Below are 68,642 nucleotides of genomic sequence, written 5' to 3' on the forward strand. Positions count from 1 at the left end.
TAAAGTTAAATATTTAGGAATATGGTTATCAAATAATAATCTTAATTTATTTCAGGATAATTATGTGAAACAATGGCAACAATTAAAAAAAGATTTGATAAGTTGGGAAAAGATTCCTTTATCACTCTGGGGAAGAATATCAGTAATTAAAATGATGTTATTGCCCAAGATGCTTTTTTTGTTTCAAAATTTACCAATAGTGGCAGGCGTACAGACATTTGAGGAATGGAAAAAAGATATTCTGAGATTTCTTTGGGGTAAAGAGAGACACAGGATTGCATATAATAACTTAATAGAATTAAGGGAGACGGGAGGACTGGGATTACCGGATTTAAAAATGTATTACCAAGCGGCATGTTTCACCTGGATTAAAGATTGGATTCTCTTGGAGAATCCAAAGTTATTAGAATTAGAAGGATATAAGCTACGATTTGGGTGGCATGCTTATTTATGGTATGAGAAGCAGAAAGTGAATAAGGAATTTTATTTTCATATTATTAGGAAAAATTTATTATATGTATGGAATAAATATAAAGATGCTTTAGAAAGTAAAACTCCCGGTTGGATAAATCCTATAGACGCCTTTATGCGAAGAGGTGCACATTTAAATTTGGACTGTGATATTTATAGAGAATTGATAGACTATAGAGATGGGGTATGGATATTGAAAACACGTGAAGAACTCCAATTAAAAGACTGGTTTATGTATTATAAATTAAATGATGTTTTTATTAAAGATAATAGATTGGGATTTAATCATACCAAATCTAATTTTGAGATAGTATTATTGAAAGGTAATAAAGGATTGATTGGTAGGATTTATAAAGTACTTATAGAATTGAACTTAGAACAAGAAAGGATTAAACCAGTCATGTTGAAATGGATGAGAGATCTAGGATATAATATTGATTTGGAAATTTGGGAAAAGCTTTGGAAAAATGAATTTAGGTTTACTATTTCGAATGAAATAAGGGAAAATTTATATAAAATGTTTTACAGATGGTATATAACCCCAGTTCTATTGAGTAAAATGAAAAAAGATGATAAAGCGTTATGTTGGAAGTGTGGTACTGATATAGGAACGTTTATGCATAGTTGGTGGTTATGTAAAAAAATTAGAAGATTTTGGCAATTAGTTATGAATGAAACTAACAATCTTATTAAAGTAAAAATCAAGCGAGATCCCGCTTTTTGTTTATTGGGCATTCCAAATAGAGAATTGGATAAAGGTGATAGAGTCATATGCCAATATAGTTTTGCAGCAGCTAGAATTATAATTGCAAAAAAGTGGAAGCAAACGATTAAACCTTCAATTAGAGAATGGAGAGAAAAACTATGGTTATATATGCGGATGGCCAAAATTACAGCATCTTTACATGGTAAAGACATGGAGGAATTTAAAATTATGTGGTCAAAGGCCGCTGCATATTGGGATAAATCGGCAAAAACGGATCTTAAAAATTTAATTAACGAATTATAGTATAACGTGATTTTAATTAATGTATAATAATGTGATTTTCTTTTATTAGTCACTACACCCCATCGGAAGTCCATTGGTGATGGGCACTGTGGTGGGTGGTGGATTTTTGAAGTAGGGCGTAATATATATTTCTATATGTATAACAACGTATGTGTAACAGAATTGTACGCTCTATCTATGTTTGTATTATTTTTTGTCTTTTTATTTTACTATTAATTTTTTTTTCTTCTTTTTTTTTCTTTTTTTTTTGGATTTATTATAAAAATCAATAAAAAAATTAAAAAAAAAAAAAAAAGAACAGTAAAGAGGAAAGCATACAGAATGGTTTCCCCAGTTTTCCTCCGTGGTTCTACTGCCCATCCCTACAGCTGTACATGCATTAAGAGATGTTGCCTTGTCCTTCACTTCCATCAGCTAGTTCTTTCCTTTTCCAGTGCTGATGCAAGGAATAGGAAGAGTCAACCTCCAACTCAGAGCCTTTGGAAGCCAGCAAAGACCCATAGATGGCCCTTTCTCCCCCTTGGCTGCTCTTTATGGCCCTCTCACAAGCTTCGGATGCATCAGCCCACTAGCCACTGTTGCAGTCTGGGAAGCGGACAAATTGTTATGCAAGCTGAGGGATGGACAAACAGTTTTTGTGGGCCAAATCTGCCCTCCTGAGCCACAATTTTCCTGTCTACTTCTGCTGTCGGCCTTAGCCAAAGCACAGCCCTTTTAGAGCAGTTAAGGGACATGGGTCAATTGGAGCAACCCACTCGGGACACAGCGCCCTCTGCCACTGCAAATCACCACCTAGAAAATCCTTCCCTTCCCAAAAAATGTTTAAGTTCTGGAAAGCTCCTTCTATTGGGGAGCTTTCTGTTGCAAATATCTGTCCCATTTGAGCAAAATGGAGCAGGTGCAGAGGAGAGCAATGTGGATGATCAGGGGCCTGGAGACCAAGCCCCATGAGGAAAGGCTAAGGGGCTTGGGGATGTTAGGCAGATCAAGAGAGGGAGGGCACCTTGGCCATCTTTTGGGCATGGAGTATGGGTCACTCACTGGGGGTTTGGGGGGCAGTTTGGAATTTCCTTCATTGTGCAGGGGGTTGGACTAGATGACCCTGGTGGTCCCTTCCAACTCTATGATTCTATGACTACAGGAATCCACATTATTTAATTAAGCAGACATGCCTGTGTTACATGCTTCGTTTTTCTGTGCTGTGCAGGTGATCAAATGTTGAAAAATGCCTGGCAAATTCCATCTCATAAATAAGGAAATAAGCTGATTTAAAATTTATATTCTAAGTTAGAAAGGGAAAAAAGAGAAAATTAGTTACACCTCAGAAGCTGCCTGTTTCTTTCTTTTCCTCTTACTCAGACATTTTCCTGCTCCACTAACATTTTATGTTCAAAACTCTTGATCCCAAACCTCAGTCTCAGGTCAAATCTCTTTAGTAAAAGGCACTTGGAAACTCTCCCACCCAACCACTCGTCTCCAGACTCAAGTCTCAAAACGCATGCTGTTACGTAATTTACAAAAGAATATATGGAGATTTTCCTGTAGTTAGTTATATGTCAAACTGGGGCTAGCTAATAAGAAGGCAGAAAGCACTGATAGTTGTATTGATCAGTATTACAAAAAATACTTTTGATTTCAAAAGTAAAAGTAGAATAATACCTCTATTTTTTGTGCATGTCATCAAGTCACTCATGGCAACTCCTGGAGAGGTTTTCAAGGCAAGAGATGTTCAGAGGTGGTTTGCTATTGCCTGCCTCCAGTTCATGCCTCGGTTTTCCTTGGAGGTCTCCCATCCAAATATTTGCCAGGGTCGAGGATAGGAATGTGTGCTGGCCTAAGTTTCCATGGCAGAATGGGGATTCAAACCTGGGTTTCCCAGATCCGAGTCCAACACCTTAACCACTAGACCATGCTGGCTCTCAATGCTGCTATTGAGAGCCAGCGTGGTGTAGTGGTTAAGAGCAGTGGTTTGGAGTGGTGGACTCTAATCTGGAGAACTAGGTTTGATTCCCCACTCCTCCACATGAGCGATGAAGTCTAATCTGGTGAACCGGGTTGGTTCCCCACTCTTACACATAAAGCCAGCTGGGTGACCTTGGGCTAGTCACAGCTCTCTTAGAGCTCTCGCAGCCCCACCTACCTCACAGGGTATCTGTTGTGGGGAGGGGAAGGGAAGGCGATTGTAAGCCGGTTTGATTCTTCCTTAAGTAGTAGAGAAAATCGGCATATAAAAACCAACTCTTCTTCTTCTTCTATTATTATTAGGGCCAAGCTTTCCAGTTCATCAGAAATCGTATTTAGACTGGATTTTTTTAAAAAATTAAACGGAGGGGAGATGTTGCTGGGCAAAATGGAAAGCCCAAATCTGCACATTTTAAGATGAAGCAGAGGAGGTGAGACCCTAATCGGATGGAGATGCAGCATAAAAATGTTTTAAATAACATACCCAATAAAGACTTTATATGGAAACTTGACTGATTTACAAAATATACTGTTTTCCTGTTAGGGTGAATCAACCCAGTTTTTCTGCTGTGATTCATTTGTGGTGAAGCAACCTGTATTATTTTTAGAAATTACTGTTGTATCAATCTCTGAGGTGAAGCAACCTGTATTATTATTTGTGAACGTGTTAATATTGTGCATATGTTTATGAGTTTTGGGTCCTACCTGGTGTATGCCTATAATATACCTACCTTGGACAAATAGATTTGGTTGTTATTACATTGGCTACATTTCTTCTCAATTCTTGGTATTCTAAATTTAGAGCCCTCGTGCTGCTGTTTATTCCTAGCATTTACTATTTCAGCATAGGTTATTGTTTGTGCTAGTACCACCTGGAAGCTGGCAATCCTGGCAGTGGTATACAGCCCATTCTCCCGCTTCAACATTACCCTACCGGCCCTCTTTCTCCTGTACTGCCACCCGTGCAAAGCAGCTAAGCTTGCTTAGTTAGCACAAGAGGTGCAATGGTTGAGGATCTCTGATGTGCTCAGTTAAGGACCCCAAGCTGCTTTGCCAGGACAGGCAGCAGCATCACAGTTGAAATATGACAACGGGTGCTCCAGCCCTCCTGCCACTCCTACAAAGGCCGCCAGGAAGCCTTCCAACTGAGGACTGCGTGTACCAGAAAATGTCCTCCAGCCCACTCAGAACCGGAGCTCCTGGGCCATTTAGGAGAAGGCACCTCTAAGGGCCACACATGAACACCTGAAGCTGCCTTCTACTGAATCAAGCCCTTGGTTCATCAAAGTCAGCATTGTCTACTCAGACCGGCAGCGGCTCTCCAGGGTCTCAGGCAGGGGTCTTTCACATCACCTACCTGCCTAGTCCCTTTAACTGGAGGTGCCAAGGATTGAGCCTGGGACCTTTGGCATGCCAAGCTCTGCCACTGAGCCACAGCCCCTCCGTCTCCTGCTGCTTACCTGGATGGATTTACTGATGAAAACGCATGGGAAGTTTTGCCTTGGATTTGCCACTCTCTAAATGCATGGCCCAAGCTAACCTGATCTCGTCAGCTCTCAGAAGCTAAGCAGGGTCAGCCCTGGTTAGTATTTGGATGGGAGACCACCAAGAAAGTCCGGGGTTGCTGTGCAGAGGAAGGCACTGGCAAACCACCTCTGGTAGTCTCTTGCCATGAAAACCCCAAAAAGGGGTCGCCATAAGTCGGCAGCGACTTGACGGCACTTTACACACACACAAATGCACATTTCCCCCATCCACATTCTCAACAATGGGCGAAAACGCACGGTCGCTTTAGCCTCCTTTATTCCCTGTTTCAGCCAGGATTCAGCCAGGATCTAACGCAACGTGCGTTAGATCCTGGCTAAATCCTGGCTGAAACAGGGAATAAAGGAGGCTAAAGCGACCGTGCTTTTCCAAGCCCCCCATGCCGAGTTCTGAGAATTCAGATGGGGGGAAATGCGCATCTAGAGAGCAGCAAATCCAAGGCAAAACCTCCTTTTCGTGTACACCCTTGTACCCCGCTTTTCTTTCCAGCGGGGGTCCTTTAACGGGGCGGGGGTGGCTCAGCCCAGCCCGACCTCAACGATAAGCTCCTCCCAGCCCCCCCCCAGCAACCCCCCCCCCCATCCCAGCCGCGCGTCTTTTGGCGCTCCGGATCCCAGCGATGCGAGGAGGGCGGCGGAGGCGAGGTGAATAAATAACAGGAAATAAAACTTCATGAAGCAGAAAATAAAAGGCAGATTATACAGATGTGGCAATTTGCAGGATCATTGCCTCTGTCCTCTTTTTAACTGCTGCATCTGGAGTTTCCAAGCTGCAGCCAAATCAGTGCGGGGCGGGGTGGGGGTGGGGGTGGGGGGGTCTGCCAGGCGCCCCCTCTGCAGTCGGGGCCCGGCGGCAGCCAAGCGAGACCCCGCGCCCCGGGCCGCTTCCCTGCAGCGCCTTGGCGGCCCGAAGGGACCGACTGCCTGGCCTGCCGCCAAAGCCCCGCGGCTCGCGGCTCCCCCGCTAGCATTGACTCACGAAGCTGCCTTCTACTGAACCGGCCCCTTGGTCCAGCGAAGTCAGTATCGTCCACTCAGGCCGGCAGCAGCTCTCCAAGGTATCCGCCAGGGGACTTTCGCATCGCCTACTTGCCTAGTCCAGGGGCCGGCAAACTCGTTAGTCAAAAGAGCCAAATAGCAACAGTACGACGATCGAGATTTCTTTTGTGAGCCAAATTTCTTAAACTATATAGGTAGGTACACTGTTTATTAACTTAATAAACTTTAATTAAAGTTTTAAGTCTTAATTAAAGTATAGGTACACTGAATAAAACTTGATATCATACTTAATAGTGATCTTATTTATTGATAAAAATTAAATTGTAAGTCCCTGCCATTTCCCCCTCCCCGTCTGGAGTCCTCATCTGGAGGCCTGGTCTACTGTCATAAAAGCCTATTGGTAGACCTGGCCTCCGGCTGAGTCCCATTGGGAGGCCAGGTCTACCCATTGGCTTTCTTGGCAGTAGACCTGGCCTCCAGAGGTCCATAGAAGCCAATTGGTAGACCTGGCCTCTGAAGGGGGACTTTTCCCCTCCTCGGAGTCCAGGTCTACCGCCAAGAAAGCCAGTGGGTAGACATGGCCTCCCAATGGGACTCAGCCGGAGGCCAGGTCTACCAAAGGAAGCCCGCCCGCCCAACAGCTGATAGGTGGGGGGGCCAGGAACCGCCAAGCCGCCCGCCCAGCAATCGCGCGTTTAGAGGGGAGGGGAGGCTTTAGCCTCCCAACCATTGAGACCAAGGGAAAGGGGGACCCGGCCATTCTCCACGGCGGGGGGGGGGGGAGAGAAAGCATGTCCGCTCGCCCGCTCTCTCTCTCTCTCAGGCACGCTGGCTCCGCAGCCCGGCTGCCGGCGCGAGCTGGCGCAAGAGCAGGGGCTCCGAACCAAGTTCAGAGAGCTGCACTCAACGGGCCAAAGAGCCGCATGCGGCTCGGGAGCCGCAGTTTGCAGACCCCTGGCCTAGTCCATTGAACTGGAGAAGCCGGGGATTGAACCTGGGACCTTTGTGCATGCCAAGCAGATGCTCTGCCACTGAGCCACAGGCCCTCCCTGTCACTATTGTCTACTCAGGCCGGCAGTGGCTTTCCAGGGTCTCAGGCAGGGGTCTTTCACATCGCCTACTTGCCTGGTCCCTTGAACTGGAGACGCCGGGGTTTGAACCTGGTACCTTCTGCATGCCAAGCAGATGCTCTGCCACTGAGCCACGGCCCCTCCCATAGCTTAGGGGGAGACTCGCCGAGAGGGCTCCTCCTGGCCGCCGTCGCCAGCCCCGGACATCGCTTAGGCCGAGCGGGAGAAGAGGCCGCTGAATTTCGGAAGTCCCCGCCGTGCTCCTTTGCTCCTGGTCGAGTCACCCCCACAGTAACCGCAACGAGGCAGGACTGATGTTTGAACGCACACGTTGCTCCAGCCTCCTGTGGGAGTCCAGAACGCCTGGTGAAACACGTTTGAATGCGAGACAGGAGTTGCTGTTGGCTGCTACACGCCGAGTCTTGATTCGCGATATACGCATAGTTAAATTGTGGAACTCCCTGCCCCAGGATGTGGTGAGGGTTGCCAACTTGGAAGGCTTTAAGAGGGGAGTGGACATGTTCATGGAGGAGTATTCATGGCTACTAGTTAAAATGGATACTAGTCATGATGCATACCTGTTCTCTCCAGGATCAGAGGAGCATGCCTGTTATATTAGGTACTTTGGAACACAGGTGGGATATTGCTGCTGCTGCAGTTGTCTTGTTTGTGGGCTTCCCAGAGGCACCTGGTTGGCCACTGTGTGAGCAGACTGCTGGACTTGATGGGCCTTGGTCTGATCCAGCAGGGCTTTTCTTATATTCATATGTCCACGGTGGGTCATTGGACCAAGGGAAATAAAGCTTGGTGATGCCTCTACCTCATTGTGGGCAAGAGGGAAGGTAAAAGCCCTCTATGCAGACTCAGAGAATCTCTTTTTCAGTGTAGCCTATGAGTGCCCTTTTCCAGCCCCTTTCTGTTTTACCTAGGGTTGCCAACTGCCAGGTACTAGCTGGAGATCTCCTGCTATTACAACTGATCTCCAGCTGATAGAGATCAGTTCACATGGAGAAAATGGCCGCTTTGGCAATTGGACTCTATGGCATTGAAGTCCCTCCCCTCCTCAAACCCCGCCCTCCTCAGGCTCGACCCCAAAAACCTCCCACCGGTGGCAAAGAGGGACCTGGAAACCCTAGCTTTACCCTCCTCTCTCTAGCCTTGTAAGATGCCACAGCTCTGGCTGATTGCCCAACCTAATACTACTAGGTGATTGAAGCAGAGAATAGGGCAGATAGTGTGTATGTATGGTGGGGTGGGGGGGAGTCGCTGCTGCTCCTGTATGGTATGCCTTTTAGTCTGGAGGTGTTTCGAAATAGGTGGGACGGCAGCACCACAAACCTGGTTTCCAGTCCCCTTGAGCTGCGGTCTTGTTCCTTCCTGGTATGAACCTCTAGTGTGCTGATGCGCAGCGGCTCATGCTGATGAGACCTGCTCCAGATTCCCCCTCCAAGTCTAGGACAGCAACAGTTCAAGAAGCACAGTGGCGCTTCAATCATGTGCAGTACCAGTGGGACACATACTTCACTAGCGCACCTGCCCAGGAATTAAAATCACAGGGAAAGGCCCTCCGGACTGTCCCATCAATCAAAGAAGCTTGTCTGGTGGGTACACGAGACAGGGCCTTTTCAGTGGCAGCCCCATTATGGAACAACCTCCCCAGTAAGGTGTCCCCCAGTAACAACCTCCTCACTTGCACTCTTTAAAGGTAAAAGTAGTCTCCTGTGCAAGCACCAGGTCATTCCTGACCCATGGGGTGACGTCACATCCCGACGTTTCCTAGGCAGACTGTTTTACGGGGTAGTTTGCCAGTGCCTTCCCCAGTCATCTTCCCTTTACCCCCAGCAAGCTGGGTCCTCATTTGACCGACCTTGGGAGGATGGAAAGCTGAGTTGACCTTGAGCCGGCTACCTGAAAACAACTTGTCGGGATCGAACTCAGGTCGTGGGCAGAGCTTGGACTGCAGTACTGCCGCTTACCACTCTGCGCCACGGGGCTTTAGGAGGTAGTCAAAGATTGTTTAGGACTGTATTTGGTTAAGTTTAGTGGCAGTCCTGAATTGTGATTTTGAATTTTGGTTTTTATGTATTTTATTTTATGTACTTTATGTTGTCAGCTGCCTTAAGCTCCATAAAGAAGAAAGGCTTAAATAAGTAAATAAATAGTACCCCCACGTGCTGCTCAGAAAGTAAGGCTTGTGCTGTACTGTCTATTTAAACACGAGGCAGGTTGAGTTAAAGCATTTCCCTTGTGCACCTCTGCATGGACTTGGTGCCTTTCAACCTGTGCAAAGGTTGCAGCCCAGTTTACAGCAATCGCCGAGCCTATGAAAGGTCTCCCTGGGAAATGCCACCATCGGGGTTAAATCAGACCTTGGTTGACTCTCAACAAGAGTGAACGTGATATAAGCCTAGATCAAACCTGTAAAATGGAAGTCTTGGGAGATAGGGGGGAAAGCCACTGACAGCAGCTGGGAAGAAGAAAGATCCCCACCTCCCCTTGTGCTTCCCCGTTCCCAACCCCCACCCCAGGAAGCCTCCTGCAAGTGAAGCAGATCTGCTTTGCTTTGGCTTCTGCAGGTCTCAGGCCCCCTCTCTGGTTTTATCACATGAACACATGAAGCTGCCTTCTACTGAATCAGACCCTTGGTCCATCGAAGTCAGTATTGTCTACTCGGACTAGCAGCGGCTCTCCAGGGTCTCAGGCAGAGGTCTTTCACATCACCTGCTTGCCTAGTCCATTTAACTGGAGATGCTGGGGATTGAACCTGGGACCTTTGGCATGCCAAGCAGATGCTCTACCACTGAGCCACAGCTCCGAGCCCAAGATGAAGAGGGGAGGCTGGCTGCTGATATGAGGAAGATCTGCTGCTCTCTAGTGGCAACTCTTTCGCTCAGGGGTTTGGCAGCACAAATGCCCAGCCTCACAGCCTTCGGGCAGGGTGAGGACCAGAGGTCAGGAGCACCCGGGCCAGGCTATGCCTTGCTGTAAATGGGAGCCTGCTGGCTCTCTGCTCCTGAGTCACAGCCCCTCCAAAGAGGGCCCTGGGAGCAGTTCTGCCCCAAAGACCGCTTGCCTGACATGCCCAGCCCTGGCACAGGCCCCAAAGGCATGATGGTGCTCTGACACCCATCTTACGCTGCCCTCCGGGCTATCTGACTTGGCTGCCTCTGGCAAAAACTGGCAAGCGGGGCCAGGGGTGGGACTGAAGCGGTGGGGTCAAGGAGAAAAGGAGATGAGCATGGCCCTGCGCCTTGGTACAGGAGGCTCCATCCTCCGCTCTGCATCTTCTGTCACTGCTCTCAGAAGCCCCCCCTCCCTCCGCGGTTCTCCTCCTTGGCACCTGCCCCAGATGAATCACAAGGGAAGCTAGAAACCCCCTCTCCCCTCCCCAGCTTGTGCTACCTGAGCGGGCTGCCTCAGCCAAAGCCTACTCTTAGCCCAAGCAGTTCCAGCTCCAGAGGGTAGAGGACGCCAGGTTGTCTGTAGCCCCTGTCAGATCCAGCTGTGTTCCGTTAAACCCAACATCTAGTCCAGACGCTTGCCTGTTTTCATTTATTGCACCAAGGTCCCACCTGCCCCTACAGCAACTGAGAAACAAAGACCCGATTCAACATTTGGGTTGGGGGTGGGGGGGGATAAACTATGCAGAGGGGAACGCCTCCCTCTCCCCACACGCGGGCACTTTCCCTGAGTACAGCATGCCTACAGCCCTCTGGGTCAGGAAGGGCCAATGCTTTGAACCTGATCAGAGACAACCCACAGGGGGGTGTTTGCACTAGATGGGGGGTGGGGGGGAAACCAGCCACCCCACCGCCAGTATTTTGAGTCTCTGCCAGTCTGTTTCCTGTGGTGTGGCACCCTCTGGTGGCCAAATACTGCCAAGTGCTGATTTGCCTCCGTTTGCAAAAAGCAGCAATTCTCCTTTGTACCATTCAACGCTCCTGCCCCACACGGGACCCCTGGCGAGGAGCCTGTGTGTCGTTGAAGCAAGGGCTCAGGCAGGGCAAAGTTTTTTGGGGAGGGTCACAGCAAATGCTTGTTGCGCCTGGGGATGATCTTCCGCACCGTCCTGCGCTCTGAGATATTTCTCTTCACCTTGATGTCGGTGGGCGGCCCGTCCGCGTTCAGGGAGGGGCTGGAGTGTGACTTTTTCAGGCCGGGATTCTCATCCTCGGCCCCGCTGGCCTTCCGCAGCTGTGCCTCCCACTGGTCCAGATCCTCAGTGCCGCTGCTGAGCTTCACCTCCAGCAGCCTCACGTACGTCTCGTACCGCCGTTTCTGCGTGAGACAAAAAAGGCAGCTGGAGGAGAAAGTGCTGTGGCCAGAACTGATCAGACACCCGGAGGGACTGGGAAGGAGAGGGCTTTTACCAGCATTGAGATGCAGACTCCGGCAGCTGGCCACTCCTCTTGTCTCCCCCACCACACACTCCCGTACTCTTTCCCACCCTTGAAGAAGGAGGAGTTGGTTTTTATATGCCGACTTTCTCTACCACTTAAGGAAGAATCAAACCAGCTTACAATCACCTCCCCCTCCCCACAACAGACACCCTGTGAGGTAGGTGGGGCTGAGAGAGCTCTAAGACAGCTGTGACTAGCCCAAGGTCACCCAGATAGCTTCATGTGTAGGAGAGGGGAAATAAATCCAGTTCGCCAGATTAGTGTCCGCCACTCATGTGGAGGAGTGGGGCATCAAACCCGGTTCTCCAGATCAGAGTCCACCACTCCAAACCAACCGCTCTTAACCACTATACCACGCTGGCTCTCTAAAAGCAAGATTGCAATGAATATCCATGATTTTATGATTTGGGGTGCAATAACTGCATATTCGGAATTCCAGAGAGGAATCTTGCAAACTGTCACAGTTCTCTGAGCAGACAAAGCGGTGAGCTGTTGTGTAGGCGTTGAACAGAATGGTGAAGGATGCATAATAGCCCCTTACTGGGGGTGCCAAAAGGGGTGAAGGGCTGGAGGCAAGTTTTCAGGGGCCATGGTCACCCTGGGGGCCCTTGGAGCTAGGCAAGGTCATGTGGTTGGTTTTCATAAAATGTTTGGGTTGGATCTGGGTAGTGGCTTTTAGCAGCTCTGCAACAGCAAGCCATTTAGCCTGGGGTGGGGAAGAATAAATTCACACCCAGTTAATTAGGGCCGCCAACAAGGGATTTGGGAACTCCTACTTTGTGGCAGAGACACATTCACTTTTGCAAAGAACTGTTCTGAACAAGCAATGTTACCCCTTTCAGCCAGGTGGAATTTTTACACTGAAATAACCTGGCAGGTTTCACAGACCCTTCTGAGGGGTCCTTTCAGACTGTCGTGGGGTGGGGGATGATGAAAGAAGGCAACCACACCCTATACTGAACAACAGCTTTGTAAGGCTCTGCCACTGGTTCTAGGAAGCGCTCTCCCACCATGGCCTTCACACACCTCATACAGCAAATACTCCTTCTTGAGATGATACTCCTCCAGGTCCCGGCTACGCCCACGCTTGTCGGGGAGGTTCCGCTGATGGTCTAGGAGTTCATCCGAGACCTTGTCCATCCAGTCCTCGTGGACCAGTTGCTGATCCTCCTGCAGCAACAGAAATGGACTGTGATACCCTCTCTCACCCAGCTGATCTGCTCCTCTCTAGACCCTTTGATGAGCAGGGGTACCAGTCAAGGAAGGAGAAGGATGTCACTGGATGTGCTGGAATGAATCTAAGCTGCATCCCAACCTCTGAGGCAGCTGGGCCAGCCTCAAGAAACACCAAAGAAGGCCCCAGTGCTACTCTGCAGGGGGCCTCCTTGACAGGCTCTCCTGGCCTGGATTCTCTTCTTCCTCCTCTCATTTCTGGTTTAACATAAGAACATAAGAACATAAAAAAGGCCCTGCTGAATCAGACTAAGGCCCATCAAGTCCAGCAGTCTGTTCACACAGTGGCCAACCAGGTGCCTCTAGGAAGCCCCCAAACAAGACGACTGCAGCAGCACCATCCTGCCTGTGTTCCACCGCACCCAAAATAATAGGCATGCTCCTCTGATACTAGAGAGAATAGGTATGCAGCATGACTAGTATCCATTCTTACTAACAGCCATGAATACCCCTCTCCTCCATGAATATGTCCACTCCCCTCTTAAAGCCCTCCAAGCTGGCAGCCATCACCACATCCTGGGGCAGGGAGTTCCACAATTTAACTATGCGTTGTGTGAAAAAATACTTCCTTTTATCTGTTTTGAATCTCTCACCTTGCAGCTTTAGCAGATGACCCCGTGTTCTAGTATTATGGGAGAGGGAGAAAAGCTTCTCCCTGTCCACTCTCTCCAAACCATGCATAATTTTATAGACCTCTATCATGTCTCCCCTCAGCCGCCTTCTTTCCAAGCTAAACAGCCCTAAGCGTCTTAACCACTCCCCATAGGACAGTTGCTCTAGTCCCCTAATCATTTTGGTTGTTCTTTTCTGCACCTTCTCAAGCTCTGTAATATCCTTTTTTAGGTGGGTGACCAGAACTGTACACAGTATTCCAAGTGTGGTCTCACCATAGATTTGTTCAAGAGCAGTATGATATCAGCAGTTTTATTCTCTATTCCTCGTCTAATTATGGCCAGCATGGAATTTGCCTTTTTTACAGCAGCCGCACACTGGGTTGACATCTTCATTGAGCTATCCACTTCCACCCCAAGATCCCTTTCTTGGTCTGTTGCTGCCAGCACACATCCCATCAGTGTATATGTGAAGTTGGGATTTTTTGTCCCAATATGCATCACTTTATACTTACTCACATTGAATCTCATTTGCCATTTTAATGCCCATTCTTCCAGTATGCAGAGATCCTTCTGGAGCTCTTCACAGTCCGATTTTGTTTTAAACACCCTAAATAATTTGGTGTCATCTGCAAACTTGGCTACTGTACTGTTTAACCCCAACTCCAGGTCATTGATGAACAGGTTGAAAAGCACCGGTCCCAACAAGGATCCCTGAGGCACCCCACTGCTCACATCCCGCCATTGGGAGAACTGACCATTGATTCCTACTCTCTGCTTCCTATTTTTCAGCCAGCTCTCAATCCATAAGAGGACTTGTCCTCTTATCCTGTGACTATGAAGTTTGCTTAGCAGTCTTTGGTGGGGGAATTTGTCAAAAGCTTTTTGTAAATCCAAATACACAATATCCACAGGCTCATTCCAGTCCACATGCTTATTGACGCTTTCAAAAAACTCTAATAGGTTAGTGAGACAGGACCTACCCTTACAGAAGCCACGTTGGGTTTTGCCCAGCAGACCTTGCCCTTCTATATGCTTGACAATTCTATTGTTAATAATGCTTTCCACTAATTTACCGGGAACAGACGTTAAGCTAACTAGTTTGCGTGTTGGGCACTTGGCATCAGTGCCTGTGGAGAGGGCTGAGTATCTAGCTATCACATTTTTATCCCTTCCTTTCTCCAAGGGGACATACATGATTCTCCTGTCCTCCCAATAGTCCTGTAAAGTAGTCTCTGTGTGTGTTAAGTGCCGTCAAGTCGCTTCCGACTCATGGCGGCCCTATGAATCAATGTCCTCCAAAACGTCCTATCCTTAACAGCCTTGCTCAGATCTTGCAAGTTGAGGGCTGTGGCTTCCTTCATTGAGTCAATCCATCTCTTCTTGGGTCTTCCTCTTTTCCTGCTGCCTTCAACTTTTCCTAGCATGATAGTCTTTTCCAGTGACTTGTCTTTTCATAATGTGACTAAAGTACGATAGCCCCCGTTTAGTCATTTTAAGCTGGAACGTGTCCAGAGGAAAGCAACAAAGATGGTGAGGGGTCTGGAGACCAAGTCCTATGAGGAAAGGTTGAAGGAACTGGGTATGTTTAGCCTGAAGAGAAGAAGACTGAGAGGGGATATGATAACCATCTTCAAGTACTTGAGGGGCTGTCATATTGAAAATGGTGCCGAGTTGTTTTCTGTTGCCCAAGAAAGTCGGACCAGAACCAACGGGTTGAAATTAAATCAAAAGAGTTTCCGTCTAGACATTAGGAAGAATTTTCTAACAGTTAGAGCGGTTCCTCAGTGGAACAGGCTTCCTTGGGAGGTGGTAAGCTCTCCTTCCCTGGAGGTTTTTAAGAAGAGGTTAGATGGCCATCTGTCAGCAATGCTGATTCTGTGACCTTAGGCAGATGATAAGAGGGAGGGCATCTTGACCATCTTCTGGTCACTAGGTGTGGGGGGGGGGGGAGGTAGTTGTGAATTTCCTGCATTGTGCAGGGGATTGGACTTGATGACCCTGGTGGTCCCTTACAACTCCATGATTCTATGATTCTATGATTTAGCTTCTAGGGTCAGTTCAGGCTTGATTTGATCTAGAACCCACTGATTTGTTTGTAAAGTAGACTAGGGTCAGATAAAATGACTGGCCCAAGATCATCTAGTGATCTGGGGCCATTTACACAGGACTGTTTCCCTCGCGGTCACCCTGCCAATTGCTCCAGAGTTTTGATTATGCATGCCCTTCCCGACTGTCAGAGGTCACCTTGCTCTCCCCATGCATTTTGACCATGTTTTCCGGAGGCTGTTTTTAGCGAGAATCCGGAAAACATGGGCAAAACACATGGAAACATGCGGGGAGAGCGAGGCAACCTCTGAGGGTTGGGAAAGGCACGCACAATAAAAAAACAAACAACCAGAGCAGTTGGTGGGGGGTGACTGCAGGGAAACAGCCCTGCATTAATGGTTCTAGTCCAACAGGTTCTAGTCCAACAGACAAACCACTACACTATGGTCTCCCAGGTTCTAGTCCAACAGACAAACCACTACACTATGCTGGCTCTCAAGAAACACCCGTTACACATACACACACGCAGCGCCCTTCAGCTCACCAGGGAGTTCTTGCAGGTTGCTGTTGGGAGGATCGGTCGAATAAATTTCCGTTGGGAGCCCACTGCTGCTGGGAATGGTGGGGAGGAGAACATGGCAGCCACAAGGTTGATGCGGGAAATCCATGAATTCATTTCTTCTGGAGTCCTGGGGAAAAGAAATGGGCATCCTAAAACCTCCCATCTATACACCAAAGCCCCAAAAGCCAATGAAGTGGGGCTTCAGTATGGCAGAAGGGAGCTCAAGACCTCCCATGCCTCTGCAAGGAGTTATTTTGCTGTTGGGTAAACCAACCCTCGGCTTTTTCATCTGTGAAATGGGAACAGAGTGTTGCTGTAAGGACAAGACCAAGATGCTGCATTTTAATATGCAGCAGAAACAATGCACAGGAATAAAATCATAATGACTAGTGGAGTTTTAAAGCCCAACACTCATTTTGGGCTTCTCATTCTAGTATTTCCCCCTAAAGAAGTTCAACAAGATTTTCTAGTTTTATTGAAAGAGCCTAACGTCAAACGTTCAGCTCTCTCCAGCAGCCAGCAGCAGCATGGGATTGAAGAATGAAGAGATGAAACTCATCAGATTTTTGAATTCGTTTTAAGGCAATGGAAAGACCAAGCCTGATTTAAAACTGTTTGCTCTACACTTGCAGAACCAGCTGGGAGGGGGATAACAGTATTTACTACTGCACGGTCCAAAACTAGTATTCTCCCCTCTGTGAAATTGCCCCACAGGGTGGATAGAAAGTCCTCTGCAGGACTAGGAGAAGGAGGTATACAGAGCAGGAACTGGGAAAGAGTGGCCACCTTTTGACCTGGAGACATACTTATTCCTGCTTTCTGCCCCAGATATGGTGGGAGGTGACCTCTGCAAGGAGGAAGGAGGGTCATTTGCTGAGCCCCTAGCAATGCCTAAGCTGCCCCAGAGCCCAGGGATACCCACGGTGCTTGGAAGAGGAAGACATGCCAGTCAGCAGTCTGGAGCCGAAAGACATTGGGCCGCTTGGTGTATTTGCTGGCTCTCTCCGCCAGGGCGTGATGCACCCCGATGGGCTCCTCTGAGCTCAGAGTATCAAGCCGGTTCTCATCCTGTGGAGGAAACAGAAGCAAAATGAAGGGAGCTGATCTAGTACTCAGGTGCCAGGCTCAGCAGTCAATCTTCTGCAGAGGGCTGTGTTTTGTGCACCGAACATTCCAGGTGCAGTGCCCCAGATTTCCCATTAGCAAGGCTTAGAAAGGCCTAAGACCCTGCCACTCGCAGTAGATGGCACTGGGCTAGGTGTATGGTTTCAAAATAAGGACCTTTCCAGGGTTTAGATACATTTAGCCAAGGAGATGCTCTGAGAACCTCCATTAAAGGTGTGCCAGAAGGGCTGTAGCTAAGGCCTGGAAGCCAGTGCAGGGGGTCCTACTGGGTTGGCCAGGGAGACCAGCTCCTTGCTATAGCATCTCTGGAAGATGTGGTGTCCCCAGTATTTCCAGAGGACAAAAGGAAAACACTGCCTAATAGCTCCTACCCAGGAACAGTACAGCACAAAAGCAAACTCGGGCACCGTGCAAGCCTCGTGCACTTCCACATCAAGGCTGAGGTGGCCAATGTAAAGAACGTCCCTCCAACTTGGCCCTGTGATGTGACATGCTTGTTCCTGGTGGGCCTCACCTGTGAATCTCACATGGCTTCTCACCAGGGCTCTGTGGCATACTGAGACATGGGTACGTCACAGTTCTGGCCCATGAGCGGGCACGATATGAGGAGAATCACCAGGAGCTTGAGCCTGCAAGTCCTTTGCACCCAATGGCTGCCCAATGAGTCACATCCTACCTTGAAGAAGTAGAGCACCATCCCCTTCAGCACAGTGTGGAACGTCTTCCAGCCTCTCTTCCCCCATGGGGCTGCAAAGGAGAAAGAGGGTGGGGTTGGATCAGCTCCCTGCATCTCTGAAGGTCTGGCTTCCCCACGTTCCAGGGGTCAGACTGCACGTGACGTTGAGAATATATGAACGGACCCCCGTACTGTAATTTAATCTCAAAAAGCAGCCAGCCAGGGAGTGGTGGGGGTGGGGGAAAATATGGGTTGGGGTTCCAGTAAATTAAAAAAGACCAAGACGCTGTCTTTTTACTTCCTGGGGCGTCAAGCATTTGGGAAGAGTGGAGGAAGATTTAATCCCCCCTCCATTCTCCAGCTCTGTAGTCCCAAATCCATACGTCTCAGCAGCTTTTAAAAAAAACTAAATTACACATTAGAGAATCCCATCATGGATTCCCACCATCACATAGACGTTGGGAGCTTGGCAGAGGAGAGCTCCTTCAGTTGAGAAGCTTTAGGGAGAGGTAAGAAAAAGAGGAAACAAAGACATCAGGTCCAGGTTCCCAAGATATCTTGCTCTGGGCAACTGGGCTCAGGGAACCACAGACAAGGATTAGACACCCCCCCCCCCAATTCTATGCAATCTTGCTCACGGTCCTGACATATAATGCCATGGCTCTTCATGCACCCTGATCCAAGTAGGCCTGGGGAGGGCATGATATTGCTAGCTCACAGTGAGGGATCAGCCCTCACCTTTTTTGCCGTCCGCTTCAGCGTGCACCTTGCGAGTAAGGAAGCCCTGATGGTACACTTTAGCCCCAGGATCATGGGACAGAGTCAGGAAAGGATTGCTTTTCTTCCGGAAGGATCCAGTGGATGGGGGCATCAGGGTGCTGGACATCTCTTCCTCATCCCTGCAGGGAAGACATAAAGACTTTTTTTTTAAGGAAAAAAACTGGACTAAGTACAAGTTTTACAATAAACTTCAGCAATAAAACCACTTTGCTGACATTTCTGGCAACTGCCACTGTCAATCCATTAAAAATTCTAGTTGAAGAATCATATTAGCAGATTATAGATGAGCACATCTTTATGCACCTCTAAAGCCTTTAGGGAGTTTTCTTGACAACCACCCCTGCCAGGTGTACATTTCTACTGGCAGCGCTGCTGGTCCCAGTGGAGGATTTGGGAGGGATTTATTTGTTTAGATATTCATAGACTGCTTTTGGCCTCAATGGAGATCCCAAGTGGCTTACAATAATGTTCTCCCCTCTTCCATTTTATCCTTTAAACAACAACCTTGTGAGGCAGGTTGGCGGAGGAATACTGGCCCAAGATTGAGTTTCTGTGGCAAAATGGAATTTGAACCTGTTTCTCCTAGACCCTGGTCCAACATTCTAACCACACTGAAATTAGTGGCATCATCCTCTAGGGACTGAGGAATGGACTGGCACCATGCACCTAGCTGGCTAGATTATCTCAGAGCCTTGAATGTGGAAGAAGAGGAAAAGGAAGAGGAGGAGTTGGTTTTTATATGCTGACTTTCTCTACCACTTAAGGAAGAATCAAACCTACAATCACCTTCCCCTCCCCACAACAGACACCCTGTGAGGTAGGTGGGGCTGAGAGAACTCCAAGAGAACTGTGACTAGCCCAAGGTCACCCAGTTGGCTTCATGTGCAGGAGCAGGGAAACAAATCCAGTCCACCAGATTAGCCTCCGCCAGTCATGTGGAGGAGTGGGGAATCAAACCCGGTTCTCCAGATCAAAGTCCACGACTCCAAACCACCGCTCTTAACCACTACACTATGCAGGCTCCCCAATCAATGATCCATGACCCAACTTTGATCCCCAGTTGTAATAATCCCCACCAGTGTCCCCAACTCTTGGAAGAATCCCTGAGCTGACACCCATGATCAGGAGAAAAGAGGTTTTAGAAATGGACAGGTGTGTGTATGCTTCCATGCTGGACACTCTGAAAAAGAACTTTATGCATTTACTGTGCCACCTTCAGGCAGGGTCACACCCTTCTAAGCGCACTGAAGCCAATGGGCTCTACTTAGGAAGGCACTAGTAGAGGATCAGGGCCATCTCTAGTCCAGCCACATCACACAGCTCTCCTGATGGGGTGTTTGCACGGGAAATCCTTTGCACAGCTCTAAGGCAAAGGGCCATCCCATCACAGGGGCAAGTGTGCAAAGTGAAGGGAGACTGCTTTGGCTCTTCGAGAAGGAGGAAGTGGCAGCAGCAGAGGCTGAAACCTCCAGGCAGGCGGACAAGCAAGGGGGTGCTGTAATGAAAGATTCTTATGCTTTAGGGAGAAAGCAGATCGAGCCCTGGGTGAGTTTTCAACTGTAAACTCTGTTAAATGGAGATGAGCAAAGCATATAAGCTTCTCGGATTGGGGGGTGGGCACTTTCATTAGAAAGTGGCACACACGAGGTCTCATGGTAAGTAATAAATATGTAAGGAGCACCGTGAAAGTTTTCATGCACTGGCATAAAAACTATGCATAACTCACAGGTGGATTACTGGCAACTGTTTTTCATGACATGGAGATAAACAACATCACATGGCAAATAACATCCCATAAAGCCTCTACTAAAAGGACAGGATTTTTTTTTTTCTCCAGGCAAGTCAGCAATTTTGCAGATACCTCCTGCTGATCTGCGGCTGCAGCAGCAGTTACTACTACCAGGCATTACCTTCTTGATCACCCCATCTGCTTCTCCCTCCCCAGAAACCTACGCAGCAATTCTGTCTCCTTAATCTCCTGCCCGGAGAGACAAAGTGTTTGGACCAGAGAAAGGAGATCGTTGCATATGTTTTACTTTGGTGGGTAATTCAGATTTGCATCAAAATTCTTTAACAGTATTTACATTTTGTTGGAGTAAGGTTATACTAGAACATCTAATCAAGGTCAGGATAAGTCAGGAATTCTAAACATGGTAAATAAAATGCTGTAAGATCAAAGTGTACAGCATTTAATAGATAGATAATTATGGCATAAGATCAGTGGGACCCTGCAGAGTGAACTGGTCTGATCTGACAGAAGTGTTAGCTAATTTATCAACTGGAATTCATCCTAGAAGGTTAAAAGAAGATCACACATAAGTAACAAATTAATAATAAATAGTGGGGAAATCTGTAGATGGGTAAAGGAAGAAGTGTTACGTCAAAATATTGTGTAACAATGGAAACACTGAGGGGAAAAATGATGGCAAAATTAAACACGAGATCAGGGGACAACATCTAAGTATTAATAAACTGTTGGAGACTAGGGAAATACCTGAAAATTTGGAAACAGAGCCAGGCTAGCATATAAATGAACAGGTGGGAAGAATGACAACATTTGAGGCTAACATTACAATCCTAGGAATGCTTTATTGAGAGTAAGCCCTATTGAATAGATCTCAGTAGGTTTCTAAGCAAATTTTAGGATTGCTCCCTCAATGACAGAAGTAAGAAAGAGATTAAGGACAAAGTAGAAACTGTCCAGAAGCCAGGAAAGAATACAGACGAACTGGTAGGCAGGTAGCAGATAACATGCTTCAATAGAGCCAGCGACTATTGCTCGCAGGCCTGCAGGCCCCTCAACTTGGGCATCCACTCCCTGCCCATCATTGTTTCCAAGCATCTTCCCAGCTTCCAGCCCTCAATTTGCCTTGCAAATTTTCTGTCTCAATGTTATGAGAATCTACGCCTGTGCTTGACAACCACCAGAGGGCCTAAATAAAGACCACACAAGAAACTATTTATAAGGGAATCACATCTACCAGTCTGTGGGGCCAGGAAGATCCAAGAAGACAAAAATATTCCCTCTCATTCATCCATCTCTTTGCCACAATGCCCTAAAAATGTCCAAACACTTTTGAACTTCAGAAGCCAAAGTTTTGGAGAGCCAGTGGGTTTCCATGCAGGATCAAGCCTCCCCCCCTTCTTTGTTTACCATAAAAAGGACAGGCTAGGGTCTTGGTCTCTCTCCCTGTCCCTTCCACCCTCCTTTGACCTAGATCCTCCCCCATCTTCCGTCTTAGGCCACGCACAACATTACTTACACAGCCCATTCCAGTTTTTCATTGCGGATGGAATAATACAGCACCTGGAGAGAAAAAGTTGGGATGTTAGCTTTCCCCCCACATCCAGGCCTGCATACCCAGGACGTGCTTCCTTCAAGAGCTGCCAGCAGTTAGCAAGGCAGCTCCTGGAATCCCAGCCCCACAGAGCCTGTCCCCAGGGATGTACAAGTTTCTAAGAAGGAGAAGAGTTGTTTTATATGCCGACTTTCTCTACCACTTAAAGAAGAATCCAACCGGCTTACAATCACCTTCCTTTCCCCTCCCCACAACAGACACCCTGTTCGAGAAAGCTCGAAGAGAACTGTAACTAGCCCAAGGTCACCCAGCTGGCTTCATGTGTAGGAGTGGGGAAACAACCCGGTTCAGGAACAACCCGGTTCACCAGATTAGCGTCTGCCGCTCATGTGGAAGAGTGGGGAATCAAACCCAGTTCTCCAGATCAGAGACCACTGCTCCAAACCACAGCTCTTAACCATGACACCACGCTGGCTCTCCTCCTTCTTGTCAACCCTGGCTGTTGTTTTACAGGGAAAGAAACTTCCAGCACTCATGACTCCAGAAAAGCATTTGACCAGCTTTGGATAACAAGAGCTCAGACGTTTAGAGAGCTTTGGACCTTTTCTTGTGGCTCTGGGCCCCTGTCCTCCAGGCCCAGGGCACTGTTCCCCACCTACCTCCCACCCCCATGGTGTGTGTACCGCCTGCGGCGCATGTACCTTTAATTGTTCTTTGCGGAAGTTGCTGCCGTTGTTCATGCCCTCGAGATTGGCCACAAAAGCTTGACAAGTCATGCTCCGGCCAATATTCTGCTATCGCGAGCGGGAAACAGCAGGGGGACATCCAGATAAGAAAAAGAGAAAGGGACACATCAGGCTGAAGGGATTTTGGCATCTATGTCATGCCGCCCACACGGGACACCCTCCTCCCCTTCCCTGCATGCAGGCATGACATGGAAGACCTGAAAACCATCAGCCAGTAGTGCCCTAAAAATGTGTTGCTTTCCTTTGCCCCACACAATACGGTCCCTCCTCCACAATATGGCCATCAGCTAAAACCTGAACCTCCCAAGAAGCCAGCCTCAACCTCACGGGTGCTAAAGCCTCTCCCACACAGCAGGTGGCCATGCCTGAATTCCAGATAAAGTACCCAGAGATAAACACACGCCCTGCCCCCCCTCCCCTGACCTTACCTGCCCGTGCAAGTCAGTATTGAGGAGCATGATGGCACAGGTGAGGGTGTGCACAGCATCTGTGGGAAAGAGACAGGTGCTCAGAGAAAGGTGTAGGAGACAACCCCCCGTGCTCCTCCTCCAGAGGCGAAAGGAGCCTCTGTATTCGTCCCATCCTAGATGACAACTGTGCAAGCGTGGACAAAAGGGAGGGCAGGAGGCAGTGGGCCTAACCCTGTTCCAGCACTTCTAACAAACCAATCTTCTGCCCTGTTCATTTTCATGGTTTACTGTAACCAGTATTGGGTGCTGCTCATTATCCTGTGAACCCAAATGATGAGACAGGATGAGCATGCTAAGGAGAGCCCTTTGGAGAAGGCTCCTGTTTTTTAGGGCTGTGCACATTTTGTCCCACCCTACAATCAGCAATGAGCAGGACCAACTTGATTATAAATAACATAAATAAATAAAAAGGAACTCCAAATGTTTTAAGCTCCAAAGGTTTTGCCAAGCAGGTTGGTGGCATTTCCCTGCTGCAACAGCCTCCTGCCTTGCACTGCAAACTGCTAATTTCCCCTTCAAACTCTTATGGGTTGAGGCTTTGTTTCCTTCCCTACGCTAAAGTCACATTGACTGGAGAATGGAAAACGAGTGAGATGTGGGCTGGCTTGCAGCTCCCGTGAGGAAAGAGCTAGGCTGAAAGAGGTGCAGTGGAACACAGGCAGGATGGTGCTGCTGCAGTCGTCTTTTTTGTGGGCTTCCTAGAGGTACCTGGTTGGCTACTGTGTGAACAGACTGCTGGACTTGATGGGCCTTGGTCTGATCCAGAGTGGCTTTTCTTACGTTCTTATGTAAAGACTCAGCCGCTTTGGAATACGTGTCAGTGAGGGAATGCCACTGCATAAAGTTTCTGCATGTGACTTTTTAAGCAAATGGCAGGCAATAAAAGATGCCAGCATGGTCCACCATGCTGCAAGGCACTCGCAAGAACACAGTGCAATGCAGAGGAATTCAGGAGGAACTACAAAAATGTGCTTGCATTGCCCCAAATGCTTATGCACCTAAAGGTGTGTGTGAGTTTCAAGGCAACATCGGGGTTTGTGCCAAGGTTCCTCACTCCCTGCTGTACCACAAGCTCTCAGGGTCCTGCTTTCGTGCTTGGGTGATAAATCTGAGCAATGAGATACAACCTGGAGTCAGATCCAGCCCTCCCAACCAAGAACTGCAATGGTATCACCCAGAGCACGGTGCAGTGCATGAACTTCCCCTTGGGCAGGGCAGACCTAGCCCACAGTGAATGTCCCTTAACAGGTATTTAGGTGCCTTACCAGGTGTGAGAAAGGCCTCGGGGTTGCACGAGTGATAGCGCTGGGAGAAATGCCGGAGGATCCTCTCCCGTTCCTGGGTCTCCCCTGTAAGCACAAAAGCCTTCAGGAACAACCTGTCAACAGGAAAAGGCAATGAAAGCCCAAGAATGAGTTGTGGAATAGACAGATGTGAGACGCAAGGGGGGGGGGGAGGCCAGCTATTTTCCCCATGGGGCTTGTTTACGTGAGCAATTAATTATCTTGAAATAATAACCCCTCAATCTGCTTCCATCTCTGATTGCTTTACATGACTAGGAAGACAATCCAAGACAAACCAAAACCCTAGGGGAACGTGCCAGTTCCCCTCCTCACAATTATCTGTGCCCATCCCAGCATCCAGCAAATTGCATTGGGTATATCATGGGTGGGGAGGAGTTCAGGATACTCTCTCCCCCATGTTACATTTGTAGCCCAAATTCCCTCCATAGAGGTCAGGGTGCATACATGGTTCTCCCCCGCCCCCCAGCTGTTTTATCTTCACAACAACCCTACGATGTATCGTGAGAAAGAGAGGGATTGGCCCCAGGGCAGCCAGCAAGCAACATGACAAGAGGGAGGAAGTGAACCTGGGTCTCCCCAGCCATAGTCCAACACTCTTAACCATTACACCGCACAGGCTCTCTTTCGGACTGGGTCTCACAAGTCTCTCTGGGCACTACCTGTTCCTTCAGCCCCTGCCCAAAAGGGCAACTGAAGAGGCCAAAGTATAACTCTTCCCTCTCTCCCACAGCAGCTCAAGCTCTAATTGTGCCACCCCAGGGAAATGGCTTGCCTCATCAAGGAGGAGGAGGAGTTGGTTTTTATATGCCAACTTTCTCTACCCCTTAAGGCAAAATCAAACCGGCTTACAATCACCTTCCCTTCCCACAACAGACACCCTGCGAGGTAGGTGGGACAAAGAGAGCTCTGACAGAGCTGTGACTAGCCCAAGGTCACCCAGCTGGCTTCATGTGTAGGCGTGGGGAATCAAACCTGGTTCTCCAGATTAGAGTCCACCACTCTTAACCACTACACCACGCTGGCTACTGTTCTCCTGCAGGGCTGGAGGATCTTTACTCTCACTAATGGGAGGGGGACGGGACCAGAATGACTCTCTCTCTCTCTCTCACTTAGGAGAGTACATCTCTTTGCCTGACAGATAAAATGGCTCCCCCCTTCCCAGACTCACTTTCAGTAAGGGACAGTTTTTCCTTCCCTCCTTGGATGCTGACTCTTTCCCCGTATGTCCCCATGTGCCAACTATGGTCCTCAGGTTTCTACCTATAGGGTGTACCTGCTCTAAAGGTAGCCTTCCTGGCATCAATGACAGCCCAACCATGCTTTTTTTCTACAGCAGCTGTCGCCTTATGGACTGAGTGCCCTGAGGAGGGAGGGGAGGCCGCTGACTTCAGAAGTTTTAGAATTCATTAGAAAATCTTCAGAGGTTTTCAGGAGACATTGCAAGGCTGTTTTATTTGTTCGGGCCTTTAATGAGACATTCGCTACTGGCATTTTCTTGGGGGAAAGGCTTAACTGGAGTTTTATCTACTTTGTATGTTTTTAAAATTTGGAATTGTAAGCCACCTTGAGCCACAAGGGGAAGGCGGGGTATAAATACTTTAATAAATAAACTAGGAACACCATCATCATAACTCATAACATCTCTTCATAGGTAAGACCTAGTTCTCCATTACCCCATGTCTCCTCTGAAACTCTCCCATTCCCTTTCATTCCACTAACAATCTGAGCCATAGGGACAGGAATGGAGTCTTGGTAGCCTTCCGTCCGATAATGTGAAGGATTTCTCTGTCACATTATGGCCAGTGGGGTGGAGCACCAGATTGAATCATACCAAAGAAACAGACATTCCTGTATCTGAACACATGAAGCTGCCTTCTACTGAATCAGACCCTTGGTCCATCAAAGTCAGTATTGTCTACTCAGACCGGGAGCAGCTCTCCAGGGTCTCAGGCAGAGGTCTTTCACATCACCTACTTGCCTGGTCCCTTTAACTGGATATGCCGGGGTCTGAACCTGGGACCTTCTGAATGCCAAGTAGATGTTCTACCAGTGAGCTACAGCCCCTCCCCAGAATTTACTGGGAATCCAACTTTGGGGGCAGGGGCTGTTGGCCTCCTGGTGCTGCTTGGTTCCACTTCCTGTGATGTCTTAACAGGTTTTTGCCGTGCTGAGCCACTGAACAGAGCCCTGGTGAGCTAGAAGCTGGGACTCTTCGTTTGCATTTCCTTGTCTCATGGGCAGCTTCACCCTCCGATCCAGCCATCCCTTACCCCTCCTCTTCCCAAAGAAGGCTACAGAATAGGTGCCATGACGGCCCCTCAGCTTCCCCACCGCTATTACCTCCATCATGTCCTGCCTCAGTTCTACTGTTAAAGCATAAACACAATCCCATGGAAAGAAGCGTTACCTCAGAGCTTGGTCCAGAGTCAGTCCGCTGAACTGAAAGAACGAGAGGTAGGCCTCGGATACCATCTGGCTGAATTCATTGCTGGGGACAAACACATGGAAAGAGCAGGGAGATTCAGGAAAGGTATATTCCAGCCACAGACTTCGCCAGCTCTGCAGTCCCAGCCCCCAATGGTCAGTAGGGGCACTCCCAACTACTTGGGACATTTCTAATCCACTTCCTTTAGGCCTCCCACTTCCTAAAACAAGAACAAAAAATGGTCCCCTTCAAACTGTACCTCCCCGCTCACTCCATCTAGAGGGGCACTAAATGACACAGGAAAATGTTACCTTCTGTATCCAAGGGACAAAAAGGTCACTCTTCCGTTACGGACTCTAATCCACTTTATTTGTTTGCTTATTTACCCTCATTTTATGTATCCTTCCCATCAAGAGCCTCCTGAGGCAGTTTCCAGATTAAAATCAAACGCTAAGCCATAAAACCCCATAAAGCCCCACCTGCAGTTTGCAAAAGACGACAGCAGTAAACAGCTGAGAGAATCAGCAGCAACAGCTCTAAAACGGCAGTAGTGAATGCCTCTGGAAAGGGGAAAGGGAGGGGGGAAGGGGCCAGCCCCCCAGGGAAGCGGATTCCATAGTGCTGGAGTGACCACAGGAAAGGGGGGTGCCGGTCTTGCCTTCATCTGAGATAGGATGCTGATCCCTGAAGAATTTCAGGAGTGGAGCCCTCTCCAGCTCTGGAAATTCCTGGAGATTTGGGGGTGGTGCCTGGGGAGAGCAGAGCTTGGGAAGGGGAGGGAGCTCAGCAAGGACGTGACACCATACAGTCCACCATACAAAGCTGTCACTTCCTCTACGGCAGTGATCCCAAATTTTTCGGGCCACTGCCCCTTGGATCCACAAGCTCAACCCCAGAGCCCCCTACCCTACCCTATAAAAAGCACTAAAGAAGATAAGAACAATAAAATTTCGAAACAGTAACGATTAACTGAACATCTATTCAAAAATCAAATTAAAACTTTTTAGTTGAAATTTATTCAACGGAACTGATTAACTTGATCCAGTGGTACCAGCTCTTCAAAGTCTGATTTTTTTTTTTTTATAATTTCCACCAAATTTGCCAGCATGGTGCCATAGCTTGATCTATTGTAAATTAGTGAACAACACAGTTGAAGGGGCCCACCTCTAGCACCCCCTGGCTGCCCCCTTGCCTCTTAGTGCCCCCCTAGGTAATCCCACCGCCCCCTAGGGGGTGGTACTGCCCACTTTGGGAACCACTGCTCTAGGGAATCTAAACTTCACAGTCTAGAGATGATTTGTAATTCTGGGGAAAAGCCAGGCCCTGCCTTGAGACTGGAAGCCCTAGAGGGCTTATATGGGGCCACATGCTGCCACAGAACCTGCGGACCTAATCCATGAAGGTGAAAACCAGGACCTTGAATTGAGCTTGGAAACTCTTAGGTACATGGCACAGTTGTTGGGGCACCGATGCTCTGTAGTTTCTAGACAGCCTTCAAAGACAGCCCCATACAGAGAACATTACAGCAGTCTAGCCTATATAAGCCCCCAAGATTTGAATGAAAATGGCAGTATCTTTTGGTGCTTGTCGTAGGCAGATCAGTCTAAGTGCTAAAAGCTGCCCGTGCCCACAGTTGTTATTTAAGGTTCCTGCAGCAATGCTGAATCTCGGAGCACCCCCAAGCTATAAACTGAATCCTTCAAGGAGTGCGCAATTCCATCAAAAATAAGCACTGGACAAAAGTGGACAGTGATGCACTGAAAACCTGACAGGTCCAGGAGCAGAAACTAAGTCATGCTGCCCAACTCATTCTTTCTTGGCTGAGTCATCCACAAAGGCAATGTGGGTTCCAAAACTCTGAACCCTGACTGAAATGGACCTGGATAGTCTGCTTCATCCAAATGTAGCTGGGCCAACCAAAATCGGAGACTGATCTATAATTATCTGGGTCTGTGGTGGTGAAGGAAAGTACCACCAACTTACAGCCAACTTATGGTGACCCCACACAATTTTCAAAGCAAGAGACAAACAAAGGTGGTTTGCCATTGCCTGCCTCTGAGTAGCGACTCTGGTCTTCCTCGGTGGCCTCCCATCCAAGTATTACTAAGTCCGACCGTGCTCAGCTTCCAAGATCTGACGAGATCGGGCTAGTCTTGGCTATCCAGGTCAGACCAGGACACACAACTGATTTCTTTTTCCAGCAAGGATCTAACTTCTGCCTCCTCCAAGGCAGATGGTACATGCTTTACCATCAAAGATTTTTATTGAGCAATAAAGTGATTAGCCAGTGTCTTACAACACAGGGATCCCCAACGTGGTGCCCATGGACACCGTGGCGGTCGACACTTTTTCTGGCACCCACCAAGTGTTCTTAGGAAGTGGGCATGGCCAGGTAGGGCTCTTGCCCAGTAAGGCTTCTGATTGACTACTGGAGATTTGATTGGCTGTGCAGATTTTTTCAAATGTTGCTTTGGCAGCAGCTGCCACCACAGCACAAGGATCTACGCTGTGTTACTGAAGTTGAGCTGGGGCAATCATTTTGTGGCCGGCTCTGCCTCCTGTGGCAGCCATTTTGTTGCTGTGCCTACCATGCAGTGTCAGATTCTCAAGTGTGCCCACAGGGTCAAAAAAGTTGGGGACCCCTGGTCTTACAGATGGCAACCAGCCACAAACAACAAAACACAAAACAACCAGTCCCAAAGGGCAGGGATCTAGAGAGCAGGCAGCGGTCTGGATTTTTTGCAGCTCCCTGCCCGAGAAGAGATGGGGGAAAGTAAGTACATTCTCCCAGGTGCTCCAGTGCAAGGCACTTGAGTAAGTAGACCTTCAAGGACCACTGACATTTTTTAAGACCTTACTTCTTCCGGAGAAATGAAGCCACCTGTGTCCTCTTGAACCCATCCAAGTGATAGAGCCGGGCTGCCAGCCGCTGTGCTGCAGCCCGGTCTCCAGAAGTGCCGTTCACGACGAGGAAACCATTGGGTTCTGCTGGCTCCTTGGCGTGCGGCGTCTCCCCCGTTTTGCTGGGTTCCCCAGTGGACTCTTCAGAGCAACTGCAGAAAAAGAGAGGCGGATGTCAGCAGAAGCGCTGGGACATGGACACTCCGTGACCACCTTGGCGGGGGGCTGCAGTTACAATAACATGAGACCGTCATCTCTGGGCCCGTCATCATTCCTAGGGGAACTTTCCCACCCACACTGTTGACAGCCATCATGTCCCTGAGCAGAACTGATACTAAACATTAATCCTGAGCCTCTCAGCAATCCAAACCCAGACCCCAGATTCCTCCCCTTTAAAGGTCAGAGATGACCTGGCAACACAGGGGAACATCACAGCAATCTGTTGAAGGAGCGGCTGCTGAAAGGCCACTCCTGGATCCCCTTGCACCAGTGCCGCTGTCTTGCCTCCCCAGTGAAAGAGCACCCCTGTGCTTGCTAGTTTTACCCTTTCTGACAGCACCACATTCCCCTGAAGGCTTTCCTCTCACCGGACCAGCATGGCTCGTTTTGTGTTGTTTCCTCAGGGGTGGAGAGTTTGAGATATACACTCCCTCGCCAGTCCATAAGGGTTGTGTTCTCTCACTTTGTGCGGCCGCCAAGAGTTGTCCTTGGGCATTTCACAGAGCTCTCCCCAGTTGAGAACTGTTCTGTCCAGCAGTTTTCCCACTCCACAGTGCCCAGTCTCCAGTCAGTCACTCCACCACACAGCTGGCCCTTGGATAGCTGTTGCAGCTTGTATGACAGGGTGCTGCTCAGGTGTAGTACAGATTCCGGCAATGCCCAGGGAAAGGTGCCACGGGCCCTGCTTAAGATGCTGGCCAGGTGGTTAAAGGCAAGGCCGACTCAAGGTTTTCAAATGCTCTGTGCATGTCTGGGAAGCAGCAATAGGCACAACCCATGTCCAAATTTCCTTTTTTTTTTAAATTTAAATTTTTAGAAATGGATTTAGAAATGGATTTAGGGGAGGGGCTGTGGCTCAGTGGTAGAGCACCAGCTTGGCAAACAGAAGGTCCCAAGTTCAATCCCCGACCTCTCCAGTTAAAGGGACTAGGCAAGAGGGTGATGTGAAAGACCTCTACCTGAGACCCTGGAGAGCCGCTGCCGGTCTGAGTAGACAATACTGACTTTGATGGACCAAGGGTCTGATTCAGTATAAGGCAGCTTCATGTGTGTTCATGTGTATATTCGTCCCCATTGCTTGCAAATTTCTCAAAACATCAAGTTTCCAAATGAATTCCCCTAAGAACTCCATGGAGGCATACAGTGAACAGATCTAAAGCTTTCAGATTTAGCGCAAACATGTTAGGGTTAAGGAGGAAACGCCCAAAAGACATTAGCCGTGTGATGCTCGCAAGCCTGCCAGGGGAACAGACCTAAAACACGACAACCTTAACAGCTGTGTTCATAATCTCAACAGCTGCCAGAGGGCAAAGCTGGCTAGCAATACGTACACAGGGGCACAAACACACACTGTGCACAGCCTTTCCTCTGTAAACAGAAGTCCCTGGCATGCAGCAGAGAGAGGGGTTAGCCCGTGGAAATGGATTCCGATCCTTAGAAACCACACGGCAGAAGGGTATTAGCAGAAAGAGGAAGGCAGCAGTCAACCACCAGAGAAAATCAGAGGGCGACACGAAACAGTATGTGAAGAAGTGAGCTGTGATGCGCGGAAGTTCCTACCCTGCCAGAAATTTTGCCTTACAAAACAGTAAGAAAGCAGCAGTTGCCTAGCTAAAGGAAGCCTTCCACGAAATGGCTGCCCTGTTGCATCTGTTGTCCTTGGCCCAAGCCACACCCCTAACCACAGCTAGAGGATATTGTGGCCGGTGAACTGAAAGCAGCTGAGGAAGCCAACAGCCTGGGACTGAGAAACGTTACCAGGGGGTCGCTGTAGCCTCCGTCTTCTCCTCCTCCTCCAAGATCTCATCGCCACGCACAGTGGGCACCTCCACCATCTCAAGCCCCTCCGCTGAGTTTTCTAGCTTCCTGTCTACACCTTCAGATGCGACCAAGTGAAAATCTCTGGTACTGACGTCCTCCTGCAGACAGGAAGTTCTTTCAGGCTCCTCCACCCATGCGCAGAAAGGAGCTGGGTGGCTGCAGGAGGGCGCTTGTGGCTTGAACGTCTCCTGCCGCAGACTCGGCTCTGCATCAGGGGCCGAGAAGATCTGGGCGGCGGGAGGAGTCCTGCTGATCTCTGCAGGAGGCGGGGGCTGGTGGTTCTCATTGGGTTCTTGCAGCAAAACGGACAGAAGGGAGGCGTTGGAGTCCGAAAACAGTAAGCCTTCACCCGACGAATCCGTGGCTTGTGTTGCACCTGGAGGATGGGTAAGCCAGTTATACGGCAGCCTTTTGCTCCACAAACCCCTCACCCGTTCTGCACGGTCCTGTATAGCCTCACTCTCCAGGGCGGCACAGATGATCTTTTTACATCCCACATCGCCACCTGCATTCGTTTGCGGAGAGGACTCACCTGGAACCGAAACACTTCCAGGGTGGGAATCAGCCTGCTGGTCTGCAAAGCATCCTTGGTCCTAGAAGACACAGAAGGAGAACATGGAAACAGCCTTTGCGGTGAAAGGCAACCCTGGCTCCACTGGCCCACGCTGCCTCTGTCCTTTAAGATTTCTGTAGGCCACTGAAAGAGTTTGCCACTATATGCAGAAGGCTTGCTCCTGCACACGACAATGGATGCAACGGAGCGGCTGGAAAAGAGGGAGGGAGCCAACACCGGGAGAGTTTCGAGCAGTTTTTACATGGCTATCACTTATGTGACTTAGCCCATTCCTACGTGGGTTCACTCAACAGTACAACCCCAGCACGGCAGATATCAGACTCGTGGGTCATAAGAACATAAGAAAAGCTCTGCTGGATCAGGCCAAGGCCAAGTCCAGCAGTCTGATCGCACAGTAGCCAACCAGGTGCCTCTAGGAAACGCCCAAACAAGATGACTGCAGCAGCACCATCCTGCCTGTGTTCCACAGCACCTAATATATTAGGCATGCACTTCTGATACTGGAGAGAATAGGTATGCATCATGACTAGTATTCATTTTGAGTGGTAGCCATGGATAGCCCTCTCCTCCATGAACAGGTCCACTCCCCTCTTAAAGCCTTCCCAAGTTGGCAGCCATCATTACATCCTGGGGCAGGGAGTGAACATTGAAATTAAAGCCAGACTTTCTTAAGGCTCACATCCATCAGCCTTAAGGAGACTGCGCTGTAGATGGGAGTGTACAGAAAAGCAACATGGGAAGTGGGGCTCTGCTGGACTCCGCCACCATGCCTCACAGGCAATGACCTTACCTCTACGTTCTCTGCTGCAGGGCCATCGCTTTCATTATCCCCTTCTGTGATCACTAAAGGGGAGAAGGAGCGGTAATGAGGCATGTAGGTTGGGATAGGGCATGAGGTCAGCTCAGGTAGAGAGGGAGAGTCCGGAGCCTCAGGACTTATTGCAACACTTGTTTGGTGAAATAGGACACCATCCTGTTTTTCAGATACCAGCCCATTGTCCAGTATTCCCTCCTCATCTTCCACCCAAGCCCTTCCCTCCGGATGGCCCCCCAAGGTTTGTTCTTCAAAGGTGGTTCTTGTTGGGTGAGGACTCTCTTGAAAGAGTGGATTGTTGTAAAACAAGTATTCCACCTCCTCGTCCTCGTCTTCCTCCTCAGAGGAGCCTTCCTGATCCTCCAGTCTCTCTGATAACTCCTCTGACTCCTCACTATCACTGTCCAGGAGCAAAAGCTCATAGGATTCCGTCAAGTCCTGAGAGGCAGGTGTTTCTGGCATCTGCTCGGGGCTAAGACACGGGATCGTCTCTGGCTCCTTCTGCCTGTCGATCTCGCCTTGAAGGTCCATGACACACATCTGGGCTTGAAGAATGCCGGCCCAGAAGATTGCCTGGGTGGCATCATTGCTGCTTGTCTCCTGATTTTTCAAGTTTTCCAAGTGAAGGGCTTCTCTCTGGGGCGGCTCCACTTTCTCAGAGAAGATGTCTGTGCTCTGTGAACCTGGAAGAGGCCCTGCAGTGAGATCTGAAGCTAATGCTGGAAAGGATTTCTCAGCAGGTGTTTCAGGATCGCTGCTGGCTCCCTCCAAGGTCCCCTGCAAGAAATCTAAGTTCTCAAGGCATAAGAGGGAAGAGGGAGGCACCATTTCATTTTGGAGAGTTTCAGAATACAGAGGCAGGTCCCGGGCCTCCCCCAAACTACCTCCAGTTTCACAGCTCAGTTCACCTCTTCCGTAATTCGCCAGGAAGTCCATAAGGTCTGAACTGTGGGGTGGTCCGGAGTGCTCCATTCTGGCGTTCACCATGGAAGCTTCCAGGAATGGTCCACTTAGGTTAAGCCAAAGACGAGCCCTGCCCGCATCTTGTTTGCTAAGGATTGAGCAACACAGATTCCATGGCTCTCCTGCTTACCCTGGAAAAGAGAAAGCAAACACAGGCATGTGGGTTAACGTTTAATTAAACGAAAGCCAGAAAGCCATGGCACTTGGACTTTCTGAAAAGCCCAATCACCTCGAAAAACCCCTGCAAATGCTTGCTTTTGCATGTAAGAGATTCAGATAATCACAGGGACACAGACACGACAGAAACGATGCTTGGATCTCTTCTGTAACTTACACTGGCAAATGCATAGTCAAATGGAGTGACTGTACAAAACATGAGGAAAGGAAAAGAGGGAAAAGGGAAAGCAAAATGTGTGGGGACAGAAGTAATTGCTAAAGGGCTAGGATATGGATTTTCTGCCCAGATCCAAAGCTGCTCAGAGCCTGATGGCAACTTCATCACTCTAACGCAACCAATGAGAATTGGGTAAAACAGCTTGCAAACTACAGACAGAAAACTGGGCTGCTGCAGCTGCTTATAGCCCATTTCTCCAGCCAACGATTTCTTAGCCAACAGGGACTATACAACTCGAATCCCAAATTCCAGCTTAAATGGAGGTAGGTTGAAGACTCCATCACAACTTGGACATGCTTTCTGTTTGCTAAAAGGATACTGCCGCTCCTCCCTTCTTTCAAGCTGCATCAAAAGAGGAAAGAAGGGGTAGGATTATGAAGTACCCTGACCATATAGGTGCAAAAGGGGCTTTCATTCCAAATATTTTACCATTTCCATATATTGCCAAAGTGCAGTCTTAAGCGGTTACGCCCTTCTAAATCTAACAACATCAACGGGCTTAGAAGGGCGTCACTCTTTTTAGGATTGCATTGTTAATAAAAATTTCCTCTGTACACAATGGACAGCAGGACACCTCGGTGCTCTTATCGCAGGAGCAGGCATGGATCTGATAAAGGAAATGTCTGCAGGGACAAGGAAACCAAAGGTCCAAGAGTCAGAGTATCAGGCACACAAGTTCAAGCAAAGAAAGCAAGAGGATGAAACTGTGCGCATCAAGGCCCTGTCTGGGTTGTTAAAAGAGTTAACTATTCACAATGAAACCGGATTCCAAAATCCAGTTTGCTTTGACCTCTGACTAAAGCTGAGCAACTGCAAGTCAAGCACAAGACAAGTACTTGTTTGCAATATCCCTTTCAATGAAATGCCATGTGTAGAGGTATTTGCATTAACATAGCAAAGCTGGCTTCAGCGAATCACCATCATTCTTCTGCAGGTTTCCCAAGACCAATTACGCATGTTTAAAAAATATATCAGAGGACACAGAGCTAATTTCCTTGCAATGTCAACATTATACAAGCAGTCATGTTAGATCAGACCAATGGTTCATCTATTCCTGCATCCTGTTTCACATATTGTACGGAGAATTGCAAAAGCAGCTCCTCCATAGATCTATTCAAGGTCATTACAATACTGGCCACTTTGGGGGTTTTTCTCTGGTGCTGTATGCTGGCCATTTCCACACAGGTTCAATGCTGCTAGGAAGCAGGGTTTTTTCCTTCTTCCCCGCAGCATTGTGGCACATGCAGACATCCCCTGGGGTTTCCCCAGTTTCTCTCCAATCTTTCTCAAACCTGCTTTGCTGAGAAGTTTTGAGGAAGATGACAGTAAAGTCTGGGTGGTTGCTGCGTGGGTAGGAAAGTTTGGATGTTCCTGCCCTCATGGCAGCCGTTTTCCCTGACCCTATCCCCGCAGTAGCAATTCCTTCTTGTTGCCTTTCATCTTTTAAAAATTAACTCTTTAGCCCTTTTCCATTGCAGAGATATAACAGGAAAGGCATATCTCCACAAGAAAAGGGGATAGGGACTTTTTTAAAAAATGAAAGCTGGGAATGCAGAGAATTTCAGTATTGCTATAACATTCTATCAAAATGATGACATTCAACTGCTGATTTTTTTAAAAACTGAAAAGCCCCGTGACTGGGGAAGAGGGATGGTCACTGCTGGGGGAATGGGACAAAGATACTGCAACGAAACCTGCCATGTAGAAACCCCGTTGCTGCTGCACTGTATCGCTGTTGTGGGTAACTGCCCCACATTCTCCACTATGCAAATCAACAGAAATAATTCATTCAGTTTCTCTGCAATCTCCTCTTTCTTTAGCTATCCTTTCACCCCTCTGCCAGCTAAGGGCTCCACTGCCTCTCTGGCTGGTTTCCTTCTGCTGATGTATTTAAAGGTACTGTTTATAAATTGTCATAAATACTGCTTAGAAATTGTAAACAAGATATTACAGAAACTTGATGTGAAGGTAATGAAGAAAAAAATGTAGAGGATTGTAAACATAATGTAATACCCTCTTAGATATATAAATGTAAAGTAGTAAGCTAGATCTATTAAAGATTGTATAGATGATGGTAGTTAGAGAATGTGAGTTTAGTAAGCTAGTTTAACTGAATATACAGCATATTAATATGCTAGATTGCCCTGACCTGGATGGCCCAGGCTAGCCTGATCTCATCAGATCTCAGAAACTAAGCAGGGTCAGCCCTGGTTAGTATTTGGATGGGAGACCACCAAGGAATACCAGGGTTGATGTGCAGAGGAAGGCACTGGCAAACAACCTCTGTTAGGCTCTTGCCATGAAAACCCCAAAAAGGGGTCGCCATAAGTCGGCTGAGACTTGAAGGCACTTTACACACATACACAATATGCTAGATTAACTGTATGTATTGTTGCAACCTCAGTTTGATCTTAATTATAGGTTTTTTATAACTTTTATATTCTTTCTTTTCTTTGTGAGGTTTGCACCTCATATATTTATTTGTATCTTTCCATATCTATTATAAAATAAAAAAAACATACTATACGAAAGGTATTGTTTATCTTAGTGGTTTTAGCATTACGCTCCTCATATTTTCTTTTTGCCTGCCTTAATATTATCTAACATTTGTTTTGCCAGTCTGTGCTCCTTCTTGTTCACCTGATTCAAGAAAGACTTTTAAAAAGAAACATTCTTCCTTTTTATAGCTTCCTTCGCTTTACCCATTAACCACACTAGCATCCTCTTACACAGTAGCTGTCCTAATTTAAGACATGCATTCTACCTGAGCTTCCATTAAGGTGGATTTAAATATTTTCCAAGCACCCTAAAGAGATGTGACCCTCTTTACCTTCCCTTCTAGTTTTCTTCTGACAAATACCCTCATTTTTAGAAATCTCTGCTTCCGAAATCAAATACAGTTCTGCTGGACTTTATAGGCTAACTTTCATCCTTTGACTACTGTCCAAACAACACTCATATTTAGCACCAGGCCTCGAGCGCCGCCCAGGACCACATCTAGGGCTGCCTCCTATCTAGTCGGATCCATGTTCAAATTCTCCAAGGCACAAACCCTGTTGGTATCTAGGAATTTTGTCTCTGCGCCATCACCTTATCCAGTCAATGTTGATGATAGTTGAAGTCACCCAGTAAGGGAGGAGGAGGGAGATTTGGGGTTTGCCATTTTGCTTTTTGTTTTAAACTGGAAATGTTTTTAACTATTATTGCAAGCTGCCTTGAACCATGAGGAAAGGCGGGATATAAATGTTTTAATAAATAAATGCATCCCTCCAGCTGATGCCCAGTGGTCTTAAAACCCGATGACATCAGAACTTGAAAATGAAAGACTTCAAAGCTGAAATACTTATTTGAAAAGGTGGAATCAGAAGATGAGAGGAACCCTCTCCTCAAGGTCTGGAAGGAGGAAAACTCATCAGCCCTGTAGCTCCAGACAGAAGCTGGTACAGTTATCCCAGAGAGAAAAACAGGTGCCCTCTTGCCAATCCTCATGCCCTTATAAAGTGAAGCAGTCTAACGAAAAGCCTTTTATCTGGCTTAGCACATAAACATGCCATAAGAACAAGCCAGATCTTCCTCAACCCTTTCACTCTCACTCCGCTTAAAGTCAACGGCTATCTTGGGCAAAGTCAACACAGGCAAGCTGGCTAATATCGAGTAGGACCGTTGGTCAGCCTGGCTCAGGACTGTCTGCTCCATTATCTCCTTTATCAGCTGGATTTTGCAAATCCAGTGCAGCCTTCTGTGCTGACTACTACCTGGCTTCCACTGGTGAGGATCAGAGGGCCCTTTCAGTGATGGCATCCTTACTCAAATGGTTGCCATTTTGCTTTGGCGAAGAAACTCTACCCAGGAAACCTCCTTTGCCAAATAGATATGTACTCATAAACTGCCCTTAAATTATTAAAACTGGAACTTTGCAATCTCCAGATGTTAAGAATGCATAACAGATTTTGACCAAAGTAATGAAGAGCAAGAGCCCAGCAACACTGTTGACTTTTTGAGAAGATAATTCACAGTGGGTAGCCGTGTTAGTCTGTTTGCAGTAGTCAAAAAGGGCAAGAGTCCAGTAGCACCTTAAAGACTAACAAAAATATTTTCTGGTAGGGTATGAGCTTTCGTGAGCCACAGCTCACTTCTTCAGATACATTCTAGCTGTATCTGAAGAAGTGAGCTGTGGCTCACGAAAGCTCATACCCTACCAGAAAATATTTTTGTTAGTCTTTAAGGTGCTACTGGACTCTTGCCCTTTTTGAGAAGAGTTACTCTAAAAGCCAGCAAATAGAGAAAATGAATATAGCACCTGGACCACCAGCACAAAAATGGTTGTAAGCACAAAAGATCGTCCTTCAAAGAAAAATTGTAAAACTCCTATAACTTAGCAATTATCTATTGGATTTTGGCCTCATTATAGTCTTTATTAGGTGATTCTCTGTGCTAAGTTCCATAGTGGCAGGACAAATTTATAATGAATGGTTGGACTTCAGAATTCCTGGACATCCCTTGGGTCTTAACTGTTTAGGATAGGTCTGTCATCACTGTATCTAACAGTAAAGTGGCTAGGCTCCGTGCCAATCCCCAAGGCTGAAAAACCAGGCCACCCACAGACAAGGTCAGGGCCTCTACATACTTGGGAGAAGCCACCAGGATGCAGGCGAGTTTCATCTTGTAAATTAGCTAAAAATAAATGCCACTCCCCCTTACCCCTGTGCCTCCATGGTCTGATCCATGAAGGCAACTCTTCCGTGCGGACAGCAGCGTCCCTACATTTCTGGGACCCTGAGGTTTGAACTGTTTGGGGGTCCCTTTCGCAACCAGCAACAATAGGGCAACATCCCACAAGGTCCAAAGGGCCTTGCTGCCCTTGCAAGGACCTTGAGGCCCAATTGGCGGAGAACAGGGTGGTGGGTTGGAGTCCTTGAAAATGGCCCATACAGTGAGTCCCTTCCCACCAGCAACAAGATCTGGGTAACCACTGTTATCTTCTTCAGTGGGGTTGTTCTATGGCAGATGTATAGGTTCATCCTCTAATAGAGAGGTAGAAGGTCATCAGAGGGGGCTCATTAGAACAAAGAGGTGGAAATCTGATTTCTGGTGTTAAATTGCACAAGCGAGAGGAGTGCAGGCTGAATTGATAATTCAGATGTCTTCTTATGGTTCCGATTGGCTCTAGCCTTAGGGCTGAGCTATAGAACTAAAGCTGTGCACCAACGAAGGATTCGAGGATCCAGCTGCCAAAAATGAAGGCTATGAATAGATTCTGGCGAGCTCAGCAGGGGTTCGGGCGCTGCAAGCATCGGAGAAAATTTTGAAATCTGACCAATTACAGGGACATTTCGAGACCACATGAAATAGGCATTAGAGCATATTCTAAGGTCAATATCAAGTACTTCCAACCAGTTGGCTTATGATCCTATCACTAAAATCGCCTTATTTACAAACACTTTTTAAAAACTCCATTGATTTTTTTACAAAATTCACTCATTTAAAAAAAAATAAAGTTGCTTTAGGGTCCCCTCCAGGATTAGGGCCCCTGAAGCTTAAGCTTCATATAGGGGATTTATGCATGGGAGGCTTTGCCTTGGGTTTGCCGCTCTTTAGATGCACATTTCCCCCATCCAGATTCTCAAAACTCAACAAAAAGCCCCCAGGCAGAGTTTTGAGAATTCGGCTGGGGAAAACGTGCATTTAGAGAGTGGAAAAACCCAAAGACGCTGGAATTGACCGAGATGGCGACGCTTAAAGCTTTGATAAACCAGAACGATCATGAACAATTTTGGGGGGGAATGGGAGGCTTGGAGAATGTACTGTGAAAATTATTTTTTAACGGGACCATTCAAAGGATACTCATGGATCTGTGTGTGTGTTAAGTACCGTCAAGTCGCAGCCGACTTATGGCGACCCCTTTTTGAGGGTTTTTCCATGGCAAGAGACTAACAGAGGTGGTTTGCCAGTGCCTTCCTCTGCACAGCAACCCTGGTATTCCTTGGTGGTCCCCCATCCAAATACTAACCAGGGCTGAACCCTGCTTAGCTTCTGAGGTCTGATGAGTTCAGGCTAGCCTGGGCCATCCAGGTCAGGGCAATATAAAAATTAATACAAAATATAAATGAGGGACTCATGGATCTAACCCCTCATTTATATTTTGTATTAATTCTTATATTACGTATTGACTTTATAACGTTGGATAGGACCAGAATAGATTGAATAAAATAATATAGGGATTAGTTCCGTTAGCAAAAGATTATACAATTTAGTTTTAGATGGGAGAGGGGGGAAGTCATTTGATTGTTAAATTAGAAATACTATTTGTCTTTCTCTTTATTATTATCATTATATTGTTTTTATGGATATATTAAATGAAGAAAAATAATAAAACATATTTAAAAAAAATAGAGAACGGCAAACTTAAGGCAAAGCCTCCCGCGCATAAGGGGCCATCGGCGCGGGTCTCTTCCGAGCGCCCCGCCGCCGCCTTGCGGTCAGCAGCAACCGGCAGCGGAGCGCCCCACGATGCCTGCACGGTGTCCCCTGCGCGCGCGGTGCAGGGGACGCCCGGGCCCCGGGGGAGGAGAGGCGCGGCACTTACCCCGCCGGCGGTGCTCCCCGCGCAGCCCGGCCCGGCTTTGCCTGCAGGCGAGGGGAGGACGTCCCTTCTCCGCGAGTCCCAGAGGCTTGCACGCAAGGGAGGCCCGCCCAGCCCGGCTGCAAAGCTCTCGGCGCCTGAATCACACAGCTGTTGCAACCAGCCTGCTTTTTTCTGCTGCGGACCTACCGGCGCCCTTCCAGATCGCCTGCAGTAGACGCACATGGCACATGGCTCATTCTTTTCTCTTTTCTTTTTAAATATTTTTTTAATTTTTCTTCATTTAATATATCAACAAAAACAATCTAATAATAATAATTAAAAAAAGAAAAACAAATAGTGTTTCGAAACATTGTCGAAGGCTTTCACGGTCAGAGTTCATTGGCTCTCGTAGGTTACCCGGGCTGTGTGACCGTGGTCTTGGTATTTTCTTTCCTGACGTTTCGCCAGCAGCTGTGGCAGGCATCTTCAGAGGAGTCACACTGAAGGACAGTGTCTCTCAGTGTCAAGTGTGTAGGAAGAGTAATACTTCTTGATACTTACAGGACAATGATTAGCACTATTACCTTTGATACTTTTTGCAGGACAATGATTCAGCTCAAACCTAACCCCTTTCTGACTATATATTACTCTTCCTACACACTTGACACTGGGAGACACTGTCCTTCAGTGTGACTCCTCTGAAGATGCCGGCCACAGCTGCTGGTGAAACGTCAGGAAAGAAAATACCAAGACCACGGTCACACAGCCCGGATAACCTACGAGAACCAAATAGTGTTTTGAATTTAACAATCAAATGACTTCCCCCTCTCCCTCTTCCATCTAAAATTAAATTGTGTAATCTGTTGCTAACGGAACTAATCCCACTATTGTTTTAATTCACCTGTTCTTGTCGGATCCAACATTATTAAATCAATACCAAATTATGGAGATTAATACAAAATAGGAGTAAGGGATTAGATCAATGAGTATCCTTTAAATGGTCCCGTTAAAAAATAATTTTCACAGGACGTTCTCCAAGCCTCCCATTCCCCCAAAAATTGTTCATTATCATTCATGGCTCATTCGTGTGGTGCTGGAGGCTGACTCAGTCACAACAAGGCAGAGGCCCTTCCAAAAGCCGGCGCATCTCTTGCAGGGATAGCCCGTTCCCACAGGATTTGAGTGGTACGCAACATCTAGCATGCCTTCCTTCCCGTGCCAGAGCATCTGCCAGGGCCGGTGACGGTCATTTTTTGCGCCCTAGGCAAGGCTAACTACTTGTGCCCTCCCCGCCCCCCGACACCGCCAACCAATTTTCAAAAACAGATGTCTTGTAGGAAAATAAAAGCACAAAACTTTTGATAAGCCGTTATAATTAATGATACTCCGTCGCACTGTTGTGGTTCTTATCTTAAAATAAACAATGTAAATTGTCAGTTGCATTTTCCCCCCCAAGATACTAATCTGTTTAAAACTGCACCCCTCTGAGGCCTGCGCCCTAGGCGACTGCCTAGTTCGCCTAATGGTAGCTAAGGTTGCCAACCTCCAGGTAGTAGCTGGAGATCCCCTGCTATTACAACTGATCTCCAGCCAATAGAGATCAGTTCACCTGGAGAAAATGGCCACTTGGGCAATTGGACTCTATGGCATTGAAGTCCCTCCCCTCCCCTGGCAACCCTAATGGTAAGCACCGGCCCTGCCAACTGCACATGCAGTGTGAAATGTGGCTGCCCTGGGCTGTGGGCCAGTCCCGGTGTCCCCAAGGGCCCGGCAACACAATGCATCCGAACAGCCTTTCTTGTATCACCTTGTAAAACAAGGTTGCCAACTCCAGGTTGGGAAATTCGTGGAGATTTGGGGGTGGAGTCTGGGGAGGGCAGTGTTTGGGGAGGAGGAGGGCTTTAGCGGGGTATAATTCCATTGAGTCCACCTTCCAAAGCAACCATTTGCTCCAGGGGAACTGATCTCTGAGGTTTGTTGTAATTCCCAGAGCTCGCCAGACCCCACCTGGAAGATGGCAACCTTACTTTGTAATGCTGGTTTTCTTCCTTTAGGGCCGAAAACTCTCCACCACACCATTTAAACATGGGAGTTCTCATGTATCTCTTTACAAATAAAAGACACCCCCTGCAGAAGCATCTTGTAAATTTCTTGCCTGGGTATAGATAATGCTAGAATTATTTTTTAAAGGTATTAAAGCCTGGGAAAGGCTGCATCTGTCTATTACAGCCAAAACAACCAAGAGTCTCACGGCACCTTAAAGAATAACAAATTCATTGGGGTGGAAGATGTACATCAGAGGGTAGTGCTTCGGATCTGCCAAAGTGGTCTATGTTCACAAAAACTAATGCCCTGATAAGTTAGTCTTGAAGGTGCTACAAGATGCTCTTTTTTTTTTTGCCAGTGGTGATTAAAAGCTTCTGCCCAGTTAGAAACCAGTCCTAGGAAACGTGGTGCCACCTTCAACAAGAGCCAAAGCCATGCCACACCTTTTCCCCAACCTGTATCTGAGCCAGCAAGGCTAAAAATTCAGGACATCCTCCTTCTCCCACCCCAAAGACGGCGAATCTCCTCTGAAATAACCTAAATCAAGCCATTTCTTTGAGAATCAATTTCACGTGTATACATGAACACATGAAGCTGCCTTTTACTGAATCAGACCCTTGGTCCATCAAAGTCAGTATTGTCTACTCAGACCGGCAGTGGCTCTCCAGGGTCTCAGGCAGGGGTCTTTCATATCACCTACTTGCCTGGTTCCTTTAACTGCAGATGCCGGGGATTGACTTCCCGATAGGGATTGACTTCCTCATACAACATCTTTCCCATTCCCACCAATCAAAACTCCAGTTCCGATGCAATCGGGAACATCAAGGATACACTTGGAAAACAGGATGCCTTAATTTACACACACATAATTTGAGGACAAAACTCTTTCCCTTTGTCGCGAGAATTTTCAGTATTGATCATTAGTTTATATTAAAAATATTAGTAATCTATATTAAAAGAGTTTGGGTTGAAATTGACCACATATATTATCACCTACAGACCTGACTTTCAGAAAGCAGCTATTAGCTGACATCAGCTCCAAGCAGGACTCTGACTTAAAAGGGTCATAAGTAATTGCATCGCCAGCAATTAACCACCCAAAGCACATCAGATGCCCCAAAAGTTAGGCAAGGTTATAAAAACAGACAACAAATCAAGGGAAAAGATTGTTTTGGAACATTGATGGACAAGACAATCAGATATCAAAACTGACATTGAAAGAATTATTATGGAACAAGATATTTCTAAACAATTAAGTCATGATTTGCAGAAAACCTATTTCCTAAGAATGTGACAGGGAGGGGTCATTGGGACCCCCTCTCCTCTCTATAAAGGAACAACCCAAAACCCCAGTTCTTTGTCCTTCCACTGAGAGACCACAGACCCTTTGCATGGTTGCCATCTCTGTCTCTCTCTCTGGAAGTGACCCAGGGGCCTCTGTATCTGTTGTCTGTCAATATGTTTACGTTTGTTAAGTACTGTCATATATGTTAAATATTGCTTTCTCCTTTGCTTCATGTTCTTTCTGTAAGTTCAATAAAACTGTTTACTACTTATATTGCTTGAATGCTTCTCTGTATGAAAGGTTCTTTTATATCCACATTTCTCTGGGTTGCTTTTTGGTAAGTGAAGCAGGCAGAGAGGGCCATGCACAACGAACTAGAAGGTGGGGGGGGTGTCAAAAGATTCCCGCCACACCCTTGCTTAGATGATGAGGAAGATTGGACTTCAAATACACGGTACCCAGCAGCGTCAGACTGTCTCCCTTGGCCTGATGGATATCTCTCTCAGCAGGATGCTTTAACAGACATCATGACTGATTCCAAGCATGGAGCAGAGCCCTGCATATCAGGAGACACCGTGGCACATAATTCATGGACAACACACATCATGGTCCCTATGCTCATTAGTCCCTTCAACTTAAATGTACTCAGTTCTCACGTGGAATTTGATCCCATTTTCTGCTCTACAGACCTCTGCTGTAGCATTTTCTATAGCTTTGGACGGTCTCTGCTACCACAAACCAAGGTGTTCTAGATGCTTCACAGCAGGAAGGGCCAGCGGCGCAGAGCGGAACACTATTGTCATTCGGACTCTTAAGAACGGATCTTGTCACCACAAATCAGCCACGGAGCTCAGCCTGACTTCTGATAACTATCCCTAGACCAACTAAATTTCCCCGTTGTACATTCTCAGTCCTTTCCCAGCTTCTTCCCCAAGATTGGGAAGTTTCACCACATACTTACCCAACACCTCCCCAGTGGCCAGGTCTTTACCCGTTTCTTGAGTCAATGAGATGGGGCAAGCGAGCTATTTCCTGTTTGTCTACAACGATAAGCCCTCCTCCTGCCTTGCCTGGAGGAAATGGCACTGCAGGTGCAGAATACTCCTGGGGCCAAGACATCTTTAGGTTCCAGCTTGCAGAGGCACCGCTAAATGCAAAACTCTTGACCTCAATAATAAGTATTTTCATATACGGGTAACAACACTGGAGGGAAAGGGAAGGGATCAGCCCGCTTGTTGTCTACAGTGGGGAGGCAAACTGTTGATTCATAGCTCCCGCTCTGCCTCACCCTACAATGTGCCTTCCTTGGAAAAAAAATGCTTCTGGGTTTGTCATAAATCATCCTGCTTTGGAAAAAAAATGAGCCTGTTCCAAGGAAACAAATGTAGATGAGCGGCTTCATGATTGGGGTCAAACTCTCTCTTTGCCCAAGCGTCTGCAACACACACCCCAGATTGAAGAAAATATCTGAAATGGGTCAGAGTTTTCCAGATGCATGGCCATTTTGCACGGGAGGTTTTGCCTTGGACTTGCCGCTCTCTAGATGCACATTTTCCCCATCCGAATTCTCAAAATTCAAAAATAAGCCCCCCCCCCCCCATGCAGAGTTTTGAGAATCTGGACGGGGAAAAAGGCAAAACCTCCCATGCGTAAACAGACGGTCTCATGAGCAGTTTGTCAAGATTGGGACAGTAAAAATCAACAAAAGGGGAGGGGATGGAGGTGTACGGCTGCTAGAAAGGCCTCAGACAAAACCATTGCCAACTCATGGGGTAAACTGTGAAGAGGCAAATGCCCTGCGTCAGAGTGTGACATACGAGAAAGACAGTGAAATGCAGAAGGCCTTGTACACCATGGTGCAAGAGGAATGATGTAGCAAGAGTAAGGGGGGGGCGCTCCTCCAGCCCTTGACCAAGAAAGTAAGGGAATTAATTGCTCAGCATCCAGGCAAGATTTGGTTTGTGCAAGGCTAAAGGAAAACACAAACAGGTAAAATGGGATACAGGTGCAAGCAGAAGCAGCCACTATATCATATTCTGCTCCCACAATAGTTACTGCTTTGTGCAGAGGTGCCATCTAACAAGTTTCAGGGAAGGGAGATGTTCCACAAGGTCGTTATGGCCTTTGAGTGACACCTCCACTTCAGGTGGCACCATCAAATGGTGTCAGTCCCGCTGAAACAATGTCCTTCCCAAAAAGGGCTCCAGAGCCCAAGTGGTATATTTGCAGTTATACAGAATTTTTTTTTAGACAGACCTGCTCTGCCACAATAACACTCCATGTTTTACCCCTCCTAGGTGGAAGAGGACTGCGCTTAAAACACTGTGGTGTGGTTTAGGACAGAGTAGACAGGGCTTAATTCTTCATTTCATCACTGGCTTCTCACCTTCCTGAGTGGCTTGGGTCAACAGAAATTTAAAAAATAAAAATAAATAAGTCACCAAGGATCACATTAGTCAGCATCCAAAAAGCCCTTCCGGTGATTCAATGCATGTACTGGGAATCAGCTCTGACCTGGATGGCCCAGGCTAGCCTGATCTCGTCAGATCTCAGAAGTGAAGAAGGGTCAGCCCTGGTTAGTATTTGGATGGGAGACCACCAAGGAAGTCCAGGGTCGTTATGCAGAGTCTCTTGCCTTGAAAACCCTACTGGGTTGCCATAAGTCAGCTGCGACTTAACAGCACTTAACATACACATACACACTGGGGAATCACAGATCTCCATAACAGAGTAGGAGAAAGGCATGGGTTTTCCTGCTGAGTTTTCTCAGAGGACCTACTTGATGTTGATTCTTACTGTATCGCATCCTCAGACATAGGCCTCGGAGCCAGCAGGAGCACTGAGCCAAGTAATGATGCCATTCTAGCCTGGTGACCAGCCTGCAGAACAATTGTTAACAGGCAGAGTCCCCTTAAATTCCTATTGTGTGACTGTCAAGAAACAGCTGCACTTTCCCCTCTAAATCCTGTCACTTTGGTGTATATTCAAGGCCCGCAAACAGAAAACAAGAAAAGAGGGAGGCGAAGTGTAGGGCCTTTGGACCTAAACCCCACCTGTGTCCCCAGCTGCCTGTCTTTGATCTACTGAGTTTTACTCACCTCTAGTTTTGTTGGCCAAGCTCCTCCTGCCTAGGTTTGTACGATCCAGATCGGTCAGGTTCCCTTTTAAAAATTCACAACGTCTGGTCTGGAGCAGAAAGGGGAGCAAGGATCCCAGCGATCCATTTTCCGTTCAGCTACAAGATCTTCCAGACCTGCCAACAGACTAGACCTCCAGGTGGGAACAAAACATTCTGGGACTTCAGTCACTGTAGTCCTTGGTCACTAGAGCTGGTTTTGCTTATCAGTGGCCCTGGTTGCCTCTCTCCATGGCACCCGGAGGGAGAAAATCTCTGCGGAAAAAGGAACGCAAGCTTGAAGGAGGATGTCAGCTATTTCTCTTGCTGCCTGGATTAGGCAAAACGCTGAGCGCATGAAGAAATGTCTCAGTGTCCACACAACGGTGCCGCTGCACTCTTAACAGGAAGCCACTCACAAAGCTGTGAGTGAGCAGCAGAAACCACATGATCCATGGCAACTCTCTGTCCCGGCCCTCTTCCTGCCTGTGAGGAGCCAGCCACGGGGAGAGACGCTGAGCGGCCAGTGTGGCTCTGCCAGCTGGTGAGTTCCTGCGGGTGGCACGGGCAGAGGAGGAGGGGGGCTGCGCCAGCACTAGCTCTTCCTTATTGCCTCCGAGGCTTAACGTGGCTGGGATGTTTGCAGCTTAGCAGCTGTGACGTGGAACAAAGGGTCTCTCACTGCCATGAAGCCAGCAATGGGGGTGGGGGGATTTGGGCCGGAGCCCCTCCCTCTTAAGGAGCCCTAAGTCCGGTTGACAGGAGTAGGCGCTTTTCTTTCATTAGGTGCAGGGTCAGGAACAGACGCGGCTCTCTGTGCACTAAGAGAAAGAGAGAAGTAATAAGAAACAGGGGGACCTTTAGGGGAACAGCAGAGTTTGGAGTAATGCTAACCCAGTCACTAATCTACTTACTGCAGAAGGGAATTATGAAGCACAGACGTCTTATATAAAAGAGAGAGAGAAAGGGACCTACAGTATGAAATTAGATTATGTGTGTGGGAATTTTTGCACTCAACAATAGCGCAGTTAAGTAACCAGACTCTGGACTAATAGTCTTATGGGGCCCCTCATTTAGATGGTAATGTATACTTCAGGTGCAAAGCCCCCTGCTGAGGCCAGGCGCATAGAGTTGTCAACTCCGGCCTGGGAAATTCCTGGAGATTTGAGAGAAATGCCTAGGGAGGGCAGAATTTGGGAGGACGACGACAGGAAGCTCAGTGGGGATGCCTAGGGAGGTGGTGAGCTGCTTCTCACTGGCAGTCTTCAAGCAGCGGTTGGATGAACACTTGTCAGGGATGCTTTAGGCTGATCCTGCGTTGAGCAGGGGGTTGGACCAGATGGCCTTTATGGACCCTTCCAACTCTATGATTCTGTGATGTGATGCCTCCGAACAGGGCACACCTAGGCTATTGCCTAGGGCATCAGTCTCCCTAAGATTTAGAAGAGTGCCGAGCCAGCCCTCCTATAGCAGCACAGCAAGTAGCAGCCCCTGGCACTGCACCATGGCACTGCTGCAACCAGGCAGCCAGGGAGGGACTTCTGCCCGGTCCTGGAGTGGTGTCTGCTGTGCCACAGCAAGCAGCAGCCCTGGGCACCCCCGCTGCTGTAGCCAGGTGTTAGGCGGCCAGGGCCTTCACCTGGGTCTGGAATCTGGGGCAGTGGCTGCTGTGTGGGGCAGGCAGCAGTTTTGGGGGTACCACTGAGGCAGCTGTCACTTGGCCAGGGGCTGCTGCCTGGGCTACAGAGCAGTGGCTGCAGCATGGTGGAAAGCAGCAACTCCACGCCCTGTGTGTGCTGCAGCAAACTGCAGCCCTGGGTGGTGCCACACCTGTACCTGGGTAGTGGGTGGCCAGGACCTGCTCACCTGGTCTGTCTTCCCCTGCCCAGCCTAGAGTTGCCAGCCTCCATCTACTAGCTGGAGATCTCCTGCTATTACAATTGATCTCCAACTGATAGAGATCCATCCCCCTGTAGAAAATGGCTGCTTAGGCAACTGGACTCTATGGCATTGAAGTCCCTCCCCTCCCCAAACCCCGTCCTCCTCAGGCTCCACCCCAAAAACCTCCCGCCGCGGCCGGTGGCAAAGAGGGACCTGGCTGGCAACCCTAGCCCAGCCCCCGGATGGAGAGAGGAAGAGAATGCCCCCACCTTCGCTTGCCAGCTCCAGGTTGGGAAATACCTGGAGATTTTTGGGGGTGGAGCCTGAGGAGGGCAGGGTTTGGGAGGGACTTCAATGCCATAGAGTCCAATTGCCAAGTTGCCATTTTCTCCAGGTGAACTGATCTCTATTGCCTGGAGATCAGTTGTACTGATTCATTGCTTGTAAGTATAGTTATGTGCTGTTATTATAAAATAGCATAGAATGTATATATTACTTGTTAAATTTTGTAAGATATTAGCTGTTTATAATTATGCATATATATTTTGTACTCATTTAATTACATAGGAAGGACTGATGAAGAATTATTTATTAACAATTTGAAACAGCCGTATCCTCATCAAGACTTTGGCTTCAACAAGACTACAGGATATTCCATTTCAAGGATACTTACTGTACTCTGTCAAGAGACAATTTTGAAACTTTCATATGCACTGCACATTAGTCACTTTATTTATTTGTTTGTTATATTGTAGGTCATGTCCATGTATGTTCACTTGTCTATATGTATGTAATTAAGTAGCTTAAAAAATCACGTTTTGCACCTCTGTTCGTTAGCATCTCGCTCCTGTACTAATTTTCTAATCTGTTGATACCAGTACAGTGGTGCCTATTTTCTCCCCAGTAAATGGAAGTTGGCAACCCTACCCCCCACCAGCTCCACAAACACTTAGCTCCTCTTCATGAGCGCTCTGAACCCACCAGCGTTGTGGGGCTTGGCTCACAGGGGGCTCACTGCTCACCTAGGGTGCCAAAAACCTTTGGGTTGACCCTGCCTCCGAAGTGGCCATTTCCTCCAGACAAATGTACTTCAGAAAAGTTGTCAGTTGTCTCAGGCCTGTAGTTAGTAACCAGTGGGTGCCCTGCTGATCTGGAAACCAGTGCCATCACCCACTCTCACACCCGTTTACCAATGTAAGGTAACATTATAGACAGAAATACTGAAAAACTGACTTTTTTTTGTTAAAAACTTGAATTTAAGGAAAGGTTAGGTGCTTACAAATGTACGAGAGTGCCAAAATACAGGGATATTATAAATCAATGCACCACGCCCCTAACTTGTAAGGAGTCCCTCACATTGTTTTCTATCTTGCCCTGGGGCACCCACAATTTCCCTGAATCTTTCAGGCCTAATGTTCTTCCTGAGTAGATCATCAGGAACAGAAGGATAGGACACTATCGTGATGGTTAAGGCTGCCAACCTCCAGGTACTAGCTGGAGATCTCCTGATATTACAACTGATGTCCAGCCGACAGAGATCAGTTCACCTGGAGAAAATGGCCACTTTGGCAATTGGACTCTATGGCATTGAAGCCCCTCCCTAAACCCCGCCCTTCTCAGGCTCGACCCCAAAAACCTCCTGCCGGTGGAGAAGAGGGACCTGGCAATGCTAGTGATGGTGGCTCCCCACCCAGCTACACATAGACACCCTGCACCCGCCCCGCTTTCCCTGAATGCTGACACTTGTACAGAAAGGCTAAGGAGTAGGGTTGCCAGCTCTGGATTGGGAAATACCTAGAGATTTTGGGGGGTGGAGCCTGAGGAGGCAGGGTTTGGAGAGGGTCCTCAGCAGGGTACAGTGCCATAGAGTCCACCTTTCAAGGCAGCCATTTTTGCCAGGGGAACTAATCTCTGTCGCCTGGACATCAGTTGTAATAGCGGGAGATCTCAAGCCACCACCTGGAGGTTGGCAACTAGGGTTGCCAGCTCCGGGTTGGGAAATATGTGTAGATTTGGGGGACGGAGCCTGAGGAGCATGGGGTTTGGAGAAGAGAGGGACTTCAATGCCATAGAGTCCAATGGCCAAAGAAGCCATTTTCTCCAGGTGAACTGATCTCTTATCGGCTGGAGATCAGTTGTAATAGCAGGAGATCTCCAGCCACCACCTGAAGGTTGACAACCCTATTGGCAACCCTACTAAGGAGACTGCAGCTTTTTTGTTTAAAAAAACAACCAAGGAGGAGCACAATAGAGGTTTATAAATGATCTGTGCAGTAGAGAAAATGGATGATTCGGTAGTTTATTAAGATGTTTATATCCTGTTTTTATCCTCAATGGGGACTCAGAGTACCTCTTGGATCCCTGAGCAAATTGGGCCCGGAGGAAAATTCCTTCCTGAGCCCACAGTGGCAATCGACATTACCCTGGGCATATAAAAAAGGGCTACAAGAGCCGAGAACTGACTCATCCCTTCCTGCCCTCCCTCTCACGATCTGCCTGAATTCATAGTGAGTCATAATAGAGTCAGCATTGCTGTCAGATGGTCATCTAGCCTCTGCTTAAAAACCTCCAAAGAAAGAGGTTTCCTTGCTTCAGGAAACCTGACTTAATTGCTTAATTAAGCTTAATTTACTCAATTTTCTGGTCTTTTATTCCTGTTTATGAAGATGTGTAATTTTAAACCTCATAATTTAAAACCTTTAATTTTAAAATGCACAACAGATTTTTTTAAAAATCAAACTTGTAAAGCTAAAACCCTTTGAATATTCTGGACTTGTTGACTGAGTATAAACTGGCAAAACGAAAAACGTAAGGAGTGTTTTGGGTGGGCACAAGCAGATCACAAACATGAGGACCCTGCCCTTCACACCAAACCTTATCAGTGGTTATAACTATACCATTGTTCACTGGAATTTCTAAAATTTGGACAGATTTATTATTTATTATTGGTTTCCTAATTTAGGTCCAAGGAGAGTATTCTTTTAGATTTATTAAATTTTCATGCATTAAAATGATAGACCACCAAAACAAACAAATGTATCTCCCTACCTGCTCTCACAACTGTATAATTTCACGGAAAGTAGACATTTCCAAAGAAGGAGCTTCAGCGATTCTATTTGGACATGGGGGAAGTGAAATGTGTAAGGGTGCATGGAGAAGGGGTTATTTCACCCCAATGACACCCCCCTCATTTCTTCTGCTGGGTTTTCTACTTTCCCCCAACTAATAACTGTCCCTCTATGAAAGGCAACCTTAGTGACTGACTTTTCTCCATCAGCTTTACCAGCAAGCCTGAAATTGCAGGGGGGAGGAGTCCAGAAAGTGTTGATTTCCTGGTTGGTGTGGTTTCAAAAAGTAGGGAGTTATTATAGTTAATATCCTGTTTTCTGGTTCGAGTAGCTTTATGGATGCTGCTGCTTCCCCTCCAGACCATTCACTGGCCTGATTCCTTAGATGGCCAAGCAACATTCCAAAGAGAAAGGCCAGTGGCATCTTTCCTGAGCTAAGGAAGGATGGATAGAAGAGTTCCTCTGGGTTACTCCATCCCATTTCTCATTTGAAGATCCAGAACACTCTTTCTACAAGGAAATAGTGGTGCTGTCACCGAGCATCACAGCCCTGGCCTTAAGGAAGGTCACAGGGAAGAAAGATGGAATATTCTTTCCATTCACTGTAATCAATTAACATTTTCCATTCATTTGAAAATCCCACTTAGAGTGCAGGGAGGAGGGGGGTGCTAAGATTAGGGTTGCCAGGTCCCTCTTCGCAACCGGTGGGAGTTTTTGGGGGTGGAGCCTGAAGAGGGTGGGGTTTGGGGAGGGGAGGGACTTCAATGCCATAGAGTCCAATTGCCAAAGCGGCCATTTTTCTCCAGGTGATCTGATCTCTATCAACTGGAGATCAGTTGAATTAGCAGGAGATCTCCTGTTACTACCTGGCAGTTGGCAACCCTAGCTAAGATGCCCTCACCATATGCAGCATCTTTAGAAGGGTATTTCTGAGGGTCAGTCTGGGAGACCCAGGTTTAAATCCCAACTCTGCCTTGGAAACTCACTGGGTGACCCCCTCTCTGTTTAACCTTCCTCACAAGGTTGTTGCTGTTGTGGGGTAAAATGGAAGGAGAGAGCAATGTTGTATATGCTCCATTAGGGAGTAGATTTACCAGACTGTGGATGGCAACTGACGGGAGCCTGGGGAGGGGGAGTGGAGAGTGGCATGAAAGGTATTGCAGGATGCCACAGCGTCATTTCTGGTTGGAAACCTGATTTTACCACATCATGTAACACTCTAGGAATTTCTTAGATCTCTATGGTTTACCAGTGCTCTAGGAATGTGATGACGTAACTTTCAGATTGTTCTTTCTTACCGGAAATAATGTAACAGCATTGCGGTACAGCTAGGGTTGCAAGGCAACCAATGGGAGGACTGGGAGCAGGGATGGGGGCTGTAATGTTGTGTACACCCTTACATCACTATATATATAATATATTTTCATTATTTATATATATATTTTCATCCCACCCAACCTTGGGTACCCAACACCCTTACATCTAGGGTTGCCAATACCAGGTAATCGCAGAAGATCTCCTGCTAATTCAACTGATCTCCAGCCGATAGAAATCAGTTCACCTGGAGAAAAGGGCCGCGTTGGCCATTGGACTCTATGGCATTGAATTCCCACCCCTCCCAAACCCACCCTCCTCAGGCTCCGCCCCAAAAATCTCCTGCTGATAGCGAAGAGGGACCTGGCAACCCTACTAACATCACTTCCAGGGGGAACCTGTACGTGATGGAGGGTGTGTGTGTGTGTGTGTGTTAAGTGCTGTCAAGTCGTTTCCGACTCATGGCGACCCTATGAATCAGTGTCCTCCAAAACGTTCTGTCAACAGCCTTGCTGAGATTTGCAGATTGAGGGCCTTCAACTTTTCCTAGCATGATTGTCTTTTCCAGTGACTCTTGTCTTCTCATAATATGTCCAAAGTACGACAGCCTCAGTTTAGTCATGGAGAGTAGCTCTAGGAATTATTGGGAACTTTACCCCCCATAACTTCGGAGTTTTCCCCAGAAGTGACCAAACAGCGCATGAAATGCCTTTTTTTTTTCTCCCACTGCCGCTTGGAGTGGCAGTGGGCAACAGGAACTGGGGGCGGGGAATTCCCCACCCTGATGGGGGGACTAGCAAGCCTATGCTACGCAGTCCCCTTTCACTTTCCACTCCCACTGCTAATTCAAGCAGGGGCAGGGGGCAAAAGGCAGCGGGTTGCCCACCAAAGCAGGCAACCTGACAGCCCTATTGGGGAGAAAAGTGGAGTATAAATATCTAAATAAATAAAGGTCCTTCCCTTCTCTGAATCAGAAATGGAGTTGCCAACCTCCAGGTGAGTCCTGGGCATCTCTCAGAATTTTAACTGGTCTGCAGACTACAGAGATCAGTTCCCCTGGAGGAAATGGCTGTTTTGGAGTGTGGTGTCTATGACATTATTCCCTGATGAGGTCCCTCCACATCCCAAAACCCACCCTCCCTAGGTTCCAATCTCCCCCATTCCCCCCAATCTCCAGGAATTTCCCAGTCTGGAGTTGGCAACTCTAGGGCCCTCCCTAATGTTTCCTTCCCCGCAAGCAGACCAGGCCCATTGCATCAGGCAGACTGTCTTATCTCTCGATCCTTACCCATCTCAGCTGGAGTGAAGAATGTGTCCAGCCTCTCTTCATAACACCTTGGAAACTTCATGGGACTATCAGCATACTGGGTGCAGGCAAGGCCTCCGCAGAGTTAGACAGGCAGTGCAAGAGAACTGCCGGCAACTCTGAAGACTGAACTGGAAGGAAACCCGAAGGCTGGGCCCGGGCAAAGGAGGAGCCCGTCAGGTTGCAGGACAGGTTTGGCAGCGAAGTAACTTGCTGGCCAAGCAAAATGCAAAGCACTCCGCCAGTTGCATTCTCACCCACAACAGCCTGTGCCGGGACTCCAGCCCATGCTCACGATCCTGAAGCTGGAGTTTGGTTGGGATATAAGTGCCAGAAAAAAGTCTGGCCGTGGGGGGGGGGCAGGGGCTCTGATCCCTGGAAAAGAAGGAGGTTTTCTGCACAACCTACGGCCCCAGGAGTAAACTGTCCACATCTGATTGGAACAGAGCAACTGCGGTTTGGGAAATTCCTGGAGATCTGGGGGTGGAGCCTAGGGAGGGCAGGATTTGGTTAGGGAGAGGACCTCAGCGGTATATAAAGCCACAAGAGTTCACCGTTCAAAGCAGCTGTTTTCCCCAGGGGAACTGATCTCTGTTGTCTGGAGCTAATAACTTTTTATATAAAGTAAAATTATGTGCTCAAGTTAAGGTTTACATAATTTATCTACAGCAGACTCAGGTTTCTTATATTTAACTAGGTACATCTTTGGTTACTGCTGTACATAATTTTTACTTTTATGGTGGTTTATGTAATTATTTTAGTGTGGATAGTTGATTGTATTTTATATAAGCATCGGTTTAAGACTGTATTTTATACATGTGCTGGTCTATGACCATAACAACAATAAACTAAACTGTTGTCTGGAGCTCAGTTGCAATTCTGGGAGGTCTCCAGGCTCCACCTGGAGATTGGCAACCCTAGCATTGGAAGTGGGTGTGGCTGGCGGCCTGGTGGTGTTGCTGTTGTTTAGCTCCGCCATGGTGCTTTACAGAGTGCTAAACCAAAAGACAGACCTCTCCTCCTAGGAGTCATTTACAGTCCTGACCTTCAGACAGTAGAGGTAACCAAAAGATGGACAGAAGCCAGAAACCAGGGTTACTTGCGGTGTATCTAATATGTTCTGTTCATCTGCACGTATCGAGGCTTAGAGCTCAACTTAATGAGAGGAAGACAACCTGACGTTTTCTTTACAGGGGCAAATAGCAGCTTGGGTGGGAAGGATTCCATTGGGGAAATGGTGCAGGAGGTATGGGTAAACACACAGAGAATCTGGGCTGCCAACCTCCAGGATCCTGGAGATCTCCTGGAATTACAACATCTCCAGAAAAGAGAAATCAGTTCACCTGGAGAAAATGACTGCTTTGGAGGGCGGAATCTGTAGCATTTTACCCCACTGAGGACTCTTCTCAAACCCCACCCCACCCCAGGCTCCATCCCTCAAATTTCCAGGAATTTTCCAACCTGGACATGGCAACCATGAACACAAACCCCAGCACTGTGACCTTGAACCTGCAGGAATCAGACACATCTCAGTAATGTCCTGACCTGGCCATTGATGGATATCCAGGGTCAGCTTGAAGCATTTTACAGTTGCTCAGAAAGCATTAAGGAATGTATGGCCTTTTATGCACGGGTTGTTCTCGGTCACACACACACCCTCCCCACTACTTTGGGGCTTGGTTTTAATTATGCATGTGTTTTCTGACCTTCAGAAATCACTTTGCTTTCCCTTCGCGTTTTCCCCGCATTTTCAGGCTGCTGTTTTACCCCGAGTTTGAAGTCTGCCTCGATCCCAAATCGAAAGCCAGTCCTATGCATACTTGTCACTTCGTTATTTTCTCCCCATGCCCATTCTCGCTTCTCCCTCCCATGTGTCTGTCCCCCTCATCCATTATCCCCCCCTCAAAGCCATTATCGAGTGCACTAGCAAGAGAATAATGCTGAGGCTGCTGGTCAGTTTCACAGTGTGGGTTAGTTTCAGATTGAACAGTTGAGAGAACCCTGAAATAATCACAAACCGCCTATGTAGCTACTTATTTGGTCAATTTCACAGAGAGTGTGGATCAGTTTCAGTTCTCACCAGGATGGAACAGAGTCAGGTTGATTTGTCACCCTCCCCTTATATGTGTCCTCTTATAGGCATGAAAGCCTGTTCTTTTGTTCGTGAGCTCGACTACCAATGGAATGATGAATGTCACAAATGACGGTGTGAGTGTTTTTATGTTCTTATGACCCCTGCATAGAGTTACACAGAAATAAATTGGTCGGGTGGGGAGGGTTGCCTGGACCCTTCCCTGCTTTGGCTGCAAAATGGGCACTTGGTTCAGATCAAATGAAAGAATCCTGCTGCAGGGCTGGTGACGTATTTAAAAAAATACAGCACAACCAATTACAAAGCAGCATTTTCAGGGGGAGCAACTCACATGGTTCAGAAGCTCCACATTTTCGCTGGGGGTGCATAACTAATCACAAAGTATTCCTGGAATTTCTTGGGGGGGGGGTGTAGCTCCTGTGCATAGCCTTTTGAGAATTCAACTGCAAATACTGTGCAGTTAGAAAGCTGCAGATCCAGCAGAAACAGACCATGCACAAAAGGAATGTTTGTATTATTATACCACTGCTAGCTGACTTTCCTACATCATGTTAATTGTCCAAGGTGATTAGTTTGCTGCTGATGGAATGAAAGCAAGATTTTTCCTTGCACAGGAAAGAAGAGAGGGTTGAAAGATCTAGCCTTCTTCTGATCTGCCCAGATGCAAGTGTTGCAGGCATAGAAGATGCAACTTTGCAGGATTAGGTTCCAGAACACATGAGAAGTTTACAGAAGTCCCTGATAGCAGATGTGCATAAGGCTGGCAAATGAACTCACAATCTCAGTGACCTTGGGATATTGTATCTGGAATGCCTTCCCTTTGGATATTTGCCTGGAGCAGAAATTGTTGTTTTCCTGGTGCCATTTCAAACTGGCATTTTTTATGTTCAGCATAGGCCAGGCTTTTCAGGAAACAGTTCCTCCGAGGTTTTTGGCAAGGGGTTCCCTTCCCCTGCCCACCCCCATGTATGATGCTGTGATTTTAGGTCTTTGGTTTTTAAATGGTTTCTTCTGAATTTCTGGTGTTGAATCTTGTGCCGTGTTTAACTTCTATCTTTCTGCTGTTTTAACGTTTTTAGCAGTGCCCAGCAGATTGTGCAGTAACCTCACGGACTGATGACCTCATAATCAGATGACCTTGATCAACCCACTAAGGCCTAGAAGAGGATTGCCAGCACTTGGAAGACACAAATTTGTAAGGCCCAGGCTCCATCCACCCTTAGGTGATGTTCCTGCACAGTTCTTCAGCAAACCTTAGCCATGGTAACACAGTGCTCTAATATGATAGGTTACCCAGCCCTCATTTCAGCTCTTTCTGCAGGATCCTTAATCTTTTATTGCCAAAGTAAGTATGTGCATATAGCTTTGTGAGCCTTAAGTATTTCCTTATTCTTCCACAAGCCCTCTATAGAAGGCATCTCATTTTTTTAATCTTGAGTTTGGTGCTGAGTCTGTGTGTGCTCTCTGTCCCTCCTGTGTTTGTGATGGATTTCCCCAATAATCTGAGTGCTCTCACATCTGGAATCAGGAAAGAGGCTATCCAAGTTTCCTGCATCTTAGCTACAGAGCAAAAACAGAGAGGTACATTGAAAGCACAGTAAATGAGCACACACTCCTTACCCACATCTCAGGGAAAATAACCAAGCCACTATTACAGCAGCTGAAGCAAAGGACAGGCCTCCGTTGTATCACATTATACTTCCCAAGAAACCTGGTGCTTTATTTCTGTTAGTCGATATTACTTTTGCGCTTCCCCTATCCCGAAGAACTAATGTTTGAAGAAGCTTCCTAACACATGATTTAATTTTCTAGTAGGTTCAATTTAGCACAGCATCTTCAGGAAGTAGGGTTGCCAGGTCTCTCCTGGCAACTGGCAGGAGATCTGGGGGAGAGCAGGTACAGTGGGCAGCGATTGGGGTGCACGCGATGATGTCACCTCCAGTGCAGTGAGGAAGCGCCGGGATCGCACCAGGGGGATACTCTAGCACTTGCCCCCAAAACTCCATGGTTTTCCCAGAGTTTTGGGGAGAATAATAGAGCATCCTCCCAGTGTGATAGTTAGTATAATTGATATAATTATGTTTATGACCTTGACCTTATTTAAAACACAAGTTCCTTGTTACAAGTAACGGCAATGCAGTTTATGAGCAGCCATTTTGCAGGGCTAGTGCCTAACTGTGCTGGGCGTTCTGGCGAGCCCTGGCCCATTAAAAATGGGTGCCTGCAAACCACAGACCCATAACCCAGTGATGACATACGACAAGTCTTAGAGGAATGGCACGACTTTATTGATTGCAGCAACAAGGCATTGGCATGGCATGGGAGCGGTATCCTTCCATCGACCTGCCACCCTTGCAGGCCGATGCGAACACCCAGCCATGCTGGGACACGTTAGAGATGGCAGTTCATGGGACCCACGAGGGCGGTGGCCAGCTGTGTGGTCCCCTGCCACTTGGGAGGAGGCCAATTTGACAGCACATGGCAAGGCCTGACCCCTGACAGCCCCGCGCCGGAGTTGTTCCTGGCAGCCTTCCATCTTGGCATGTCCCCTTCTGGCCACCCCCAAAATCCCTTATTGGGATCCTCCCAGTTGGGGGAAGGAGCACACAGGCCAGTTCCCCCCCCAAAAAAAAAATTGGATCAGGCCCCCATGCCAAACCGCCACAAGAGCCGGACGGAGTCACAAGGCCCCGGCCGATTCCCCCCAACGCCAAGCACTGTAACCAGGTACGTATTCCATGGCGGATGTCGTGCAGCCAAATGTCCATGCCCAAGTAGACAGGTGGACCCCATCTGGATAGAACAAGGCACCGATCCGATGCATAATGTCTGGGTGCCGTATCACCAGACCGCCCAGGGCAACGACTTCTCTTCCCAGTGCAGCCGTGACCCGTTGCCTGGCCCTGTCCACTTTATCCGGATGCGCCGTTCCGTGCCAAGACCGTCTCTCCAGTAAGTCAGACCACAAAAGGCAGGTACTGCTCCACTTTGTCGATAGGGAATTCAGGTCATCAGCTGCCGCTGCCCGTAGGTCGTTGCCTCGCCTCGTGCCCAGGTCGTTCTCGCCAAGCTGTATCACCAGAGCATCGGGGGGTCCACTATCTGATACTCTTCGCCGAAGCATGAGGGCCAAAGCTTCCCATCTCATGCTGCGACATCCGAACCATGACACACAGATCCCGTCGTCCATTCCCAAATGTCGGCCCCAGCCTGAGGACTCCACATATTTCCCCGCCCAGTGGACGATGCTATGACCGCATATCCATACTCGAAGCCCTCACCATGCTGAAACTTGAACAGACACTGCAACTACACACAAACAGTTAATAACTATCCCCCTCCATCATGGCCTGATTTATTTTATACGCCCCGGAACGCCACCGGCCAATGGCCATAATGGTCGGCTCTCCCAGCCCCAGGTCTGCTGCCGCCATGGCTGCTCCGATCCAAAACGAGTGCGGGCTAAACTTCCCTGTAGGGAGCCCTAGCCTGGCAATGGCCAGGCGCAATACACCAGCAAACTGGTACCTGGTCAGGGGTGACCCATCCGCGTGCACCAGTAAAGGCTCGTCACCCTTGGGACGTGAGGACAGGTAAGCAGACAGGGAACGCACTGGGCACAGCCCCTGCTTAGGTGCAGAGCCAAGCCTGACCACTGCCCCCCGGCCTAGCGGATCAGTCTTAGACCGCTGGAAGCGCAGTTGCAATTCCCCACCCATGATGAGGACGTCAGAGACTGACAAGGCCCGCCCCGAAACATCCATACGAGAGTTGACCACCAATTCCCCCATGCGGAATGCCCCATAGAATGCTAACACAAACGCTGTCTTGAACAAAGTGGCTTCACGACGAGACCGGCACCCCCCCCCGGAGGGTACCCACTATTTTGGCCAACATGGAAGGCGTGATGGGCCTGCGAGAATCAGGACGGCAAGGGGAAAGGCGCCGCCACCCCTCCAACGCCTTCCTGGCCACAAAGGAGGAGCAGGGGTCGGGGTGACCATATGAGGACTGCCCCGAGCGTGGCCCCTTTTTATGCTGGGGAGCTGGACCAGAGTGAAAACCTCTGGTCCAGCTGCCCGGTGGCCCCCCCCCAGAGCCCGGGCCTGATTGGCCCGTTTGAATCAGCTCCCGGCCAATAGCAAGCGGCGCTGGCTGAGCCTGCAGCATCAAGCCCAATGCTGCATTTCCTCGCCGCTGCTGCCCGGGGGAGCCCGGCTCCAGCCGGAAGCCCCGGAGCTCCTTCTTCTCGTGGCCGCCTGCCCTCCCCGAGTGGGAGGGGGTGCAACTCACCCCACGCCCGCCACTGCCCAGCCCAGCAACCTTGGGCTGTTCAGGGTAAGTCGGTGCCCCGTTTATATAAAGACCCTCCAGTAATCCTTGTTTTACTGTAACAGTAAATATAAACAGAATCTTGAATATATTCCACAGTTTTTTTTGGGGGGGGGGGGGCTGAAGCAACTGAATGAAAGGGGAAAGATAGGAAAACATGGTTATGGGTCCTGACAGCACACCATATAGATGTGGTTAAGAGTGGTAAGCTGCAGTATTGCAGTCCAAAGCTCTGCTCACGACCTGAGTTCGATCCCAACGGAAGTCAGTTTCAGGTAGCCAGCTCAAGGTTGGCTCAGCCTTCCATCTTTCCGAGGTCAGTAAAATGTGTACCCAGCTTGCTGGGGGTAAAGGGAAGATGACTGGGGAAGGCACTGGCAAACCACCCTGTAAACAAAGTCTGCCTAGAAAATGTCAGGATGTGACATCACCCCATGGGTCAAGAATGACCCGGTGCTTGCACAGGGGACCTTTACTTTTTTAAAATAATTAAATGATCATTTAAATTGGATTAGGAGAACCACTTCCTCACATGCGCGTGCTCTTTCTCCCTATATATATATAGATAGATATTGAGGATATAAATATAGATGTTGTGGTTTAAGTATGAATATCCACAGTGACCTCAAAATGCAAAATACAGCTACTGAGCCACAGACAAATACTGAAGATAGTATATCATCAGTAGAAGCAAATGTATCTGGCTCAGAAGAGACAGTCACCCAAGCTCTTCATTCTGTGAAAGTAGATCTAATGGAAATTAAAGCACATATACAAGAATTGCTGGGGGTAAGGAACAACACAGGGAAACCAGCAAGGAGACCTTTAGCACAGTAACAGAGATGTGCATGAAACTGGCAGAAGAAGTGGATGTAGAATTTACAGCACCAAAACAACCCAAACAACAGACAAACCGTGCCAATCCACAGAAGCGTTTTACTGGCTATCCATCTACATTACCAACCTGGATTCCCTTATCACCTCACTGAGGACTCATTCTAGTGATGAAAACCAACCTGCTTACAGTTTGCTGAAACTACATCCATCTCAAATGTACCACACGGAAGAGGGGAAAAAAACTTTCAGTTCTTCAGGAAGTCCATTCCATCCAACAATTCTACAAATCTGAAAATTTTGTGGATGAATCTGTCACTCGGTATGACGTGTGATCAAGAAGACATACAAAAGAAACACACTCATATTTTTATGACATATACAATATGAGCCTTATTGAGCTATTGGACCATGCCAGATTGTTCCCTGCTATTAAAATGGTCATTCTTGCCGCACTTTCCCTGCCAGTTACAACATGCACAATTGAACGATCCTTTAGCAGTCTACACAGAGTGAAGACATGGTGATGCTCAACATTTAGTGAAAATCGATTGTATTGCGTCTGTTGACTGTCCACAGAGAAAAGTTCAAGAACTATCCCAAAAAGAAATATATAAGAGAAGTTATCAACCATTTTAGCCAAGATCCTTAAAGACTCGTTTTTGTTCAAAGAATGACCTCCTTGTTATTATGTTTTCTTTTATATTACTGTAAGACTTTAACAAAGAATTCAGATTATTTTCAGATATGCCTTGCTTCCAGCAGCAAAGGCAGAGCCAGCGTGGTGTAGTTGTTAAGAGCGGTGGTTTGGAGTGGTGGACTCTGATCTGGAGAACCAGGTTTGATTCCCCACTCCTACACATGAGTAGCAGATGCTAATCTGGTGAACTGGATTTGTTTTCCCACTCCTACACATGAAGCCAGATGGGTGACCTTGGGCTAGTCAAACTCTTAGAGCTCTCTCAGCCCCACCTACCTCACAGGGTGTCTGTTGTGGGGAAGGGAAGGGAAGGGAAGGGAAGGGAAGGTGATTGTAAGCTGGTTTGATTCTTCCTTAAGTGGTAGAGAATGTCGGCATATAAAAAACCAACTCTTCTCTTCTTCACTTCTGTGTAAAAGCTATGAAACGCAACGTTAGGAGCATGGCTTTAACTTGGTTTAGAATCCTATAATCTTATCATTCATTGGACAAAGGAAACATGTATGTCTTTATGGTGCCTCCTCACCCTGTTATTGTTACATGGAAAAATAAAAGCACTTTGTTACAGATCAGTTCTGAAATGTGTAATCTCATACAATGCAGTAAATCACCTTCAGGGAGAGCTCACTATTATTGCTTCTCTTCAGCACCATTTTATGGCGTTTGATGGGCAGGTTGTGTTGCCAATGGTGTAGAGACTACAGTCACTCAGGTCAATGATGCACAGGTATACTTAAAAGGCTTCCCCGCTCCGGAATTAATTTCTGCAGAAGCCCATGCCTAAGAGTGTTTCTCATAAAACTCCATAACACTGTCGTTATAGCATGAAATGGGTACCATGCTCATTCTGTCTGTAGAGGGAGATGAAAGGCAGAGAAATAGCTTTGTAAGAACAGCAGGTGGAGATGGAGAGCACCCAGCTCTGTACAGACGATCCCTCCACCAGAGCTATGAGAATGAATTTCCTCTCACAAGGGCCATGGCAGCAGCCTTGAGCCAAAAATGGAGGCTTGATACAACCTTAATGAGCAAAGACCTCAGGGAAGTCCCAATTCCCCCAGACTCATACATACAGCAGAGCAATTTCCCTGGGCATCATTAAAGCATCAGTAAGCATGAAGGGCCCTGACCTGGATGGCCCAGGCTAGCCTGATCTCGTCAGATCTCAGCAGCTAAGCAGGGTCAGCCCTGGTTAGTATTTGGATGGGAGACCACCAAGGAATACCGGGGTTGCTGTGCAGAGGAAGGCACTGGCAAACCACCTCTGGTAGTCTCTTGCCATGAAAACCCCCAAAGGGGTCGCCATAAGTCGGCTGCGACTTGGAGGCACTTCACACACACAAACCCTTAATGAACATATCCCCACACTGCACAAATGGATACCTCCTCCCAGATACAAGAAAGGAGAACCAAGGAGTTCTGGCAGTAAAATAGAAGAATAAACAGAGGGAAAAGCAAGTTAAATTCTCCCATTTGTCTTCAAACAGATGGGGAGGGGCTGTGGCTCAGTAGTAGAGCATCTGCTTGGCATGCAGAAGGTCCCAGGTTCAATCTCCGGCATCTCCAGCTAAAGGAACCAGGTAAGTAGGTGATGTGAAAGACCCCTGCCTGTGACCCTGGAGAGTCGCTGCCAGTCTGAGTAGACAATACTGACTTTGATGGACCAAAGGTCTGATTCAGTATAAGGCAGCTTCATGTGATCTACTTGCAGTGCCATCCTAAACTGAGTTACACCCTTTAAGCCCTTTGACTTCAATGGAGTTAGACAGGTATAACTCTCCTTAGGAGGGCATAATCAAAAGAACTCTTTCCTGGGAGTAAGTCCCAGTGAATAGACCTGAGTAAGTTTCTGAGTAGACCTGCTTAGGGCTGCTGCCATTAACTTGCCTTCTTGAAACATGCCACCTGTCACTCTGGAGGTCAGTTGCCTTGTACCACCACCTGGCTTCTCCCCTCTTCCAGCCAGTGAAGAGGAAAGATACCACTATCTCTGCAAATTCTCTCCCCAACCAAAAATAATTTTTGCTTCTTTTATTTCCATCAGAGTCTGTCCCTTCCACCTGGTGGAAAATTGTTGTCTCTGGGGAGAGGCTGTGGCTCAGTGGTTGAGAATCTGCTTTGCAGGCAGAGGGCCCTAGGCACATCACCAATTAAAAGGAGATAATGTGAAAGACCTTGACCTGAAACCCATCAGTCAGAGCAGAGAATACCAACCTTGATAGATGGATGGGGTTATACTCTGTTTGACTGCTGATGATATGCCAATAAAGGTACTGAAATTGATGGTCTGACTTGGTAGAAGGCAGGTCCATGTATTCCGGAGAATACAAGATGGGCACATCTTATTTGACTGGTACAGGAAAGGGCTCTTTCATTTTGTTGACTACTTCTTGTTAGCATATTAGTTGTAACTCTCCTAGCCAGCCTGGCTCCCAGTGGAAAGGTTATTTATTTAGCACCTTTTAAATCTTGCTCATCCTCCAAGTCTGGCATATGTGGTTCTCCACAACTCTATTTTTATTTTCACAACAGCCCTGTGAGGTAGGTTAGGCTGAGGGAGTATGACCGGACTGGGGTCTCTCAGTGAGCTTCATGGTTAGTGGGGATTTGAACCGGGGTCGCCCAGTTCCTAGACAGACCAACACTCTAACCATTGTGCCACACTAGGTCTCTAGCGCTAATTAGAGAAACTTGTTCTACAGTTTTGCCCTACCTGGGAAGCCTGCTTTAGAGTAGCCTCTGAACCTTGATAGAGTGCAAATTAATTCTTTTCCAAATTTGTGCATTTTACAAAAGTTTCCTGCGGGGTGAGCTGTCATTTCACCACAAAACATATTAGACTAAAAAAAACCCTGCACATAAATCTATAAAAGCAGTTACATTTCAACTGTTCAAACAGAAACTGGGGGCTAATATCTAGGATTCAGATCAGGTCCGCTAGGATGTGGGTTCAATAGACAAATAAAATGCTCACTGCTGAAATGATAAGAGAAAATAGAACAGAATGGTCTATAAAAGGCAATGTAGCTCTAAGCCATTCAGGCCCATTCAGCTCAGAAGATCACAAATAGCCTGCAGAACGCCCATAAAACCTGCCCATTTGCTGGGATTTGGTCATTCTTTCCTGCAGGCCAAATGAATTTTTGTCCTTACTTGAGCAGGGAAGGAACTAATCAACCATTCCTGAGAACGGTGCACAGAAGCAGGTAAAGCAAGAACACGCAGCCATTGCCAACTTTACAGAGTAAGTTTCAAAGAGGGAATTTGCAGTGAGATGTCTGGGCAGCACCTGTGGGGAGACATGGTACCTCTTCATGGGTGAAGCAGCTTGTATGTGTAAGCACATGTGTCTGGTTTAACACAAACACAGTGTTTTCTCACTGTGCTTCAATGTTTGAAGCCTATTTTGCCCACGCCAGCATCCAATAGAGGAAGTCAGCCTACATGGACTGAAACAAAGGACCAGGAGGGTGCTTTGGTTAGTCGCCTTCCCCATGTTCTCCAGGTTTGTAAAAATCCAGACACCCCTCCCCCACCAGGAATCCCAGCCCCCACTGTCATGCAACGGGGCCTTGTTTGGCTGAAGAGCCTTCCCTTGGCCTCAGACTAGGGTTGCCAGGTCCCTCTTCGCCATTGGCTGGAGGTTTGGGGGGCGGAGCCTGAGGAGGGCGGGGTTTGGGGAGGGGAGGGACTTCAATGTCATAGAGTCCAATTGCCAAAGCAGCCATTTTCTCCAGGTGAACTGATCTCTATCGGCTGGAGATCGGTTGTAATAGCAGGAGAGCTCCTGCTAGTACCTGGAGGTTGACAACCCTACCTCAGACTAGGGTTGTCAGTTCCAGATTGGGAAATACCAAGAGGTTTTGGGATTGGAGCCTGAGGTAGGAGGGGTCTGGGAAGAGGAGGGGCTTCAATGAGGTATAACGTCAAAGTGTCCACCTTCCAAAGCAGCCATTTTTTCTGGGTGAACTCCTCCATAGGACTCCCATGCTCTCTTCTCCAAAGGGAATCAACCCAGGTGAGCACTGCTTATAGAACTTCTCACCACTGGAAGAAGTGAGGGAATAAGTGACGACACATAAGGAAATCAACAGGGCAATCGCCTGGGCCTGAAAACTAAGCGAACGTAAAGCCAAAGGAAACTGTGATGGTCCAAAGGTGGACAAGGAAGGGTTTCCTGGTTCTACATCTGGTTAGAGATGATACTTCACCATCCAGCTTCTGTACTTGTGTTTCAAAATCTCCTTCAAGGCAATGCTGCCCTGGAGGATGGACTTCCTCAGGGCCAAATTAGATGTGACAGCATCCTCATGGCAGCCACAAGGACATTGCCACCATTTTAAAGCCATTTACTTACTTTAATGGTCAATTTACTTTAATGGTTCACATGGTCAATTCGGCCCTGAACAATGTCACGCTGACATAAGAAAAAAAAGAAAAAGTAACTATCTAACTAGGCCATAAAGAAATTAATATATTTTTTAATCTTAACTGTCTGGGAAAGAAATTTGGCAACTGCCAATGTAATACTAAAATTTACCCTTGCTAAAATAACCCTCAAATTGTCCAATTTGGAGACAGATTCCCCGATAAAAGGCTTTATCCATCTGTCTCTAGCCTCGCTGAGCAAGTCACAGCTAAACTAAAGTCTTTTGTAAATGCTTCATTCACCCAACACACACACACACACACTTTTCAAGTGCTGAAATGGCCATGGGGTGGGTGGGAGACACAGGAGCATCTCAGCCACAGTGCTGTGGCCATCGTGGCATTTTAAAATTACTTTAAAATGGTGGTAGTCCTCGTTGTGGCCATGAGGATGCCGTCATGTCTTGTTTGGCCCTCAGGGTGGTGCAGCCACTTGCCAACGGTTCCTTCTGAAGAAGCACAGAATGTCCGATGAAATTGTCAAAGAATGATCCAGAATCTGTTGCTCAATTTACGCTTACGCTGAGCCATGACAACCTCACCCCCCATGCCTTTTCTTTCTTTTTTTTGCTGGAAAACGGAGGAACTTTTCGACGCCCTATGGATGGCAAGGCCAAGCCATGATCCGCTTGGTACACTGGGAGCCTTTCATACAGCACTTTTTCATTCATTCATTCATTCATTCATTCATTCATTCATTCATTCATTCATTTAAATGTTTATATTTCATTCTCCCAGACTGAAGTTTCTCAGGGCAAGTTCTCATGATGTCATAAAACCCAAGAACACAATAAATATTAAGGCTGCACTCAAACCCACAGCACAGACCTATCCAAATCCATGCATCCACGCTGAAACATAAAAGGTCTTGCAACCATAGGAAAGCATAGCAACCCCATCTAACCTGGGCAAGTGAGCTTTAGAAAGTATATATGCAAAAATGGTGCCCTCTCAGACACAGTGCCATGGAATGAGTTCACGAAAATGCTGGCTCACTGGGCTGTTAAGGGCAGAATATCGATTTGCAAATTCATGTACATATCTGGCGCTCCCAACCCAAATCCTGTCAGGGTAAGTAACAGTTAAAACAAAAAAGAAAACATTCCCAAATGGCACAATGAAAAATACTAATATAAATAGTGTTTAAATTATAAAAAGTAAGGACAGAACAATAAATTAAAAAAAACACCAGGATTCCCACTCACTCTTCTCAAACTTTTGCTCTGCCTCTTGCAAAGGGTAGTCCTCATGCTGA

At 47.6% G+C, this 68,642-nt stretch overlaps 1 protein-coding gene across 1 annotated transcript; it reads right to left on the bottom strand.

Moving 5' to 3' along the window:
• Positions 1-11,035: 11,035 nt before the first annotated feature.
• PSD4 (pleckstrin and Sec7 domain containing 4) lies at positions 11,036-47,493 on the bottom strand. The gene is made up of 16 exons (XM_056861014.1): positions 47,416-47,493; positions 33,041-34,158; positions 32,209-32,269; positions 31,614-32,052; positions 29,594-29,788; positions 26,718-26,798; positions 24,272-24,384; positions 22,965-23,023; positions 22,492-22,581; positions 21,755-21,798; positions 18,450-18,610; positions 17,712-17,782; positions 16,833-16,978; positions 15,893-16,037; positions 12,482-12,625; positions 11,036-11,333 (listed from the first exon to the last, which is right to left on the bottom strand). The coding sequence occupies exons 2-16, from the start codon at positions 34,049-34,051 to the stop codon at positions 11,079-11,081; spliced, it is 3,015 nt and encodes a 1,004-aa protein (XP_056716992.1). The 5' UTR covers positions 34,052-34,158; positions 47,416-47,493; the 3' UTR covers positions 11,036-11,078.
• Between the last annotated feature and the right edge of the window lie 21,149 nt (positions 47,494-68,642).

Source organism: Euleptes europaea, chromosome 14 (assembly GCF_029931775.1).
Source record: "Euleptes europaea isolate rEulEur1 chromosome 14, rEulEur1.hap1, whole genome shotgun sequence".
In the NCBI taxonomy this organism is placed as follows: domain Eukaryota; kingdom Metazoa; phylum Chordata; class Lepidosauria; order Squamata; family Sphaerodactylidae; genus Euleptes; species Euleptes europaea.

What these genes read in the sequence shown, in the direction of transcription:
- PSD4 (XM_056861014.1), bottom strand. Translation starts at nt 34,051, where the DNA reads ATGGTGAACGCCAGAATGGAGCACTCCGGACCACCCCACAGTTCAGAC. An exon ending in TCCGCAAAGAACAATTAAAG is followed by an intron (nt 21,799 to 22,491) that starts GTACATGCGCCG and finishes TTTTCTCTCCAG; the next exon opens with GTGCTGTATTATTCCATCCG. An exon ending in GTCTTCCTCTTCCAAGCACC is followed by an intron (nt 16,038 to 16,832) that starts GTGGGTATCCCT and finishes TCTTTTCCCCAG; the next exon opens with GACTCCAGAAGAAATGAATT.